The sequence below is a fragment of the Phaseolus vulgaris genome, chromosome 9, assembly GCF_000499845.2.
Source record: "Phaseolus vulgaris cultivar G19833 chromosome 9, P. vulgaris v2.0, whole genome shotgun sequence".
Taxonomy (NCBI): domain Eukaryota; kingdom Viridiplantae; phylum Streptophyta; class Magnoliopsida; order Fabales; family Fabaceae; genus Phaseolus; species Phaseolus vulgaris.
Window position 1 is genome coordinate 23,386,101 of NC_023751.2, and position 72,089 is coordinate 23,458,189.

The 72,089-nt window shown below is 30.1% G+C and overlaps 5 protein-coding genes across 5 annotated transcripts in view; 4 read left to right on the top strand and 1 right to left on the bottom strand.

Moving 5' to 3' along the window:
* LOC137820289 (patellin-3-like) overlaps positions 1-3,229 on the top strand; it is a 3,631-nt gene extending 402 nt beyond the window's left edge. The window contains exons 1-4 of the mRNA XM_068624274.1: positions 1-1,121; positions 1,564-1,688; positions 1,788-1,923; positions 2,626-3,229. The exon at positions 1-1,121 is cut by the window's left edge and continues 402 nt beyond it. Of these exons, the coding sequence (XP_068480375.1) occupies positions 1-1,121; positions 1,564-1,688; positions 1,788-1,923; positions 2,626-2,883 (1,640 nt within the window). The 3' untranslated portion in view covers positions 2,884-3,229. The remainder of the gene's footprint in view (positions 1,122-1,563; positions 1,689-1,787; positions 1,924-2,625) is intronic.
* A 16,747-nt stretch (positions 3,230-19,976) lies between these two features.
* On the top strand, positions 19,977-20,608 carry LOC137822576 (defensin-like protein 1). Its single transcript, XM_068627487.1, has 2 exons — positions 19,977-20,138; positions 20,254-20,608. The coding sequence occupies exons 1-2, from the start codon at positions 20,084-20,086 to the stop codon at positions 20,418-20,420; spliced, it is 222 nt and encodes a 73-aa protein (XP_068483588.1). The 5' UTR covers positions 19,977-20,083; the 3' UTR covers positions 20,421-20,608.
* A 14,269-nt stretch (positions 20,609-34,877) lies between these two features.
* On the top strand, positions 34,878-35,570 carry LOC137821187 (defensin Ec-AMP-D2-like). The gene is made up of 2 exons (XM_068625660.1): positions 34,878-35,035; positions 35,127-35,570. The coding sequence occupies exons 1-2, from the start codon at positions 34,981-34,983 to the stop codon at positions 35,291-35,293; spliced, it is 222 nt and encodes a 73-aa protein (XP_068481761.1). The 5' UTR covers positions 34,878-34,980; the 3' UTR covers positions 35,294-35,570.
* A 28,472-nt stretch (positions 35,571-64,042) lies between these two features.
* Positions 64,043-65,718, top strand: LOC137820661 (transcription repressor MYB6-like). The gene is made up of 3 exons (XM_068624845.1): positions 64,043-64,490; positions 64,615-64,744; positions 64,918-65,718. The coding sequence occupies exons 1-3, from the start codon at positions 64,358-64,360 to the stop codon at positions 65,609-65,611; spliced, it is 957 nt and encodes a 318-aa protein (XP_068480946.1). The 5' UTR covers positions 64,043-64,357; the 3' UTR covers positions 65,612-65,718.
* A 6,012-nt stretch (positions 65,719-71,730) lies between these two features.
* LOC137820660 (uncharacterized) overlaps positions 71,731-72,089 on the bottom strand; it is a 5,294-nt gene continuing 4,935 nt past the window's right edge. The window contains exon 3 of the mRNA XM_068624843.1: positions 71,731-72,089. This exon is cut by the window's right edge and continues 2,233 nt beyond it. The gene's annotated coding sequence lies outside the window, so the exon portion shown is untranslated.

Here is a 72,089-nt window from a genome sequence, read left to right on the forward strand (position 1 = left end):
AGGAAGTGGTGGTCGCTGACGTGGCGCCTCCCGAGCCATGGGACACCAGCGTTGTTGTTTCCGTTGAAGAAGAAGAAGAAGCAAAGGCATCATCTGAGAAGGAGAACATTCCAGAAACTGCGACGGAGGTTTCCAAAGATAACATTCCGGAATCAGGTTCTTTCAAGGAAGAGAGCACCATTGTCTCGGACCTACCAGAAACCGAGAAAAAGGCACTGCAAGAACTCAAACAGCTCATTCAGGAGGCACTGCATAAACACGAGTTTTCTGAGCCTCAGAATAACCACCCTCCCAAAGATGAAAAGCCCGAAGATGCCACCGACAACAAGGAAGAACAGAAGCCCGTGGAGGAAGAGAAAGAACATGCTGTTCATGCTGCTGCTGCTGCTGATGCTGCTGATGCTGCTGACGTAGCAGAAGCGACAGAAAAAGAAGCTGCGGAAGTGAAGGAAAGTGAAACTGAAACTAAGGTTGTTGAAGAGAAAGTGGCAGTTACCGATGCTGCTTGTGTTGAGGAGGATGGAGCGAAAACGGTGGAGGCTATCGAGGAGAGCGTTGTGGCTGTGTCTGTGTCTGAGGAGGAAGCGAAGGTGGAAGCTGATTCCGCTTCCCCCGAAGAGGTTTCGATTTGGGGAGTGCCGCTTCTTGCTGATGAAAGGAGCGATGTGATTCTGCTGAAGTTTCTGCGTGCGAGGGACTTCAAGGTGAAGGATGCGTTTGCGATGATAAAGGGGACGATTCGGTGGAGGAAGGAGTTCAAGATGGAGGAGTTGTTGGAGGAGGAGTTGGGGGATGATTTGGAGAAGGCGGTGTACATGCATGGGTTTGACAAGGAGGGTCACCCTGTGTGTTATAACATCTATGGGGAGTTTCAGAACAAGGAGTTGTACAAGAAGAGTTTCTCTGATGAGGAGAAGAGGCACAGGTTCCTCAGGTGGAGGATTCAGTTCCTGGAGAAGAGTATCAGGAAGCTTGATTTTGCCCCTGGTGGGATAAGCACCATTGTTCAAGTCAATGATCTCAAGAACTCTCCTGGACCTGCCAAGTGGGAGCTTAGACAGGCTACCAAACAGGCCCTGCAGTTGCTTCAGGATAACTATCCTGAGTTTGTAGCCAAACAGGTACTGCATGCATGCCCTCTTAAATTCGACCCATTGTTTGAATTTCAGTCACATTCTCTTTGCAATCTTCATAATGGCATTGCAGATAAATGTGGTGAGTGAGGTCTTGGCAAAAACACAAGGCCCATTTTTACAATTTTTCAAAGAACAAAACTTGTACTTTTGGTACACTTCTCTGACTAAATTATATTTTTAAATGGAATCTCTGATTACCCATTTCAAACTTCAATTCTGATTAGAAAATAAGGTGAAATTGTGACAAATGCTGCCAATGGAGCCATAGATATAGAGACAAAAACAGCCCTTTACATTGCATCTGAAATTGCATTTAAAACCTTGATTCATTCATACATTATTTGTTTCGCTTCAAATTTAACACTTATCTAGGGTGTTCAGTGTGTGTTATGTTTTCTTGATATTCTCCTTTGTTTTGTTGGTGCAGGTGTTTATCAATGTGCCATGGTGGTATTTGGCAGTGAACAGGATGATAAGCCCTTTTCTTACTCAGAGAACCAAAAGCAAGTTTGTCTTTGCCGGCCCTTCCAAATCAGCCGAGACTCTTTTGAGGTGAACACAAAATACACGATTTTTCTTGCTTCATGTCTTTTCAGTTTGGCTTGAGTTTTGTCCCAATTTGTAACATAATTTGTTATGTGGATATTTCAGATACATTGCTGCTGAGCAACTTCCGGTGAAGTATGGTGGACTAAGCAAAGATGGGGAGTTCGGAATTTCCGATGCTGTCACAGAAATTACAGTGAGGCCAGCAGCAAAACATACCGTGGAGTTTCCAGTTGCTGAGGTGGGTTAGGTCTTTCCTCTTTGTTTTTTTGTCGGAATTGATTGATCTCAACTGAGAGGGAATCCAATGAATGCAGCATTGGAATGCGGAATCTTACCTAGGATTCCTCAGTTCTCAAGATTTTAATATTATCCCTTTCGTTTGCCGCCTGTTTCATGCTACAGATTTAGGCAGATCCATTCCCCGATATCAGATGTCTCGGGCAATGCACCATAATTAGTAAATAAAGAATAATAAATAAACCTGGAAAGACCATACTCGAATTGGAAACATAAGTGTTCTTATTTTATTTCAGTTCTAAATATAGCTACGAGTCAAAATCCTTTTCCACTACTTAAGTTTTTGTTTTCTACCATCTAGGCTAGAAAACAGCAACTGAGATGCGTGTTAGCTAGGTTAGTAATATTTGTCAGCAACTACAAATTTAGCCCGTTAGAACTCGAAAAAGACATGTTGAATCTTTAGAGCATCAAACAATGATTTATTAAACTAAAAAAAGACATATCTGATGATTTGTACATTTAATTTATTTATGGAGTTGAGTTGAATGGTTAAACTCAACCTTATAATATTAAAATTCAGTTAGTTATAAGATCAAAGAATTAATCTAAGAATGAAAATCTTTTGTAGATGTAGTTCAAACGGTAGAAAATTGTTATTTGCTGAGCATTTGCCTAAGTAATGCATTGAAATTTTGTGCAGAACTCCCTACTGTCTTGGGAAATCAGAGTAATAGGGTGGGACGTAAGCTATGGTGCAGAGTTTGTGCCATGTTCAGAGGGAAGCTATACTGTGATCATCCAGAAGGCTATAAAGGTTGCTTCATCAGAAGAACCGGTGCTTTGCAACAATTATAAAATTGGTGAACCTGGGAAGGTGGTTCTCACCATTGACAACCAAAGCTCTAAGAAGAAGAAACTCTTGTACCGCTTGAAGGTGAAGCCCTCCTCTTCTGACTGAGAATCTCATAATTGTTATGTACATCCACAAGGGGGAAGGAGATGAGCAGCACCTACATTGATTGCTGGCAATTATGTTCTTGCATTCGCTTCTACCACCCAAGATGTTCAAATATGGACTTTGCTGCTGCTAGAAGAAGAGGAGAGTTTTAATGTTAATCGTGACCATGTGTTTCATTTATATATACTTTTTCTGTGTTTCGTTGATTATTTATTATTATTGTTGGAGGGAGCTTCTGATTTTTGAATTCTTATTGATATATGGAGGACATAACTGCTATATTTCTCTGTATAAATTTCATGTAAATTTTGGTGGGGCCTTTTAATCAATATTGTCTTTGTCTGTACCCAAGCTTTAAATTATGTTTTATCTGTCATGATCCGTGTGTTCTCAGCTCAGATAGAAAACATCATAAAACTATCTATCATGGGTCCGAAATTGTAGAGTATGTGGGTGCTATAGTTAGACTTTAAGATCAGCTTTGTTATTTGTCACGTTTTAAGCCTTAAATTTTGTTTTTTTTTTTAAATTTCAGATACTCAAATGTTACTTCTATGATCAATAGTAATGTGTCTTAGGCACTCACTGATTCCAGCAAACAAGCTATTCAAACCAATAAAATTGTGAAGTAGGATAACTTTTAAGATCAACAATATTTTTAACCTTTAAATCAATGAGGTATTAACTTTTAACTTTTTTCTTCAAAAGAAGTTCTTGATTAATATGATGAATCAGCAGTTAAAAGTAGTATTACAGGTTTAGGTGGATTATAATTGTGTATGAATACTGGTGTCAGATTATAGTTGTTTAGTTGAAGTGGGCACATTGTGGTCCTTGGTCACAGTTGTAACAGGGCTCTGAAATACTGATTTGAATGCAAAGTGTGTGGCATAGCAGAAATATGAAGACATTGGAGTTAGATAACACATTTTCAATGTCATAGTGACCACTTTTACTTTTTTTTCACCGAATTTCATCATAAAACCCACTCATTACTCCGTGCTATACATCTTTCTATCCCACCCTTTAAAGATGCTTTTCTTATGTACCTTTTTTCAGTCTTTCAATACATCAAGAACTGGACCAGGATCACCCTTCTATATACTCTTTTTTCTTCTATGTTTTCAAATTATATTTACATTTTTTTATATTATTACAATCACCTTCTTATGTAAATTAATATTATTACATTTTATCTATTTTTTTTATAACAGTTTGAAAATTATAGGTTCTACCAACCTGAGTAAACCTTAACAGAATATATTTATTGCAATTAAAAACTCGCGAGTATCAATAGATTTCCTTTACATATAATATTGTTTCAATGTATTAATATCAATTATAGTTTTCTGATGCCCAACTGTAATTTTTTTTTACAAAATTCAATGTTAAAATAAATATTTAATTAAAAAATAATTTAAATATAAAATAAACGTATGAAACATTATTAAAAAATGTACAAATATCATTAAAATAAAACATAAAATAATAATTTTATTATTCATAGATTTAATTATATTATAGTTTAAAAATATAACATATATATAAATATATTTTATATATAATAATCAATTTTAAAATTAATTACTTTAAATTAAAAAAATAGATAATAAATAATTTGAAAAAAAAAACATTGCAAAGTCGTGGGTAAAATAACAAAAATATCCTCTAAAATTAAAACTATCAAAATGGGTTACCTACATCCATCTATAACAAAAATCCTTCGATCACTTTATATATCTCTTTTAATTTATATATCTCTTTTAATTTGACCTTATCTCAAGTTGGTTAATGCTAATTTTTTTATTATCTTTTATCTTTGTCTTTCTGATACACAATCCTCAAAATTAAAAAAAAGGTTTAATTTACATTCTTTTAATTTGTTTTTCTTCACAAAACTTATTCGAAATTAATCGGAATATAGGTCAGTAAAAAACAAATCAAACCTTAAAATTAATAATCTTTCTTATTCCAAATTTTTCGCAACGTTAAAACTTATTAATGATTTTCAGTTGTTCAAAATATTTTTTTTAGAAAAGATAAAAAAATATTCGCAAACATGATAAACAATCATTACATACATTAATTTGATCAAATCTTTTTAAGAAAGATAAACTTTAGAGATATCCAATAATAACAAAGTGATTTTGCGATTTCAAATTTTAACTTTTTTAGTACAAAATATTTTTGATTAAACAAGTATATAATACATATGTATATTCAAAAAATTACGTTCATCTTTTTAATGTTCAATTTGTTCATCAGAGCGTCTAGCATGACCGTCAAACATAAACAATTTCTTAAATCGTCTATCATAAACAAAGATTGTAGACGTTCAAGAGATCTTTTACATATTGTTGTTGTATAAAACACTATTTTGATATTTCAATATTCAAGAAAAACATACAAATAATTTTTGTTATCAACAAAACATAAACATATGATATGAACTCAGAGACCGTCTAACATCTCATAAGACCGTTTAGCGTCTAGACATATTGTCTAGATCGCCGAGAGACTCAACAATCTTCCCTTTTTTATGATGACAAAAAAAACATTAATCATATGACAAAATATTTTTATCCATGAGTGAAGTATGCATCATGTGACCTAATTAGCTTTAATGATTGACTTAGGGTTTAATATGGGTTGTAATTAAGCCCAATTATACCCTAAGTAGGGTTTAGAAACATAACCCTAACCTTATTCTACTCAAGTTCAAAAGTACAAGTCAAAATTCTACTCTACTTTCAAGCAAGAAAATTAAATCCTACTCTATAAATTACACTAGGTTATGACAACTTCAAACATATATAAGAGAGTGTCTCTGCCATCCGTAACAAAGTTCCAATATTCTTGTATTCTTTTTGTCATAGTTCTAGAGTTGGTCCTGAGTTGAGACATCTGCCATCAGTGGAAGCATTTGAAGTATTGGCAGTGAATGAATGATTTTGCCCTGAATAATTCCAAGAAGCATGGAACGGGCGTTGGGAAGGTTTCTTATTGTTGAATTAATTCTCTTGTGCTTCAATGACTCTCCTTGCCTCCATTAAGTTTGTCTTGCCTTAGTATCATTTACATAAATCCTGCAACGATTTACAAGAGTAAGCAATAAGAAAATCTCTAAATAACCAACTACCTATTTAATATCAGGTATCAGTCCACTCTCGAACTTTGAACAACAAGAACACTTATCAAATCTCTCATGAAGGTAATCACAAAATTTTGACAACTCATCAAATTTTGTTGCATATTTTCCTACAAACATGGTTCCTTGATGAAAATTAAGGAACTCAACTTCCTTGCATATTCAAAGATCCTTTAGAAAATATTTTTCGAGATTTTTTTTATATAATTCCAAAGTATTTTGTCTCCTTTTAGCTTCCTATTGTTGTTTGGAAAATCTCCACTTATTTTCAGTTTCTTTGTCAAGCATAAAGGCATCAAATGTGACTATGTTTACATTGGCTTGTGTCATTATGATGAAAATTTTCTTGGTTTTTGCTATCCATGATTGAGCACTATCAAGGTTAAAACCTCCTTTAAATTTTTGTTGAATGTTCCTAGGCTTCCAATCCTTGATTTTCTATGGGTTCAAATTTTTTTATTCATATGTTTTAAAAAGATTTTTTATTCTTTCCAACATCCATGATGTTTGTTCCGTTATCCTTCTTTTTCTGAAAGAATGAACAATTACCTTAGTTCTTTTTTAATTTAAATTTTTAAGTTTTAATCATTGCTCAAAATTTCTCATAAAATAATTTATCAAAATTATTAATTGTGACTAAGTTGTGACTTATTTTTACTAGTATATTTATCTTACACTTCTCTTATTCAAGAGAAAATGTAAGAACAAACAACTTGTATTTCTATTACTCAATAGAAACTACACACAAGATGGAAAAGACCATACTCAAGGTCTTTATAGAACCATCTGCTAACGATTATATAAATAATTGTTATTTAGTTAGAAATTGGGACTATTTTCTTTTGTGCAATAAGATTTTTAAGAGAAAACATTAACCATAACATAACATCATATATATATATATATATATGTGAACATTTTACATCTTTACAATTATTCTTAGTATATTACAAAAGCATATAAGTTTTGTACAATAATAAGAGTTTTACATCATAATAAAGAGCTATCAAAATATATATATATATATATATATATTAACCAACAAAATATTTAATATCTCTTAAGAATATTAAAATTAAGTTTTCCATGAGTCAACTTTCTAGAGATCTCTCAAAAAATTTAAGATGACCATATTCTGCTTCTACTAGTATCATATGTACATATAAAAGAAAAACACGCAAAAAGTGATGTCTTTCTAAGCCTTAAATATCAATCTTAATAAAGTTAACATACAATACAAACAATGAGCCGATAAAAAAAAAATACAAACAATGAGGTCTAGGATTTGACCTACAAATATAAGACTCAATCTCACTTTATCAATTATATGAATCCATATTCCACTTTTGATGATCCACCAAAAGTTACTTTGACAATGACTGTCTACTTAAGAATTTTCTCATTAAAAATATTGTTAAAATCATAATTATTTTTCTTAAGAATATCGATCATTTATGAGTCCACAAAAGAGATATATACTCATCACCTAACCTTAGCAATATTGAGCAAGTATTAGATAATCCAAAGTTTGGTCTATTAGTATCATGGTCTAGAATATTATTCTAAACTATCCAAATATTCACCTACTTGATAAATATTTCCTTAAACCTACCACGGTCCATGCGTTTCATCTTACAGTATACCAAACTGTACTGAACACAAACATTCATATATTAGCATGATCTTAACTCGTTGCAATGAAACCTAAGACTCTTTCTCAATTGACATAATATTTAACATTTTCAAGGATTATATAATGTGATGACTATTAAGATACTTCATATTTGGTTAACCAATACTATATACACACCATTGAAATAGATAGAAAAACTATAAAAATAATAATAGAACATATAGATAACTTTTTTTTTCAAGTTCATTGAATAAAAAAATATTTTTTATTATTATTTTATATACATTTCTCCAAATGATAAAAGAATGATGTTTAAAATAATACAAAATAAAATAAGAATCAAAGTATGAAAAATTTAAATAAATAATTAGATATGGTCAATATATATATTACAGAAGAGTAAAATAAATATTAATAAAAAGACTAGTACGTAACTTAAAATAAATTAAATCACATAAATATAAATAAATAAAAGAAGTCAATGCGTTAAATTAAATAACATAAGTATAAATAAATAAAGAAAATTAAAGTATAGCCATAAATGAATTATATGACATAAATATAAATAAATAAAAAACACCAACACACATATAATTATTAAGCTAAAATTTCTAACTTGTGACTGAATGCATTAAATGTAATCATACCTCTTCTTATCTTCTTATCTTTACTCTTATTCTTTATTATATCTTACATTTAAGATATAAAAGGTTCCTTTAAATATTTTTATAATAACTACTATTTTTAAATAATTAATTAATATACTTTTAGAATAAATTGTTTTTAATTATATATTTTATATATATATATATATATTATTTCATTTAGTCATAGTGCTTCTTAAAATCTACTTTATTGATTTGTTTTTCAATGTTAAAACTTTAACTAGATATAATACAAAATATTTTATGAATTTAATTATAGAAATTAAACCATAAAATTTCTTAACTCTTATGACAAAATTCTTGAAGGAAGGGAAAATATTGACCAAAAGAATCACCACTATATCTTCATCCTCCATCTTCACGTCCATATTTCTTAGCTTTATCATAATTGCACTCATCTCATGAAGACATTCCTTCAATGATGAACCCTTCTTTCATATCAAGTTCAAACAATTATTTCTTGATAAACAACTTATTATAGATAAACTTTATCGTGAACAAACTTTTCTAGTTTTAACCATATCCCAACAACTACCTTACCTTACTGTTGGTTATTAATTCATATTTTATCAGTCTCTATCCTTGATGGAAAAAATTACAATCGGTGGTGTGTAAATGAGAGTTTTGTTTGATTATCATGAGTTATGGGATGTCGTTGAAAGTGGAGTGTCTGCATTAGCTGCTAATGCAACTGAGGCGCAACGTAGTAACGCATCGTGACCAGAAGAAGAAAGACAATAAGGCTTTGTATCTCATTCATCAAGGGATGAATGACGAGATGTTTGAGCAGATAGAAGGAGCAACAACTGCCAGTGAGGCTTGGACAATTTTGTCAACCAATTCTAAAGGTGATGATAAGATCAAGAGGGTGCGTCTTCAAACCCTAAGACGCCAATATGAGCGGTTGCAGATGGAAACCACAGAGACTATTGATGTCTATATAAATAAAGTTATTGCCTTGACAAATCAGATGAAGACCAATGGTGAAACACATTCGGAGCATACAAAGGTTGAAAAGATTTTGAGGTCTTTAACTCCCAGATTTGAACATGTTGTTGCCGCAATTGAAGAGGCCAATGACATTTCAAAAATGACAGTAAGGTTATTGTCTGGTTCTCTACGAGCGCATGAGCAGCGGATGAATGACAATAAGATTGAAAAACCAATTGAACAGGCTTTACAAGCACAAACCTCAATTGGTAGCTCTTATCATAAACATGGTAGCTATTTCAACAAAGGTCGTGGTGGCCAGAATCATGGAGGCCCTTGGCACGGGGAACGTGGTCGCGGAGGACGATGAGGCATTTATAATAAATCAAATGTTGAGTGTTATAATTGTCATAACATGGCCATTATGCAAATGAGTGCAGATCAAAAGGTGATAATCATGTTGCCAATTGTGCTCAAGAAGATAGTAATCACGTACAAGATGAAGAAGATCATACAGTACTAATGGCAGCCACATCAAAGGAAACCCCAAACAATCAGACTTGGTCAGAAGGAGTTGTTTGTAGATTTGGATGACTCATTTCGCACAAAAGTGAAATTCGGTGATGGCAGGTTCCTTCCGATGACTGGAAAATGGCGAATTCTTATCACATTGAAGAATGGTGATCACAGGTACATCTATGATGTTTTCTATGTACCTGATATGAAAAGTAATTTGTTGAGTATGGGACAACTAGCTGAGAAGGGTTATGAGGTGCACATAGTTGAAAATAAATTATCAATTTTTGATAAAAAAAGGTAATTTGATTCTTAAAACCTTTTTATCAAAAAACCGCATGTTTCCAGTAGATATTCAAATGGGTGATTTCAAGTGCTTGAATGCAATAGTGAATAATGAATCGTGGTTATGGCATTTACGCTTTGGGCACTTAAATTTGCAGAGTTTGGAAAATCTTTCCAAAAGAAATTTAGTGAATGGTTTACCCCATATTCATCACCCTGATCAATTGTGTGAGGCTTGCATTTTTGGAAAGAATCACAGGACACCATTTGTTAAGGAGCCTTGGCGTGCAAAATTTCCTTTGGAGCTTGTTCATACAGATGTTTGTGGCCCGATGAACATATCATCAGTCGGAGGTAATAAGTATTTTTTAACCTTTATTGATGATTTTTCAAGGAAAACCTGGATTTATGTATTGAAAAACAAGGATGAGGTATTTCACTGCTTTAAAATATTTAAAGCATTTGTTGAAAGAGAGAGTGGTAGACAAATTAAGATGGTGCGTAGTGATGGAGGAGGTGAGTACAAGTCTAATGAATTCAAGAGGCATTGTGAAGAACTTGGGTTGCAACATATCATAACTTGCCCTTACACACCTCAACACAATGGAGTTGCTGAGAGAAAGAATAGAACAATAATGGACATGGCGAGGAGCATGTTTAAAGCGAAAGGTATGTCAAATTATTTTTGGGCTGAGGCCGTAACATGTGCAGTATATTTGATAAACAGATCACCCACTCGGAGTGTTCCTAACACAACTCCGATTGAGGCATGGAGTGGATTCAAACCCAATGTGCAGCACTTGAAGGTATTTGGGTCAATTACTTATGCTCATGTTCCCAATGCAACAAGATCAAAGTTGGATGATAAGGCAGTGAAAACCATTTTCATTGGATATAAGCATGGGGGATACAAATTGTACAATCCAATGACAAAGAAGGTGATTATTAGTCGTGATGTTACATTTGCCGAAGATGAAGAATGGCAATGGAATGCAACAGCTGAAATGGATTCGAAAAAACGATATATTTACGTTTTGAACGATGATGTGGAAGATAGAGTCACTCTTGAAGCACCTGCAGTTCAACCTAAAGTTGTAGTTCAACCTGAAGTTGTAATTCAACCTGAAGTTGCAACTCCAATTGCAACTATGATGGAGCGACCAAGAAGGCAACAACGACAACCTGTACATCTTCAAGATTGTGAAGTAAATCTTGATGATGAAGTTGATGACAATGGAGATTTGGTTCACTTTGCTTTTCTTGCAGAATCAGAACCTGTGAGACTTGCTGATGCCATTCATCACCCCAAATGGCAAAAGGCTATGAATGAAGAATTGATGGCGATTGAGAAAAACAATATCATGACTCAAATTGGGAAGGTTGTTCCAAATCAAAATTAAGGGATGATGTTGGTTATTAATTCATATTTTATTATTATTAATTCATATTTTATTACCCTTAAACTATTTTACCGTTATATTGCATTAACGGTCAATTTACAGGCCTGTTAGTATTTCTAGTTTATAGCTTCCAGTAATTGTAATTATTATATAGATGATTGAGTGAATCAAAATGAATAAGATTAGTTTTGCAATTTTGTGCAATTACGTTCAATCAGTTGTTACAACCTTTTGTCTTCTCTTATTTCATTCAATTAGTTTCTACAACTACCTTACCTCACAAAGAACATCACATGAAGAGACAAGAGAATTAGCATGAGTCTTCTTATTATCAATTCTCATAATTAACTCCTCTAAGTCTACGATTATACTATATTATCAATGCATTAGAGATTGAAGTTTTCTTTTTTTCATGTAGATTTCTCAATCTTGATTGTATTTATCGTAAAAAAATTCTTTACGAAAAAGAAACAAACAAATGGGATTGATATTGGTCAAAAAAATCAATTCCCAAATAATGTGAAATAAATCAAAACTAAAACTTTGATACTAGTTTGTTGGTATCAGATCAAGAAGTTTACATACAAAAACATATAAAAACACTATATTATCTAATATTTGAAAAATAGAAACATCTAAGAAAAACTATATCACATGAGCTAACGAGAAAGAATTATCAATTAATCATTTCTTGATGAACATATACAAGATCAATATATAGTGATTTAAAAAAAGATTTAAATTTTTTTACAAATACGACACATTAAAATATGAAATAAGAGAAAACAAAAAACAAAATACAAATTCAATTTCTTAAACTCTCTTAACATTAGTAAGACTACTTATATGGATAACAATATAAGTAGCATTATTGAATAACATAATGTATTAACTAACTAATGAAATAATCATACATTGTGTATTAAACAGTTTATCAAAGAAGATGGAATAAAACGTTCTAACACATCTTCTTCCATCACCAAATACAAATCAATGTTAACAATATTTCCTATCAGGTTCTTTGTAGTCAAATATAAGATGACTGAAACAAAATTATTTTTGATGAGGAACCTTCAGACACACATCACGCCACAAAGTAACCTGTTATATGGGTATTTATTTGGTTTAATATAGTAATTGTCAATATAAAAACATGTAAACCTGATTTAAATTATTAAAAATTATCAACTTTTTATATCAACATTTTAAATTTTATAGTTTAAATAATTTTATGTTAAAATGATTTTAAAATAATTAATTATTATTATTCTTCTTAATTATATTTTACATAATTAGTAATACTCATTAATTGAAATTAAATTTTAATAATAATTAATTAAGAATGACAATGCAGGCTAGTTCATCCGCATAGGCACGTCCCGCATTTGGTCCGCAAAATGCGGATCGGGAATATGCTGGCTGATTTTACTAGCCCGTCTCGCTTGAGAATTAGCCCGCGGAGCAGCCTTCATATTTTTTTTTAAAATTAATAAAAAACAATTTTTTAAGTAGAAATTTCGAATAAATTTAATTCTTTTATTTATTTATTTAGATACATTAGGTAAATGGTTTTACATTATTATTCTCATTACAGATGTGTAATAAGATGAGTAAAAATTTCAGAATGTAAAATATGATATGAAGAAAATATGAGAATGCAAAAAAAAATTCTAAACTTTTAAGTTATGTGAGTAATACGGATCAATTCTCCCTACCTTACACTTAACCCGCTGAAACGAACTGCAAATTATTCACAACAAATCTAAGCGGACTAAGCGCTTGTTTGTTTCAGGGGGTGCACTGTTCCTGTAGACGAAAGTGAGGGTGCACCCCCTGTTTGGGTCCGCAAATGAAAATAGGTGAGAGGGCGCGGAAGGGTGGGAGAGGGAGCTGAATGCTTCTTCTCAAAGTTGCAAAAATATGAGGAGAAGAAAAGAGAAAGTCATACATAAATATATAAAATGACTTATATACCCTCGTTCTATTCACAATATTTACTATAAATTATTCACATTTCACATTTTTTAAACTATTATGCACATATAATAAAACATAAAAAAATATTAAATATATTTTATTCCAAATATATTTAAAATAATGATAATAAATATTAATTGTATTGGCCAGACATCGACATCAGACATCGGCACCTGTGAAGCAGGTCGACTCGGTGGACTGGACGCGATGGTGGGCCACGTAAGCAGAGCCCTAGAGGTCGTGAATGTTGAAGCTATACAAAGAAAGGCTTGATTGCGGGATAGTCCATGCACGTGGTGTGTATAGCACATTTGGGTCTAACACAAGTAAATACTCCCTAAAGGTGCCTAAGCCCACGAGCGCTAGGGTTTTCAGGGAAAGCTACATGCATGGCACGTGAAGAATTAGGAAACCTACAGAACAAATGGATCCTGCAGAGTTGGTACATGATTTGGTACCTTGGCGACCATACCATTAGGCTTTGTGCAGCTGTTGCGCTAAGACTGCGCAACAACGCAACAGGATGTCCTCCTAGTAACCCTAATTTCACTAGAGGAGATGTTCTAATGGGATAGGGGAGTTGACCTAAAAACAGCCTATAAAGGGAAGTTGAGATCCCTGGTAAAGGTACGTCGTTTCTAAGACTGAAACTATTTTACTTACTCATTGTTTCTTAGCTCAGTATTGACTTGATCGTCGGAGTGCAATCAACAAGTAAAGTCCCCTCTACCTTAGCAGAGCCGCTCTCCAACACCCAGGTGTGAGCACAGAAACCGCCAGAAATTGAAGGAGTCACCGCCTGCCTTTGAAGTCAACGACGGTTAGGTCAACCGACGAGAACATTAATTAAAATCATTTAATTTTATTCTAAATAAACTATAAATATCTAAGAAATATTTAATATATTGATAATAAAAAATATTAAATATATTTTTAATAAATTAAAAATACCTATATACCTAAAAATATATTTATATATTTATAATAATAAAAATTATTATATTTAAATTATATATTATAATAATTTAAATTTTGATTTATTAATGAGAATACAAAATTTATTTAAATATTTAAATTCTAAAAATATAAATAATGAAATTAAATTCATATTTAATTAACTAAAATGTACTCTAAATTAATTAATTTTTTATTTTTTATATATAAAGATAATTTTATAATCTTATAATTTATATCATTAAAAATAATTTAAAATACTATTACAATCATCACATCATTCACGTATTTTAATAAACTTTTCTCATACATTCACTCTAACATATCTTAATCTAAACATACTCAACTTTCTTTACACTTTTTTCTTAAATTCTCACACTCCCACTCTTTCACACCCTCAATTTTTCACTCTCCATACCAAATCAAACATAAAAGATTAAAATAGACAAACGACAACTTTTTTTGTCACCTAGCCGCGAATCATAACCATTCCTTTTTATTACAAACATTTTCTAATGATTATAAACTTTTACATCTTTTAAAATTGAATTAAATATATCTTTTATTAATCAAATTTATCACATTTTTTTAAAATTTATATTTAACTTATACTTTAAAAAGCATTTCCATTTATCTAATATAATTTTTTATAATGGTTAACTCTTTCATCCATAAATTTATTAACAATAAATTCTCAATTAATTATTTAATTTTATATAATAGTTTATATAATTTTTAACGGTTTATATAATTTTTCAAATAACTTTTTCAAAAACTTTAATTTAAAAAAATCAGAAATTTTAGGAGTCGATTTTGAATGTTTTATTAATGTGAAGAGTGAAAGGGTTACTAGAAAAACAAAGTTGTAAGTTAATCCATGTGTTTTTAAGGATCATGATTCATCCATATTTTTTTTACACTCACCTAATAATTATATAAAATGAATATTTAATTAAAAATAATTGTAAAGTAGATATTTTTAAAACAATAATGAATCCTACTCTGCCATTCAGATAATAGAGCAGTTGTAGCCTCAGAACTACTGCACTAGCTTTCACGCTTGTCGAGAAATTGATCTCTGCCAATAATATTTTGCTTTTATGAACCCAAACAAAACCTGCTCAGCCAAAAGACACTTATTCATACATCATTTTCATTTGCATGATTATAATTATTTTATTTTCTGAAAAATAATGTGTTTAATTACATTTTGGTTTAAAGTTAAATAAATATTTTATGATTTTCAACAAAAAATTATGCATTCTAATGATTAAGAAAGAAAGATTTGTTATTTTTAGGGTAAAAATACTTTTCATTTTTAACTTTAATTCTACTTTAATTCAAACATGCATTAAGTTTTTGAATAGAAGAATGAATGTATAAAAATTTGAAAAAATAAATATACGAGGATGTGAGAGTAAAATGCAAAAAAAAATATGTTTGACCGAGTAAAAATTATTGAAGTTTGTGAATTGTGGATTATGAGAAAATTTTGAATTATTTTTAAAAATATAAAATGTAAAATTAAAATTTATTATTATTTTTAAAAATATTTAAATAATAAAATATGAAATATTTTGGTATGATTCGAGTCAATTAAAATTTTATAAATTATTTCCGATACTTTAAGTAACGTGGCTTTCTAATGTTCTTTGTGTATGAGAGAGTTTCCAAAATAGTTATCATGCTCATCCTTCCCTTGAAGTGCACCCCTTGTTTCCTGGTGAGAATGTGGGACAAGGGACTTGGTAATGGAGGGATGGGAGAAAATTAATTCTTGTCACCTTTGTAAAGATTTATGAAGAAATAAATAAATAAAAAGTCACGTGGACACTGTTACATTACATTTATCATTCAGTTACTTAGTAAAAAAATAATTAGTTTATTTTTTTATTTTTAAAAGATAACTAAATTTCAAAAATAAAGTGTAAATATTTTATTATTATGTTTTATTTACATATTTGATTAATAATATACTAATTATATTAAAAAATAAAAATATTAAATATATTATGATAAAATAAAAATATATTTATAATAGAATAAAAAAACAATTATATGATAAACTTCAAACATTTTCTAAAATTTCCAATATTAAAATTTAATGTTTTACACCTAATCAATTATGTAATATGTTATTAATGGACCATGATTATGTAATATTTTATAAATGAATCATAATAGATTATTTAATATGTTATAAATAAACCATAATCGATTATCCACCATTTTGAAAGTATATTTGATTATGTAATATATTATAAATGAGCCATAATCGATTATTGAGTGATTTTGAAGACATAATTGATTATTCACTGATTTTGAAGACATAATTGTTCTTGTTGAAGACATAATTGTTCTTGTAGTATGTTATAAATGATACTTATTGAATATCTCATATATAAGTTGCATGTTGTTGGATTTGTGTTTTTATTTTTCTTATGAAAAACTTTTTTTTTCCAGTAATATGTGTAAATATTGAATTTATTACTATTATAAAATTTATTATACAATTAATAATATTATGTATATTCAATAAAAAATTATTTTCTAATTATATTTTATAAAATTGTAATTATTTAAACTATTTATTTCTATCTAGTAATTTTAATTTTTTTTTATATATATTGATAATTTTCTATCTAATTTTTTTTACAATTATGAATATCAAAATATTATTTTTAATGCAAATGATTTTTTTTTTATTTTCTAACTAATATACGTAATTTGTATTTTTTTTAAAAGTCACTTCATAGTTTCAAAAATAATGTTTTAATTACAAACTATTAAAATGCAAAAATAAATAAATATTTTTTTAATTTATTTTAAATATAACGGTAAATTTGTATACACTTAGATAATATTATTTTTTGATAAATTTTCATGTTTTGAAAATATTAAGTAACTCATATTTTTTTAAATAATTATTTAATGATATCCAAAATAATTTACAAAGTATTAATTGACTGGAATTTATGCAAAAAAAAATATCTTCTATTTTATTATTCAAATATTATAAAGATAAAAATAATTTTGTAAACTTAAATTTTACACTATTAAAAATAATTTAAAATATTTTTATAACGATCACATTACTTACAAATTCTAATAAATTAATTTTTTCTGATACATCCACAAGATACATAATTAAAAAAGAATAACTTTTTTTTTATATTTTCTTATAAGATCCTCACATATTTCCTAACTAATCATACTTATACTTCTCAATTCAAATAGAGTGGTAGGCTTCGTTTGTATCCAATAGGAGAAAAACAAAGAAAGATGAGAATAAAAGGAAAGTTGGAAAAACAGAAAAAAAAAATGAAATGAAATTACAAAAAACAATGCTTTTTATTTTTTCAAATTTTCTTTGATGATTTGAAGAGATTTGGATAGAAAGTGGAGTCTTTTTTCAAATTAATTATATATAAATTGATTATATATAAAAATTATGTTTTAATATAAATATAAGTATAATGTTTAATATATATTTTTATATTATAATAAAATGAATAATTAAAAAACTAAATAAAAATAATAATTTAAAATTTAATTATTAATATGTATTTTTATTATTATTTATTAATTTTTAATTTAAAATATATTTTAATTTTAATTTTTAAACTTTTTATATTAAATTATTTATATTTATTTAAAATTTATTATATTTATTAAATCACCTACAAACTTTGGCACAATCATCACGTCACATGATTCACAAATTTTAATAAAAAAAATTTATAAATATATTTTTATATACTTCAATCCAAATAACTTTAGTTTTCTTTCTAATCTCTCTAAATCCATTACCTCAAATTTCTTCCGTATCCAAAGACACCCTCACTAAAGATACTTATGCATTGTTTAGATCCGTTGATCGACTTTTAGAGTGGACGTGCGAGCGGGTGACTCGAAACGTTTGGATCAACTGATGTGAAGGTGAGTGTGCAGACGGATGAGGGAGTGGGTCCTTTTTTTCTTTCTTCCCTCATATGCGAGGATTAGCATAGATGAGAGGGTGCATACATGTATACCCATTCAAAGTTACTATAATACCCTTATTTCTTCAGGTGTGTGTGCATGTGGAAGGTTCTTAGATTTGTTGAAGGTTATGAGGTTGAGAAAGAGGAAGAAGAAAACATAGGAAAAGAACTGCAAGTGAGTGAAATAAATATCACTGAAGGGAGAATCGATTTTCAAAGCTGTTATAAGAAAGGGAAAATCAATTCTCATAGTTGTTATAAGGAAGGGAGAATTGATTCTCAGATTTGTTATAAGGAATAGATAATCGATTCTCATAGGTGTTAAAAGGAAGGAAGAATCGATTTTTGTGTGGGTAATGGTTGATTTGCAAAATCGATTCTCATGTAAGTTATTGTGAAGGCAGAATCGATTCTCCAATTGTGGTGGAATCAATTTTCATGCACTCTATGTAGAAGCTTAATTAATAATAATAATAATAATAATTTTAATTATTATTATTATTAATCTTATTATATATACACAATATATTCATTATATTATATTATATAATAAAAATAAAATAATTTTAAAAAATATCAAAAGAATATAAATAAAATTATTAAACATTACATAATAATAAAATAAAATTATAATAAAAAATGTATACAATAATTATTATTATTTTCATGAATTATTATAAAATTATTACTATTATTTAAATTTAATGCAAAATTATTTTATATTTTATTTTTAAAAATTATGAATATTTCAATAATTTATTTCTATGTAACAATTTTCAATTTTTACATATATTCATTATTTTCCATCTAAAAATTATTACAATTATGAATATTATCATTTTATTTTTTAATTGAATAGGAAATCTTAAAAAAATACCTCATATTTTATTATTTAAATATTTTAAAACACAAGGATAAATTTGTAAATTCATATTTTACACATTTAAAAAAAATATATAATTCTTTTCCGGCCATCACATCACTCACAAATTTCAATAAACCATTATCAGAAATTCACTCTAACATTGCTCAATCCAAACATCCTCTCAAATCTTCACACATCCACTCTCTCAAATTGTGACAAATCCTCCCAATCTAAACACAACTTAATGTTGTTTTATTATGTAAGTTTTCAAAATAAAAGTCTAATAGTTAGTACTTTTTCTTACAGAAACTACTAAAGGCGCTCGAGATATATTTTGATAATTAGACTTTTTTTCTTTTTTTTATACCACCATATTATAATCTTTAATATTATTATTTTAATTATAAATTTATCCTTTATTATATATATTTATATTTAAATTAATCACATTAAAAATTTATCAGAATATCATTTGGTTTGTTTTTGTCTTTTTTTCTCCCTGAGTTGCAGGTCACGTGAAAGTGTACATCGCGAATCCCCCACCTCAGTAAATAGCCATTACTACATAGATAAAAGGACAAAAGAAGCTCTCAGTTTTCAGAAAATTGCATGCTCTCTGAATTTTTCACGTGATCATGCCTTTTATCTTTGCAAATCTCAAACCTTGCTCCATCCAATGTTGTGGTCTTAATCTTTCCACGCCATTATCTTACACGTCATGCACGCGCTCTTCCCACCATCTCCCTCACCCTCACTTCACTATATAACCACACTTGCTCAACCCAGTAATGTTATTAATGTTATTGCCCCAGAGAGAGAGTAGGTTAACTTGGTGAACATAGAGATGAGGAAATCATGTGCCTTTTTCTTCTTGCTCCTCGTTCTGCTCTTTGCTTCCCGTAAGATTATTTTCCTTTTCTATTTTTTATTGTTACATAATGTCGTTTGTTTAATAAGGTTCTACGTGTGATGTGTGTTTGATGAATATATTGTGTGTTTTGTTTGTGGCGGCAGAGGTGGTGGTGCAGACGGAGGCAAGAGTGTGCGAGTCACAGAGCCACGGGTTCAAGGGTGCATGTACTGGAGACCATAACTGTGCTCTGGTATGCAGGAACGAAGGTTTCTCCGGCGGCAACTGCAGAGGCTTCCGCCGCCGATGCTTCTGCACCAAGATTTGCTGAACATATCAAACATTAGTGTGTGCGTCTCACTACCCAATAAATCACATGCATGTACTCTTTCGTATTATCCATTTCGAAATGGGATATAGCTACCACAACCTATTTCTCCTCTTCTACTTAAACACCTTTTGCTCATGTGTTTCTTCAGTCTTTTATATTTATAAATAATAACCAATGTTTCTTAGTTACCTCCTTGTTACATCTCTTCTGTCACAATTTTTTATCAGCAATAATGAGAAATAAATACTAAACACTTCTGAGTTAATCAACTTTACCAAAAACAGTAAAAAAAAAAGTTCTAACTAAATTACTGTAAAACTAACAAAAAATCTCTAAAACAAGAAATCCCAAAATCATAAACTGGGCAAGTTAGAACCAAATTTAAATCGAGACAAATCATAGATTCAAGATATGAATGAATAAGAAAAACAAACCGAAGAAATGAAATAAGAATGAAAATTAAAAAATCAACCGATTCAACTAACCAAGCGAAACATCAACAAAAATACAGATGAAAAGAATTTTCCTTTTTTTCCCACAAGCTCCAGATATTTTCAACCACAATCCCATGTCTGATCTGTGCCATGATTGTACAAGTTTCTGTATTCTCTGTTCTTCCTTCCATTATCTGTCATTTATTGTTTTTTTATGAAAAGAAATTGTTAAAGGTAAGGGTGTTCTATCCACATAGAACCTATGACAACTCAGTTAATAATTTTGACCAATATTATAAGCTATGATATTCAAACGCTGGAATGAGCTGAAAGACTTTGGTGTGGTGTGTTTCTTATTAGAATGTTTTTGGAAATCAGTTTAGATCAGAATGTTAACACGTTCTTGAAATTCCTTTTGTGCATCAAAATTCGAAATATCTTGTTGAAGGTGATCTAAACTTTTTCTAGATACACTTAGTTTACGGTGCTTTGTTTTTTATTTTAATACAGTACCAGAAAAAGACTAATGAGAACCTGGAACTCGCATTATCTCCATATATACTACTCAAAAAGTCAGAACAATTTCCTGTAAAATGATATATTTCCTAAGAATAATGGTGGTGGATGGATATCTTCCTACTATCTGAAAATTTTATTAATTTTTAAGTTACTTTTTTTTTTCTCTCAGCAAGTATTGGGCGGGACCATTGAAGAGGTAGTGGTGGGTGTCATTGAATCATAACCAAGAAGGAAAAAGAAAGAGATGATGAGAAGAGAAAGAAGGATAAAAGGGTTTAATAACATTAGTTAAATTTCTCAATTAAATTTATTAATCTGCCATTTTTTTAATTATAATTGTCAACGATAATATTATTATCCACAACTTCAATTCAAATAAAGAAGAAATTAAGGTTGTCAATTCGATTGGTTGATAAGATTTTTTTTTAAAACGAATAATAATTAATATTTTTCAAAACAAAAATACACAATTAAAAAATTATTTTATAAATAATATTAAAATTTAATTTAATTTAATTTAAAAATATATATATAAAGTTAAAGAATTAAAATAAATTTTAAATAAATTAGATTAAAATTAATTTGTGTGATAAATTAAAAATATTAATTATTTTCTATATATTGTTAAAGTTAAAAAAAATGCACTTATAATAAAGTGGAATATGATTTATATATAAACTTTTAGATTATATAATATATGAAAGTATAAATTATATAATATGTAAAAAATAATAATATACATAAATTTATGTTAAAATAAGTGTATTAAAAGATAAATTAAACTATTGAATATAAGTTATTAAAAGAATATGATATTAAAATATTTGATGAGAACAATATTAAAAAGGATGATTTTATTGTCTAAATGAACAATTTCCTTCGTTGTGATCTTCATTGCGACAATAAGAACATTTTTTTGGTTGGTTCTGAATTGGTTAATTCATTTCATTATGCAAACGAGTTCTCCTGAGTTTTTACGTTGCATGTGGGGGCTATGTATGAAATCTGGCCCGATATAAGTATACTAATAATTCTCGTTTTGAACGAAATGGAATTCAATTTGATATGTCTTTCTAATCGTGTGGAGCCTATAAATTAGATCAATGAATGTCGTCATTTGTAAATGAAAAAAGGAACAAACGTCAATAACGCAATGACAAAGAAGTCGAAGAGTTTGGAAGTGGCCACAATCACACCACCAATCATTTAATCTAATTGTATATGACTGAGGTCGTCGACCATGTTGAGGGGTGGTTAATTCTTGGACATCAAATTCATAATTTTCTGCATTAAACCTTTCCACAAAACACATAACTGAATCTTGTTGATTTTTTAAAGTAAGGTTGTGATATCTTCTGGATAATAATGACATGCGCGTAACATGATGTCTATTTTAAAGGCTTGTTGAACAAACCATGTTTTTTTTTCGAAAGTCGCCTTAACCAAAACAGAAATCGATAAGGAACGAGCTCCCTTAAGCATGGAGTTAATGCACTCTACTAGATTTGTGGTCATATGACCATACCTCTTTCCCCCCATCGTATGCTTTAGTCCATTTCGCTAACAATGTGTGATCCATCCAAGAAACTGCTTGTTTGAACTCAGATCACATAACTGATAGCTTTGCCTGTACAATGGGTTGTTTCATCTCATAAGTTGTCATAAAAAATTAAATGAAATTAGTTAAATGGTAAAAAAATCGTAATTATCTATGAGGGAAGGTAAGGAATGTTATTACCTATGTTAATCAACTGTCATTTGAGCTCGACATTTTTTAATTTTTTGCTGAAATTCTATGCTATGGCGTATGCAGTACACAGAAACAAGGTTGTCTCCTTCCCATCCAACTTCTTCAATTGTAATGCTGAAATTATATTGGTTCCTCTATCAATAATCATGCAGAAATTTGGTTCAAGTGTCACATATTGTCACAATAATTGGAAGAACAAAATCAAAGTCTCCCGAGTCTCGCCTTCAACAATCTCAAATGCTGAAATTATATTGGTTCCTCTATCAATAATCATGCAGAAATTTGGTTCAAGTGTCACATATTGTCACAATAATTGGAAGAACAAAATCAAAGTCTCCCGAGTCTCGCCTTCAACAATCTCAAATGCCAATAGAAATATGTTCGGATTCCCATCTTGAGCGATTGTGGTAAACAATATTGTATGGTATCTTCTGGTTAGACATATCCCATCAACTTGTACAATGGTCTTGCAACAATTGAAATCGTCGATACAAGGCTTGAAAGACCATTGTCAACTTCTATTTAAATTGGTGTGAGTGGGTGGAGGTTGTAGCATAATGTTTCACAATCCCTATTTAATAAACTTTTACTCCCCTCATATTTAACCACGCTTAACTTCATGTTTTTTTAGCTTTGCCATTTTTTTAATTGCTTAGATGTGTCAATTTACAAGTAATTTCTATCTTTACATATTAGTATAATTTTATATTATATTATATATGAATATTCTTTCAAAATGTTATGAATATTTTTCTATTATAACTTTTAGTCTTATGAATATCCTATCATCATATTATATATGAATATTTGTATATTATATTACTACATAACAATATTTTTTGGACAATATTTTTACATTACATTATATATAAATAGTTTTCTATTTTTCTATTACTTATGAATATTTTATATTATATTATATATGAATAATTTTTTAAGATATTATAAATATTTTTCTATTATATTTTTTTTTAATCTTATAAATATTTTACTATGAATATTTTTATATTATATTACTACATATTAATATTTTTTGGGACAATATTTTTACGTTACATTATATATAAATAATTTTATATTTTTCTATTACTTATGAATATTCTATATTATATTATACTTATGAATATTTTATATCATATTATATATGAATTTTTTTTTAAGATGTTATAAATATTTTTCAATTATATATGCAAAAGGAACTGCTATTGAAACCCCATTCCCGTGTAGTACTTCGGATTGCATTGTCTTTCATGAATATCGTAGGAATAGCTCCATCATGCTTAGAATAGTCATCTTATCAACGGTTCAAAAAATAAATGGAATATTGTAAATGCACTGTTCTCCACCATCCTCTTCTTAGACCTTTCCCAGTATTCAAATTTTACAGAATGTGGTTATGAGTTTTTGAAATTTTTGTTATTTGTTGTAGTGTGTGTGATATTATAATTCTATATTAAAGGAATGCTGGTCAATGATAATTTGTTGAAAAATTTGTTCTACTTGTTGAGTTGATGGATAAAGGAGGGAAAATAACTTGTCACTGATTATATCCAAAGAAATTCAACTCTACTTGCTCAAGAAAATTTGGTTCTTTAAGTGAAAAGGAAAATTTCAGCAAGGCAGTTTCTTCTTCCACCTCTACATTTTTCTTCCTGCACCCCATAATGTTATGAAAAGACAATTTTATCCCTAATATTTTCTAAAAATCTCAAAATGCACATAACACTCATATTATACTCTTTCTTCTTCCTTTGCACACAAACAAAGTCAATTGTCTCTGAACGAGAATGCTGCTCCATCTCTTAGCATATTAAGGCGTTTCTATTAGTGATGGTTGGCGGTGTCACTACAACTTGGTAGTGGTTCGATGGTAAGCACTACTTGGTGCTTCTCTGTTTGTAAAAGAAGGTAAGTAATTTTTTTTGTTTGTTTTTAGATCTATAGTTCCATTTTTGGTGGATTTTCGTTTCTGAAGTTCATATGTTATAGTTCCAAATAGTACAGTCCGCTAAGTTTATGGAACAGGAAATTCGCACTTTGTTTTTAGCATTCTGGAACACTGAATCTGCATAAAATCCAGTTTGGGAAATTCGCAAATCTTCTGGATTGGAGGATCCGTAATTGTCTTTCGGATTTCTGAATCCGTAATATTTTTGGATTCATCAATCCATAACAAAAATTAGACTTTCGGATTCAACAATTCAAAAATCAACAATTTCTTAAAAAATTTGTCTCTAGAACATCTCCTCATCCAAAAAACAAAATTATTTACTTTTGGACTGATCCCGATTTCCAATAACAACAATTACTCCATAACCACCCATGCTCTTAAAAAAAAGCTTAATTCTTACCTATAGAAGTCAAACAACACTTCAACAACGTAATCCCCTCTTCTACTTTGCTTTGCACACCTAAAATGACTTTTCACCAATACTTCAGAGAAGAAGAACAATCTTAAACTAACTCCACCATCCTTTTTCAAATAAAAGATGAAGGTTAGTTTTAGAGTTTTCAAAATTATTGGGGTGCAAGAAGAAGCTGCCTTTCAGCAAATGTGCCACATTATTTTTTTTTTCTATTTTACTATTTTTATTTAGTCCAGTACTTTAGACTTAATTTTTCTCCATGTTCTTGACACTAATTATTTTTTGGTACTCCTATTTTATATCCTTTTTAAATTGATATTTCTTTTTCTTTTTTCTTGACATTTCTACTTATAGGTGAATTCCTACATGCCATCGACATTGGTTCCTCTACTGTCAAGACCTGAGTACATTTGAATGCTTCATTGATCGAGAGAAATATATTTACTAATTTTATTAAATATTTTTAACCTAATAAATTAACTTATTACTTTAAAATTTGTAGGTTAGGAGTTTGTCAACTACGAGCAGTTGACTTTTATTAGACAACTTATTTGGACTTAACAGAAAGTTAAGAGATAATGGAGCTAGAGGAATAAGGGATTCTATTTTTAAAATAATATATATCATTTTAAAAATTAAAAATAGCATTATTTTATTAAAAAATATATATGCTATATTTAGACAATAAATATTGCTTTTATGGTCAGGTAATAGTTAATAAAATATTAAATGGAAAATAAGATTTCTGAAAGAAGAAATTAAAAAGCATTTCTTTATAATTAAAAAATATTTATCATTAAAAGTTATTCAAAATGTCTTTTCATTTTAATCTAATTTTTATAAAGAAACATAGAAAACTTTTAAGAATGATATATGTTTTTTTTAAAATGATTCTTTTTTTTTAAAAAAAAATGTTACTATAAAGGAACCTATAATAATTACATCATATTTTTAGTTTATCAAGAAAAGGAAAGAAAAAAAACTATCCATATGTCATGTGAAGTCATTTTAATATAAAGGAATACATAGTTGTGGAGTGAAAAATATTTGTCAAATAAAAAATGGAAATAAATTATGCATCCCACTTTTGCAGTCTTTAACATATTACAATTTTCTTCAATTTATCACGCATGATGTAAGAAACTTCTTATTTTAAATTAAACTAGTTTTTATAAATTTTGTATTTGAGGAGTGCAATTTTTGGAATAAATAATAAATTATATTCCGCTCTTATTTAATTTTCTTAAGAATAATATATTTAATTTCAACAAATTTTATCTTTAAAAAGATACCCATTTCATATTAAAAATATTTATTCTCACCTACCAGTTAAACATGTCTAGGAAGCGTATACATCAAATATGCTATCTTCTATAAAATTCTTTTATTCTTATGTTACTTTTCTATGAACTTTAAATTATTTTCTGTATCAAAATCATGTAACAAATTAACCTCTTTGTATGAACTAGCTAAGTAGTTTCTTTAAGCTTATTTTTAAAGAAAAATATTACTAGAAAGCATGTCTAAAAAACTAGAATGATTTTGTAATCAATGACATGTTTCTTACTTATTTAATGGTTCTAATTCACATCAAGGGAATAATTTTTCATTTTGTGTTTATGTGTTTCCATTCACAATTATAAAATGTGATAACTTGTTTTTTTAATTCTTATTATAAAAAAATTGTGAAGGAGATAGTGATTATGTATTTCCATTCAAAGACATAAAATGATATCTTGTTTTTTTTAAAATCTTATTATAAAAAAATTGTGAAGGAGATAGTGAAAATAAAGAATATTCATCTTCATTTCATTTCCTTTACTAAGATTCAAAGCAAGAAGTTATTATATTTTTAATGATAAAATAAGATCTACTGGATACAATTCTGAATTGTTATTTTTTTTTAAACTGTGAGCATATAGATCACCAGGAAGATCAAATATTTTAATCTTATTAATATTAATTATCTGACCAAGTTATATCCTTATGCTAAAGTTTTGTAAATACAATTTTGAACATCAACATCTCAAAATAACAATGATGTAGTTATGTGCCTATTATTACGTTTGTTATTATCTTAATTACATAATAATAGCTTTTTAAAATTATAATATCTTATTTTCTTAATAATTATATTTAAACATAGAATAAAAAATTATTAATATTAATAAATATATTATATTTTTTAAATTAAATTTATTTTATTCTCACAATAAATTTGTTGTAAATTGAAAAAATATTTAGAAACAAATTATAATTTTTTTACTCCAAATAATGTGTCTTCAAAACTTTTAAATGAATAAAATTAATTTAAACTAATTTCATTGTAAGAATGTAGTTCAGAATAAAATTGTCTTATTGTATATAATTGTATGGTATATTAGTTATTAAAATTTGCTCTTATGACAAAGTGTGAATGTTCATGAAAATTGTAGTTATATAATACACTTTTATGTTGTTGAGAGGGGTACACTGAAGCATCTTTAAAAGGTGTGACTGAATTTGTGTCTTTAGCTTTTCAAAAAACGGAAAAAATTAGATGTCTACATGCAAAAATCTTAACTTCGATTATGAAGACGTTAAAGTTTATCTCTAAAGAGATTTATGCTTTCTTATTAGAATTGGATGTCAATAAGGCTCTGTTTGTTTTAAGGATGTGAGTGAATATCTATTGTTTGGATTAAGGGATGTGCAGGGAAGGGAGAGACTGGATATCCATGAATAATGATTTTTCTCATCCTTCTCATATGCTAAGATTTGAGGAGAAAGCCACCTAAGATGGTGATGTTTTCCCTTTTTGGCCTTTTTTTTGTCATTAATGTAATAATATATATATATAATAATAATAATACCTTTTATTTTTATTATTTTTCCATCATAATTATCATATTATAATATTTCATACTTTATTATATATATATATATATATATTTTCTTCTTCTTTATAAATAAATTTGTTGTACAATTCACTCTATATATAATATTTTTTATTATAAAATGTCCTCTAAAATATCTACATGGTTATGTATCTACATACAATCAAAATCAAAATCAATGAATATAAAAAACTTTCAAAATGTATAAATAAATATAACAATAAATTTGTATATGCTTAGATAATATTATTTTTATGATTTTTTTCATGTTTTGATAATATTAAATAACTCGTATTTTTTTAAAAATAATTATTTAATAGTATCGAAATAAATTATTCAATTGTACAGAAAATAATTTATAAATACAAGGGTAAATTTGTAAACTTATATTTTACATTTTTAAAAAAAAATTAAAAAAACCTCACAACAATTACACCACTCACAAACTCCCATAAACTTTCCTCACACATTCATTCTAACATACCCCAATCCAAACAACCTCATTTTCTTCACACTTTCTTCTCACATCCTCACACATCCACTCCTTCAATCCACTCCCTCAAATCCTCACACATCCACTCCCCAATCCAAACATCCAACTTTGTGTGATGTGTATAATACTTATCTAATTTTATCTATCCACTCACATGAGGATCATAATTAAGACTTTGACTGCATGATTCATGGAGCAATTGTTGTAGAGTGTTTAGTTAATTAGGATCAACAAAATGAAGAGTTTCCAAATACTGAAGCACAAAAATTTTATGATTTATTACATGTTTCACAAAAATCATTGTGGTCAACCTACCTTCTACCTATTACCTGTTACATGCTACGTCCTACCTGCTACTTGCTACATGCTACCTGCTACTTGTTACCTACTACATGTTACCTACTACTTGTTACATGGTTCCTGCTACCTTCTATTTGTTACCTAGTACTTGCTACTTGCTACCTGGTAGCTCCTACATGTTACCTGTTACTTGGTACCTAGTAATTGTTACCTGGTACATGTTACCCTCTACCTTTTACCTGATACTTCCCTCTTTCTCCTACCTACTACTTGCTACTTCCCTGTTACCTGATATCTGTTATTTGTTACTTGCTACTTGTTACCTGCTACCTACCTACTATCAGTTACCTTTTACCTACCTCCTACCTATTACCTGCTACCTATTATATGTTACGTGTTACCTACTACCTACCACCTGTTATTTGCTACCAACTACCTCTTACATGCTACCTGCTACCTTCTACCTATTACCTGTTACCTACTACCTACCACCTGTTATTTGCTACCAACTACCTCTTACATGCTACCTGCTACCATCTACCTATTACCTGTTACATGCTACATGTTACCTGTTACATACTACCTACTACATTCTACTTGCTATTTGTTACTTGTTACCTGCTATACGTTACCTACTATTTGTTACCTACCTGTTATCTACTACCTATTAACTGTTATATGTTACCTGTTACATGTTAGTTGCTACATGTTATCTAGTACCTGCTACCTTCTACATATTACTTGTTACCTACTACTTGTTACCTGTTACCTGCTACTTGTTATCTGTTACCTGTTACATGTTACCTGCTATCAATTACCTACTACCTTCTATTTGTTACCTCCTACCTACTACTTGTAATTTTCTACCTAATACATGCGACCTATTACTTCCTACCGGATATCTATTACCTTTTACTTGCTACTTGCTACCTTTTACCTGCTACCTCCCTCTTACTCCTACCTACTACCGGCTAGCTCCATGTTAAATGTTACCTATTACCTATTACTTGTTACCTACCTGCAACAGTTTACTTGTTACCTATTATTTACTTGTTACCTGTTACATGTTACCTGTCACCTTTTACCTGCTACCAACTACTTGTTACCTGTTCCTACTACCTCCTACCTGCTACCTGTTACATGCCACATGTTACCTGCTACCTACTATCTGTTATTTGTTATCTGCTACCTGTTACATGTTATCTGCTACCTGTTACATGTTACCTGCTACTTTTTACCTGCTACTTGTTACCTACTTGTGACCTGCTACCTATTATTTGCTACTTGCTGCCTGCTACCTGTTACTTATTACCTGTCACATATTACCTATTACATGTTACCTGTTACCTGTTATCTGCTACCTGTTACTTGTTATCTGCTACCTGTTATTAGTTACATGTTATCCGTTACCTGCAACCTGTTACATGTTACATGTTACCTATTACTTGTCACCTGCTATCTGCTACCTTCTACCTGTTATCTGGTACTTCCCTCTTACTCCTATGTGCTACGTGTTATCTGCTCGTACTACATTCTACTTGCTATTTGTTACCTGTTACCTGCTACATGTTACTTACTACTTGTTACTTATCTGTTGCCTACTACCTGTTATCTACTACCTATTACCTGTTATGTGTTACCTGTTAAATGTTAGTTGTTACATGTTATCTAGTACCTGTTACCTTCTACCTATTACTTGCTATTTGCTACATGTTATTTGTTACCTGCTACCTGCTACTTGTTACCTATATGTGACCTGCTACCTATTACTTGTTACTTGCTACTTGCTACCTGCTACCTGTTACTTATTACCTATCACATATTACCTATTACATGTTACCTGTTATCTGCTACCTATTACATGCTACTTGTTATCTGCTACCTATTATTAGTTACCTGCAACCTGTTACATGTTACCTGCAACTTGTTACATGTTACTTGCTACCTGTTACCTGCTACCTTCTACCTGTTATCTGTTACTTCCCTCTTACTCCTACGTGCTACGTGTTATCTACTCATACTACATTCTACTTACTATTTGTTACCTGCTATATGTTACTTACTACTTGTTACCTATTTGTTGCCTGCTACTTACTACCTATTACCTGTTATATGTTACATGTTAAATGTTAGTTGATACATGTTATCTAGTACCTGTTACATGTTACCTTCTACCTACTACTTGTTGCCTATTATTTACCTACTACCTATTACCTGTTAGTTGTTACCTGTTACATGTTACCTGCCACCTGTTACCTGCTACCAACTACATGTTACCTGTTACCTGCTACATGTTACCTGCTACCTGTTCCTACTACCTGTTAACTCCTGTTACATGTCACCTGCTACCTGCTATCTGTTATTTGTTACCTGCTACATGTTACCTGCTACTTGTTACTTACATGTGACCTGTTACCTATTACTTGCTACCTGCTACCTGTTACTTGTTACCTGTTACATATTACCTATTTCATGTTACATGTTACCTGCCTGTTATCTACTACCTGTTACCTGCTACTTGTTATCTGCTACCTGTTATCAGTTACCTGTTACCTGTTACTTGTTACTTGTTACCTGTTACCTGTTACTTGCAACCTGATACATGTTACATGTTACCTACTACCTGTTACTTGTTATCTGCTACATTCTACCTGTAATCTATTACTTCCCTCTTACTCTTACGTGCTACGTGTTATCTGCTACCTCCCTATTACACACTATTTGCTACATGTTGCTACGTGCTACCTGTCATCTGTTACTTGCTATCTTCTATTTGTTATTTCCTACCTGTGATCTGCTACCTGTTACATGTTATTCTGTTACCTGCCTATTACCTGTGTTACCTACTCCCTCTTACCTGTAACATGTTACATGTTATCAATTATTTGTTACCTGTTATCTGTTATTTGCTACATGTTACCTGCTACCTTCTATCTGTTATGTGTTACCTATTATCTACTACCTGTCTATTACCTATTATCTGTCTATTACCTGCTACTTGCAACTTGCTACATGTTACTTATTAGTTGTTATCTACTACTTATTACTTTGGGGGTAGTCCAACCCTTTTACAAAGCAAAAGAGACTATACCTCAAAGAAACCTCGACTGCCTACCCTGTAATAACTAGCTAAAATACAACTTAAAATTCAAAGACCAACTCTGCCACCCTATCAGCAACTATTAATTGAGTACATACATACTGGGGGTGCTAAGCACCAATCACAGAACTCCCCTCAGTTTCTAATTCATAACACTTTCACAAAATTCGATAAGATTTGATAATTTTTTATATTTAATAATGTATTTTGTCTTTCTTAAATACATAAATTATTTAAGTTTCACTATTCATCAAATATAATAGTTAGATCTAAATTATTTTTATAATAAAATTTAAATATAATATTATCTAGATATTATTTTTTACTATTTTTCAATTAAAATAGCAATTATTTATCTACATTTTAAAAGTACGTATATTTAATAAAATATTTTAATAATTAATATATTAGTATAATTAAAATTTGAATTTCAACTAAAAATCATAATATTATAATAAATTATATATATATATATATATATTATTACGTATATGTCACGAGTATAAAAATGAAGAAAACAAACGTAATAGGACAAGACCATATTTCATTGATAAATTTTTCATTTCGATGATATTCCACTCATAGGTTTTTCATTTCTTTCAAGGTGAAGGTGAGCCCTATCCATTCGTCTAACATACATTTTGAATTAACACTATGTCATTTCACATAAATCTCCATTTTATATTCTAATATGCCACCACACTTTTTTATATTGTGTCCAAAAAACTTTGACCTAAATTATATCCTTTTCCACTAATCATACGTTAACACGTTAATAAAATATTACTTTACAGTAATTGATCTTCATTGACAAAAAGATGTTTTAGTTAATTAACAATGTTTTGAAAGACCATTGGCATATACTGTTTATTGGATTTGTGAAACTCATGTAGTTGAAATATTATTTTATTTTTACTTATTTTATATTTAGTTATTTAACTAAATTTATTCTGTACATTATATCTTTAAATTGTTTAAGTACTTATATGTTTTATCGAGATATTACATTTATTAAGCTAATATTATTTTTCAAATTAGTTACTTTTTTATTTTATTAAATAGTTCTAATAAATAAAAAAGTGAAAACCACTTAATATATTTTAATTAGGTTTCAATTTTGAATATGCGAGAATATTATATATAATTGATATAACATTTACTATATCATAAAAACATCATGTTATAAGAAGTCTTGAACACTCTCAAACAAATTAGACATCATTTACAGCATAAACAAATTAGTATTCTATAGTTATTTTTATCTAACATAAACTCAGCCACTTTGAAATTTTAATGGCAACCACCTAAAATATATTTTTTAGTTCCTAAAATTAATAAGTTTTGATTTCGGTTTTTATAAAAAAAATTATATGTATAAAAATTTAAACGATTCATTTTAGATTTTATAGAGGTTTAGTTTTAGTTCTTATAATTTTTTACTGCTCTAAAATATCATATCACTATTTTTAGTTATTAATATTCATTTAAGATATACAAGAACATTTATTTTTTTAATTTTTAATTTTTTAAAGTGTGACATGCTAACATTATATTATAACACTAGTATGAAGATGGTCATTTAACTTTTAATTCTACACATAAATAATAAATTAATGTTATATAATATTAATAATTAAATGTATTAATTTTTATATTAAAATAACTACAAAATAAAAAAATAAAAAAAAATTAATGTTCACTCATTTATAAGGACTAAAATCAATTACTTAGGAAAATAAACCAAATTCTGCTTTATTCAGAACTACCTAACATCAATTTAAAATATTTATTTTTTTATATCATTAAAATTAATTATTAAATAAAAAATCATTTTAAAAACAAAAATAATTAATATTAAATTAATTAAATTAGATATTATTTTATATAAAAATAGTAGTAACTAAAGTAATTTCTATTATTAATAAATTATTGATTTTAGAATTTAAATAGTGAATAATTAAATTATTAATACTTAATTAAATATCAATTTATTAATAAATAGAAACTACTTTAAATATTAATAATTTTTTTTTCTATAAAATAATATATAATTTAATCAATTTAATAATTAAATATTTTTTTTATCTAAAATTAGTTTTTTCTTTAGTCTTGATTTCTATATTCACTATATTGAGAATTTTAATTTTCAATTATATATATTTCATTTCATCTTGTTAAACTTACACATAACCACACTTTTGACAGAAATTAGAAGCTCAGAATTCTGATCTTCATCACCGTCCCATGTCCTCTTTCCAGCTTTACAATTCTTGTGTTCTGAATTGTTTTTGTCCAGAATCAACACTCTGTATAGCCTTTTCGATGTATTACATCTCCTTCACCCACCACTTTCTGCTACACCTGGACACTCATGTCGGTCGCTCCTTTCACGTGAACAGATTCCTTAACCAACATTTCACTCCTCGGACACAACATAGTACGCAAATATAATACTTATTTCACCTTTTTCTAAAGCAAAACCCTACTTTAAACGACTAAAATATATTTTGTAGATAATAATATAATAACCAATATCCCTAACGCGTGATCAAACTATCGTGTAGCTTATTACCAGTGTTACCAAACTTAGATTTACGTCTAGTTTTACAAATTTCTGCTATGCTACTTAACGTTTGTTACTTTCTCAACTAGCTATAAATAGATATCAGTAACACCCTTTTGATCCTATATTGATCTAGGTGAGGCTGGTACGTACCTAGCAATGGACAAGGCACGATTTGGGTTTTTCTTCATGTTGCTCATTCTCCTTGCTTCTCGTAAGCCTCTATGCATGCAATTATATGCCATTTAATAGGAATATACAGTAACTATACGTCATTATAACTCTCTTTGTTTGTGATAATGCAGAGATGATGGTTCAAACGGAAGGAAGACACTGTGAGTCAAAGAGCCATCGATTTAAGGGGATGTGCCTCAGCGACCGAAACTGTGCTTCAGTTTGCCATCTTGAAGGCTTCACTGGTGGCAACTGTCGTGGATTTCGTAGACGCTGTTTCTGCACCAGGCACTGTTAGTTGCTCCATGCAATTTCATCTCCCGTTGCTCTTGCATTCACAAATAATGACTACCCCTTAACCAGCTGTGTTTGGTTGGTTTAATGTGTTTTGCGTTGGTTTGTCACTTCATCATGCAGTTTTCTAGCGTTGTATGTTTCGCTTCGTGCCACCGAAAGAAGTGAAACTAAGTTTTTTCTTCATTTCTTTCTTGCAATATTGTTGCTGCTTCTAGGGCTACAAAGACCTTCTTTTACGACAAATTTCACATAATCTAGTGACTCTATTTTGTGGAATATTTATTATGCTGCCAAAATTTCACTTATTAATTACTAAAATGAATAAAATTACAATTTTAATATATATGAATTCAAATCGTATCATGGTAATATAATTTTAATGATTTTAACTTAAGTGGTTACACCTGCTATTGAGATGTGACATGTTAAAATATTAGTAAATGAAAATGATTGTGTAATTTTGAAAGGTGTAAATGGGCCTGGTGGTCTCCAATGTTGTGAAGCCCAAGTTGAAGTTTGTTGGATTTTTCATTTGAGGCCCTAAGTAACTAATGCCTAGATGGAAAGCTGATAGAGCATTACTCAGCACTTGATGAAGTTGACCACAAAAGCAGAAGCCATAGCAGATAAGAGAAGTGGAAATTTTGGTTTGAAATGTAATTAAAAAAGCAGAACCCAACTTTGTTAGGTACGTAACATAAATGATGGGCAGCAAAAGTTTTAGTTAGTCTTCTTTGTCCTCATCTTAATTCTCAATAGTCAATAGTGTCTTGCTTGCCGTTAAGGGTTTGAACTTTGACTCTGGAGCCATCTATGTAGTGATAGACTACTTGTTTATCATGTTCCCAAAAACATTAAGTAGGTTGGCCAGACCTAGATGAGATGAGACAAAAATCATTGTATGTGACATGTCTAGATCCTAAACTCAAAATACACACTCATCGTTATCTAAGGTGTTGAATATGAACTGTTTTATTTATTTTTGTTAAATGGTATTGGTTGACAGAAACCTAATGACACAGCAGAGTGCATGACACCATGCATGTTAAGGAAGATGTTTAATATTGAGGACTGAGATGGAATCGGATTCTGCATATCTGGTTAAAAAGATTCAACAGAGATATAGAGCAATATAAAAGCATGAGCAGTTGAAGGCTGAAATGAACTATGAGATGGATTGCCCTTTTAATGATTTTAGAATTATGGAATATATGCGGAAGAAGATGGCGTTGAATAATTGGAAATTACATTGGTCCTTCACTTTTTGGGGTGTTCATAATCTAATCTTCATAAAGTGGGGCCAGAGTGGAAGATCTCACACACAGTGGCAGTGGTGACAGTCAAAATAGTGGAAGATAAGAATAAGAGGAATTTGTTGATAATTAAAAAGAAAGAAAAGAGTTGAAAAGGAAGATGAGTGTGAGGAAGAAAGAAATGAATGGGGCAGTGGATGATGAGGTGGGAGAAGCATGTGGGGAAGGAAGTGGGTGACCAACCTTGGAGATTCTTCCCCTTAATTTAAAGGGTAATTTTGTTGAAGTGGTTCTAGAAGCAACAAAAAACTAGGGTAGGAAGGTGAGGCTTACCAACCATGTCCATAAAAAAATAAAAAAATTGACATGGCCGGCTCAGAATGGCATAACTGTGTTGGATGGGAAAGGAGGTTGGTTGAAGTTTGAAAATGACAAATAAAACCCATCATTACCAATAATATTATAAGTAGATCAAATTCACCACACCATGTAATATCATCTTCCATTCTTCTTTTCACGGGACTTTAATCCACACACCATCCTACTAAGCAATGGGACCACTCAAAGGGAAATCATTTTTTTTTATTTCTTATAATAATACATCGGAATCAGCTAACATACTAATCGAAATCTCCTATTAATAACAAAGGAATTATCTAAATATTCATTCATTATTCTTCATAATGCCACAAATGTTAGCCATTATAAAAGTCCATGTTAAATAGGGTAAAAGTGAGGACATATTATATGTAGCCAAAACCTAATACATATTAAATAAAAATTAATTTAAAATAAAATAAAATTAATTGTTATATTGAATAAATTAGATATTATTTTAGAGACTAAAAAAATTATTGATATCTAAAATGGTTTTTAACAGTTAATTATTTTTTTGTTTGTAAAGATAGTTTATATTTAATAATTTTCTTAGTTATATTTTGGCATGAAAAAATATTTTAAAATATTTTGAACTTGCATCTCAACTCAAGGTGAATTTTTTAAAGTAAAAGATTGGGGATGAGAAGCTAGTGTAGACAGATATATTATAACACTACAAGAAAATCATTTAATAGCAACTAGTTTTTTGTTCCTTGTTGTAACCTCTAACACATCTCACATGTGTATAATAAGATGTCAATGTTCTTGAAAAATACAGTCACTACAAGAAAATGTCATTTTAGTTGCGATATATTTGCGTTGACAATCGTAGACATCATTTGCGTCGGCCAAACTCATGAAAGATCGACGCAAAGAAGATGTTGCGTGGACTCTCCGACGCATGCGGGACACGAAAAAAGATAATGAAAATTATAATAATATTACGTCGAGTAGAACGACGCATACTTTGGGTCGTGCATCAGTCATGCCGACCCTAATGGTCAAACAAATATATATTTAATTGATGTGTCGGCTTTATTTACTATTTATTTTTATTTTTTTTAAAGATTTATTTATTTTGAATTTATTTAAATTAATATTTTAGTAAAAAATTTAGTTTTGAATAATTTATAGTATGTATCTTTTTATTATATATAGAGAGAGATATTTATTGAATTTTTAATATTGTAATAAATATTTTAATTTTGAATAATTTATTTTGAAATAATATTTAAATTTTGATACAATTAAATTTATTTATTTTATTATAATTAAATTTATTTATTTTATTAAGTGTTCAATATTAAAGTTATTTAAATAAATTATCATAAAAAATTTAGACAGAATTGAAAAATGTAGAAAAATAATAATTGAGTAAATAAAGAAATACATATTTAAATTTTTAAATTTCATATAAAATATAAATTATACATAAATTTAGGATATAAATTTGACATAAAGTAATTAATGTAAAATTTAATGGATGTATGTAAAAATAAAAATAAAACAATTATTGTCACAATATGTGAAAGTAAACTTAAGAAAAGAAAAAAGTGAGGATAAAACCATTGATTGGTAACTTAAATAAATTTTAATCTCATAATATCTCTGTAATGAATAAAGGAAAAATTTGTTTTAAACTAGACATTCCCTTTGATGTCCATTGTAACTTAAAAGAGGTTACTTTTGAGAAATTATTTTGTTCTCGGGGTATATAGTAAGTATTCTGTCAAATATGAGTTGAGTCTACTCCTTGTGAGTGGTCATCAATTTATAAATCTTTATGGGCTTGGATTTTCGATGCTGACTTTTCCAAGTTTTTAATGTGACATATCATAGTATTATGTCATACAATCGTAATATAATGTATGTATAATTAGAGTATTTGGTAATATAATCAGAGTATTTAGATAATATAATCAGGGATAATGTATAATTAAATCAATGCATTAATGGAGTTAGGATATTATGTATAATGATCATAGATAATATATGATAAAATCAATATAATTAAAGAAATTGAGATATTGTGTCCTAAATTAAATTACGTGAAACCATATCAATTGTGCATTAATAAGATTGATTCCCATAATATATTTGTTCAAATTAACGTTGATATCTGATGATTATGAGAGGTTCATTAATAATATTCTCATAAACCTTGGTTAATTTTACTTAGTCATGGGCCACCTTGATCATTATATGGAAGATTCATCAGCTTTTGGATTATAAATTCATAACCCTAGTCCATTTTCATTTTGGGTACTAATTTTTTTTATTTATTATTTTTTTTCTGATAAAATACTAATTTTTTTTATTGCAGATAGTATGGTAAGAGTTGAACTGAAAAATAGATTGTAAAGGCTAAAAAGGATTAAAGTAGATGCTACCACACATACAATTATACTTACTTCAATGAAATTATTTGATAGGAAAGGAAACATTTTCTTCAATATCGCACCTAAGAGTTAGTTTTTGGTTTCTTTGAAATATTAATAAATTGATTATTTTTTTATAATAGTAGATGAAAACATCATTGAGGATAAATGGTTTTTCAAACTAAAGTTTAATTGAATTATTTATTTATTTTTGTTGTATAAATTAAATTAATCTTTCTATGTATAAATTAAATTATTTTTTTGTTGTATAAATTAATTATTTTTTTAAGTTTTATTTAAGTTTATTAAATAATTAAAATATTACAAAAATGGTGAAGTAAATATCTATTAAATTTAGTGATTTATGTATTTTAGAAAGAATTTACAAAAATATAAATTTATATGTAACATTTGTTAATTATATCTTGAGTTAAATTATTTTTTTTTATATACATAAGGTTTTGCGTTGGCTAGTCGATGCAAAATCTGCTTCCACCTATGTGTCGGATGTGACCAACACATACATTGTGCTATATAAAGAGCTCGTTTCGCTGCATGCCCTCACTTTCCCTCTTTCCCCAAATTGAGAAACCTATTTTTTTTACTTTCTTCGCATTTTGCCGACCCCCCTTTGCAGTGTCCACTCTTCGCATTTTGTTGCCCCCGCCTTGTAGTGCCTCTGTCTCACCGTCACTACTCTGGCATTGTTCACCGTGGTGTGTTCTTTCTTCTTTGGTTGTCTTCTCTTCTCTTCTCTTATTTTATTCTTCATTTTGTTCTTCTTCTCCATTTCAGCTTTCACTACGTTGCGATCCTCACTGCCTCCGTTGTCGCCTTCCAATGCTCTCTGCTACCCATTCCCTCCAAGGTGCCTTCACCGTCGTTGTTCCACCACGTCCAATTTTATTTTATGGTTTATTTTAATTTCTACATTACAATTTTATTTTAACTTTAAGTTTTATTTTATGTATTAATATTCACTTTGAATGATTGGATGACTAAAATTATCTAAATGACTTTGGAAGATTTGTTATTATGAATTGTGAATTTGATTGGGGATATGTTATTCTGATTGTTACACGTAAAAATGGCTAGAAGAAAAAATATAATGTTTTTTATGCGTCCAGCCAAACCCACTTAAAGATTTTTTTTTTCGCTTCCATTTATGCGTCGGCCAAGCCCACGTAAGATTTTTTTTTCTTTTTTTTTAAGTTTTGTGTCGGTTTGGTCCATGCATAGGCCAACAATATTACATTGCTTTTATGTCGGAGTGGCCGACGAAATTCGTGTCCATTTTTTGTCAGCTTGGCCCATGCAAAATGTGTTGCTCATGCTGGCCGACGAAAAAATCATTTTGCTTCCATGACTTTTTTGTCTGATGTTTGGCTGACACAAATCTAACATTTATTCGTCGGTTTTGATTATTTTCCGTTCGTTTTTGGTCTACGAAATGTAGTGTTTCATGGAATTTCTAATGGGTTTGCACCTATGGCTATAGTAATCTCTAATAATACAGTTATAGGATCATCACTAGATACAAATTGCTTCTTTCTTTGAGGACTCTGTTATCAACGATGTTGTTGCAAGATAAATAATGACTTCATTAATTTACAATATGCATACATAAATAAATAAAAATTAATAATATAGATAAGTTCATACCAGAAGGTTTGACATGAGTCCATTTTTTGTCAGCTTGGCCCATGCAAAATGTGTTGCTCATGCTGGCCGACGAAAAAATCATTTTGCTTCCATGACTTTTTTGTCTGATGCTTGGCTGACACAAATCTAACATTTATTCGTCGGTTTTGATTATTTTCCGTTCGTTTTTGGTCTACGAAATGTAGTGTTTCATGGAATTTCTAATGGGTTTGCACCTATGGCTATAGTAATCTCTAATAATACAGTTATAGGATCATCACTAGATACAAATTGCTTCTTTCTTTGAGGACTCTGTTATCAACGATGTTGTTGCAAGATAAATAATGACTTCATTAATTTACAATATGCATACATAAATAAATAAAAAATTAATAATATAGATAAGTTCATACCAGAAGGTTTGACATGAGTCCATTTTTTGTCAGCTTGGCCCATGCAAAATGTGTTGCTCATGCTGGCCGACGAAAAAATCATTTTGCTTCCATGACTTTTTTGTCTGATGCTTGGCTGACACAAATCTAACATTTATTCGTCGGTTTTGATTATTTTCCGTTCGTTTTTGGTCTACGAAATGTAGTGTTTCATGGAATTTCTAATGGGTTTGCACCTATGGCTATAGTAATCTCTAATAATACAGTTATAGGATCATCACTAGATACAAATTGCTTCTTTCTTTGAGGACTCTGTTATCAACGATGTTGTTGCAAGATAAATAATGACTTCATTAATTTACAATATGCATACATAAATAAATAAAAAATTAATAATATAGATAAGTTCATACCAGAAGGTTTGACATGAGTCCATTTTTTGTCAGCTTGGCCCATGCAAAATGTGTTGCTCATGCTGGCCGACGAAAAAATCATTTTGCTTCCATGACTTTTTTGTCTGATGCTTGGCTGACACAAATCTAACATTTATTCGTCGGTTTTGATTATTTTCCGTTCGTTTTTGGTCTACGAAATGTAGTGTTTCATGGAATTTCTAATGGGTTTGCACCTATGGCTATAGTAATCTCTAATAATACAGTTATAGGATCATCACTAGATACAAATTGCTTCTTTCTTTGAGGACTCTGTTATCAACGGTGTTGTTGCAAGATAAATAATGACTTCATTAATTTACAATATGCATACATAAATAAATAAAAAATTAATAATATAGATAAGTTCATACCAGAAGGTTTGACATGAGTCCATTTTTTGTCAGCTTGGCCCATGCAAAATGTGTTGCTCATGCTGGCCGACGAAAAAATCATTTTGCTTCCATGACTTTTTTGTCTGATGCTTGGCTGACACAAATCTAACATTTATTCGTCGGTTTTGATTATTTTCCGTTCGTTTTTGGTCTACGAAATGTAGTGTTTCATGGAATTTCTAATGGGTTTGCACCTATGGCTATAGTAATCTCTAATAATACAGTTATAGGATCATCACTAGATACAAATTGCTTCTTTCTTTGAGGACTCTGTTATCAACGGTGTTGTTGCAAGATAAATAATGACTTCATTAATTTACAATATGCATACATAAATAAATAAAAAATTAATAATATAGATAAGTTCATACCAGAAGGTTTGACATGAGTCCATTTTTTGTCAGCTTGGCCCATGCAAAATGTGTTGCTCATGCTGGCCGACGAAAAAATCATTTTGCTTCCATGACTTTTTTGTCTGATGCTTGGCTGACACAAATCTAACATTTATTCGTCGGTTTTGATTATTTTCCGTTCGTTTTTGGTCTACGAAATGTAGTGTTTCATGGAATTTCTAATGGGTTTGCACCTATGGCTATAGTAATCTCTAATAATACAGTTATAGGATCATCACTAGATACAAATTGCTTCTTTCTTTGAGGACTCTGTTATCAACGGTGTTGTTGCAAGATAAATAATGACTTCATTAATTTACAATATGCATACATAAATAAATAAAAAATTAATAATATAGATAAGTTCATACCAGAAGGTTTGACATGAGTCCATTTTTTGTCAGCTTGGCCCATGCAAAATGTGTTGCTCATGCTGGCCGACGAAAAAATCATTTTGCTTCCATGACTTTTTTGTCTGATGCTTGGCTGACACAAATCTAACATTTATTCGTCGGTTTTGATTATTTTCCGTTCGTTTTTGGTCTACGAAATGTAGTGTTTCATGGAATTTCTAATGGGTTTGCACCTATGGCTATAGTAATCTCTAATAATACAGTTATAGGATCATCACTAGATACAAATTGCTTCTTTCTTTGAGGACTCTGTTATCAACGGTGTTGTTGCAAGATAAATAATGACTTCATTAATTTACAATATGCATACATAAATAAATAAAAAATTAATAATATAGATAAGTTCATACCAGAAGGTTTGACATGAGTCCATTTTTTGTCAGCTTGGCCCATGCAAAATGTGTTGCTCATGCTGGCCGACGAAAAAATCATTTTGCTTCCATGACTTTTTTGTCTGATGCTTGGCTGACACAAATCTAACATTTATTCGTCGGTTTTGATTATTTTCCGTTCGTTTTTGGTCTACGAAATGTAGTGTTTCATGGAATTTCTAATGGGTTTGCACCTATGGCTATAGTAATCTCTAATAATACAGTTATAGGATCATCACTAGATACAAATTGCTTCTTTCTTTGAGGACTCTGTTATCAACGGTGTTGTTGCAAGATAAATAATGACTTCATTAATTTACAATATGCATACATAAATAAATAAAAAATTAATAATATAGATAAGTTCATACCAGAAGGTTTGACATGAGTCCATTTTTTGTCAGCTTGGCCCATGCAAAATGTGTTGCTCATGCTGGCCGACGAAAAAATCATTTTGCTTCCATGACTTTTTTGTCTGATGCTTGGCTGACACAAATCTAACATTTATTCGTCGGTTTTGATTATTTTCCGTTCGTTTTTGGTCTACGAAATGTAGTGTTTCATGGAATTTCTAATGGGTTTGCACCTATGGCTATAGTAATCTCTAATAATACAGTTATAGGATCATCACTAGATACAAATTGCTTCTTTCTTTGAGGACTCTGTTATCAACGGTGTTGTTGCAAGATAAATAATGACTTCATTAATTTACAATATGCATACATAAATAAATAAAAAATTAATAATATAGATAAGTTCATACCAGAAGGTTTGACATGAGTCCATTTTTTGTCAGCTTGGCCCATGCAAAATGTGTTGCTCATGCTGGCCGACGAAAAAATCATTTTGCTTCCATGACTTTTTTGTCTGATGCTTGGCTGACACAAATCTAACATTTATTCGTCGGTTTTGATTATTTTCCGTTCGTTTTTGGTCTACGAAATGTAGTGTTTCATGGAATTTCTAATGGGTTTGCACCTATGGCTATAGTAATCTCTAATAATACAGTTATAGGATCATCACTAGATACAAATTGCTTCTTTCTTTGAGGACTCTGTTATCAACGGTGTTGTTGCAAGATAAATAATGACTTCATTAATTTACAATATGCATACATAAATAAATAAAAAATTAATAATATAGATAAGTTCATACCAGAAGGTTTGACATGAGTCCATTTTTTGTCAGCTTGGCCCATGCAAAATGTGTTGCTCATGCTGGCCGACGAAAAAATCATTTTGCTTCCATGACTTTTTTGTCTGATGCTTGGCTGACACAAATCTAACATTTATTCGTCGGTTTTGATTATTTTCCGTTCGTTTTTGGTCTACGAAATGTAGTGTTTCATGGAATTTCTAATGGGTTTGCACCTATGGCTATAGTAATCTCTAATAATACAGTTATAGGATCATCACTAGATACAAATTGCTTCTTTCTTTGAGGACTCTGTTATCAACGGTGTTGTTGCAAGATAAATAATGACTTCATTAATTTACAATATGCATACATAAATAAATAAAAAATTAATAATATAGATAAGTTCATACCAGAAGGTTTGACATGAGTCCATTTTTTGTCAGCTTGGCCCATGCAAAATGTGTTGCTCATGCTGGCCGACGAAAAAATCATTTTGCTTCCATGACTTTTTTGTCTGATGCTTGGCTGACACAAATCTAACATTTATTCGTCGGTTTTGATTATTTTCCGTTCGTTTTTGGTCTACGAAATGTAGTGTTTCATGGAATTTCTAATGGGTTTGCACCTATGGCTATAGTAATCTCTAATAATACAGTTATAGGATCATCACTAGATACAAATTGCTTCTTTCTTTGAGGACTCTGTTATCAACGGTGTTGTTGCAAGATAAATAATGACTTCATTAATTTACAATATGCATACATAAATAAATAAAAAATTAATAATATAGATAAGTTCATACCAGAAGGTTTGACATGAGTCCATTTTTTGTCAGCTTGGCCCATGCAAAATGTGTTGCTCATGCTGGCCGACGAAAAAATCATTTTGCTTCCATGACTTTTTTGTCTGATGCTTGGCTGACACAAATCTAACATTTATTCGTCGGTTTTGATTATTTTCCGTTCGTTTTTGGTCTACGAAATGTAGTGTTTCATGGAATTTCTAATGGGTTTGCACCTATGGCTATAGTAATCTCTAATAATACAGTTATAGGATCATCACTAGATACAAATTGCTTCTTTCTTTGAGGACTCTGTTATCAACGGTGTTGTTGCAAGATAAATAATGACTTCATTAATTTACAATATGCATACATAAATAAATAAAAATTAATAATATAGATAAGTTCATACCAGAAGGTTTGACATGAGTCCATTTTTTGTCAGCTTGGCCCATGCAAAATGTGTTGCTCATGCTGGCCGACGAAAAAATCATTTTGCTTCCATGACTTTTTTGTCTGATGCTTGGCTGACACAAATCTAACATTTATTCGTCGGTTTTGATTATTTTCCGTTCGTTTTTGGTCTACGAAATGTAGTGTTTCATGGAATTTCTAATGGGTTTGCACCTATGGCTATAGTAATCTCTAATAATACAGTTATAGGATCATCACTAGATACAAATTGCTTCTTTCTTTGAGGACTCTGTTATCAACGGTGTTGTTGCAAGATAAATAATGACTTCATTAATTTACAATATGCATACATAAATAAATAAAAAATTAATAATATAGATAAGTTCATACCAGAAGGTTTGACATGAGTCCATTTTTTGTCAGCTTGGCCCATGCAAAATGTGTTGCTCATGCTGGCCGACGAAAAAATCATTTTGCTTCCATGACTTTTTTGTCTGATGCTTGGCTGACACAAATCTAACATTTATTCGTCGGTTTTGATTATTTTCCGTTCGTTTTTGGTCTACGAAATGTAGTGTTTCATGGAATTTCTAATGGGTTTGCACCTATGGCTATAGTAATCTCTAATAATACAGTTATAGGATCATCACTAGATACAAATTGCTTCTTTCTTTGAGGACTCTGTTATCAACGGTGTTGTTGCAAGATAAATAATGACTTCATTAATTTACAATATGCATACATAAATAAATAAAAAATTAATAATATAGATAAGTTCATACCAGAAGGTTTGACATGAGTCCATTTTTTGTCAGCTTGGCCCATGCAAAATGTGTTGCTCATGCTGGCCGACGAAAAAATCATTTTGCTTCCATGACTTTTTTGTCTGATGCTTGGCTGACACAAATCTAACATTTATTCGTCGGTTTTGATTATTTTCCGTTCGTTTTTGGTCTACGAAATGTAGTGTTTCATGGAATTTCTAATGGGTTTGCACCTATGGCTATAGTAATCTCTAATAATACAGTTATAGGATCATCACTAGATACAAATTGCTTCTTTCTTTGAGGACTCTGTTATCAACGGTGTTGTTGCAAGATAAATAATGACTTCATTAATTTACAATATGCATACATAAATAAATAAAAAATTAATAATATAGATAAGTTCATACCAGAAGGTTTGACATGAGTCCATTTTTTGTCAGCTTGGCCCATGCAAAATGTGTTGCTCATGCTGGCCGACGAAAAAATCATTTTGCTTCCATGACTTTTTTGTCTGATGCTTGGCTGACACAAATCTAACATTTATTCGTCGGTTTTGATTATTTTCCGTTCGTTTTTGGTCTACGAAATGTAGTGTTTCATGGAATTTCTAATGGGTTTGCACCTATGGCTATAGTAATCTCTAATAATACAGTTATAGGATCATCACTAGATACAAATTGCTTCTTTCTTTGAGGACTCTGTTATCAACGGTGTTGTTGCAAGATAAATAATGACTTCATTAATTTACAATATGCATACATAAATAAATAAAAAATTAATAATATAGATAAGTTCATACCAGAAGGTTTGACATGAGTCCATTTTTTGTCAGCTTGGCCCATGCAAAATGTGTTGCTCATGCTGGCCGACGAAAAAATCATTTTGCTTCCATGACTTTTTTGTCTGATGCTTGGCTGACACAAATCTAACATTTATTCGTCGGTTTTGATTATTTTCCGTTCGTTTTTGGTCTACGAAATGTAGTGTTTCATGGAATTTCTAATGGGTTTGCACCTATGGCTATAGTAATCTCTAATAATACAGTTATAGGATCATCACTAGATACAAATTGCTTCTTTCTTTGAGGACTCTGTTATCAACGGTGTTGTTGCAAGATAAATAATGACTTCATTAATTTACAATATGCATACATAAATAAATAAAAAATTAATAATATAGATAAGTTCATACCAGAAGGTTTGACATGAGTCCATTTTTTGTCAGCTTGGCCCATGCAAAATGTGTTGCTCATGCTGGCCGACGAAAAAATCATTTTGCTTCCATGACTTTTTTGTCTGATGCTTGGCTGACACAAATCTAACATTTATTCGTCGGTTTTGATTATTTTCCGTTCGTTTTTGGTCTACGAAATGTAGTGTTTCATGGAATTTCTAATGGGTTTGCACCTATGGCTATAGTAATCTCTAATAATACAGTTATAGGATCATCACTAGATACAAATTGCTTCTTTCTTTGAGGACTCTGTTATCAACGGTGTTGTTGCAAGATAAATAATGACTTCATTAATTTACAATATGCATACATAAATAAATAAAAAATTAATAATATAGATAAGTTCATACCAGAAGGTTTGACATGAGTCCATTTTTTGTCAGCTTGGCCCATGCAAAATGTGTTGCTCATGCTGGCCGACGAAAAAATCATTTTGCTTCCATGACTTTTTTGTCTGATGCTTGGCTGACACAAATCTAACATTTATTCGTCGGTTTTGATTATTTTCCGTTCGTTTTTGGTCTACGAAATGTAGTGTTTCATGGAATTTCTAATGGGTTTGCACCTATGGCTATAGTAATCTCTAATAATACAGTTATAGGATCATCACTAGATACAAATTGCTTCTTTCTTTGAGGACTCTGTTATCAACGGTGTTGTTGCAAGATAAATAATGACTTCATTAATTTACAATATGCATACATAAATAAATAAAAAATTAATAATATAGATAAGTTCATACCAGAAGGTTTGACATGAGTCCATTTTTTGTCAGCTTGGCCCATGCAAAATGTGTTGCTCATGCTGGCCGACGAAAAAATCATTTTGCTTCCATGACTTTTTTGTCTGATGCTTGGCTGACACAAATCTAACATTTATTCGTCGGTTTTGATTATTTTCCGTTCGTTTTTGGTCTACGAAATGTAGTGTTTCATGGAATTTCTAATGGGTTTGCACCTATGGCTATAGTAATCTCTAATAATACAGTTATAGGATCATCACTAGATACAAATTGCTTCTTTCTTTGAGGACTCTGTTATCAACGGTGTTGTTGCAAGATAAATAATGACTTCATTAATTTACAATATGCATACATAAATAAATAAAAAATTAATAATATAGATAAGTTCATACCAGAAGGTTTGACATGAGTCCATTTTTTGTCAGCTTGGCCCATGCAAAATGTGTTGCTCATGCTGGCCGACGAAAAAATCATTTTGCTTCCATGACTTTTTTGTCTGATGCTTGGCTGACACAAATCTAACATTTATTCGTCGGTTTTGATTATTTTCCGTTCGTTTTTGGTCTACGAAATGTAGTGTTTCATGGAATTTCTAATGGGTTTGCACCTATGGCTATAGTAATCTCTAATAATACAGTTATAGGATCATCACTAGATACAAATTGCTTCTTTCTTTGAGGACTCTGTTATCAACGGTGTTGTTGCAAGATAAATAATGACTTCATTAATTTACAATATGCATACATAAATAAATAAAAAATTAATAATATAGATAAGTTCATACCAGAAGGTTTGACATGAGTCCATTTTTTGTCAGCTTGGCCCATGCAAAATGTGTTGCTCATGCTGGCCGACGAAAAAATCATTTTGCTTCCATGACTTTTTTGTCTGATGCTTGGCTGACACAAATCTAACATTTATTCGTCGGTTTTGATTATTTTCCGTTCGTTTTTGGTCTACGAAATGTAGTGTTTCATGGAATTTCTAATGGGTTTGCACCTATGGCTATAGTAATCTCTAATAATACAGTTATAGGATCATCACTAGATACAAATTGCTTCTTTCTTTGAGGACTCTGTTATCAACGGTGTTGTTGCAAGATAAATAATGACTTCATTAATTTACAATATGCATACATAAATAAATAAAAAATTAATAATATAGATAAGTTCATACCAGAAGGTTTGACATGAGTCCATTTTTTGTCAGCTTGGCCCATGCAAAATGTGTTGCTCATGCTGGCCGACGAAAAAATCATTTTGCTTCCATGACTTTTTTGTCTGATGCTTGGCTGACACAAATCTAACATTTATTCGTCGGTTTTGATTATTTTCCGTTCGTTTTTGGTCTACGAAATGTAGTGTTTCATGGAATTTCTAATGGGTTTGCACCTATGGCTATAGTAATCTCTAATAATACAGTTATAGGATCATCACTAGATACAAATTGCTTCTTTCTTTGAGGACTCTGTTATCAACGGTGTTGTTGCAAGATAAATAATGACTTCATTAATTTACAATATGCATACATAAATAAATAAAAAATTAATAATATAGATAAGTTCATACCAGAAGGTTTGACATGAGTCCATTTTTTGTCAGCTTGGCCCATGCAAAATGTGTTGCTCATGCTGGCCGACGAAAAAATCATTTTGCTTCCATGACTTTTTTGTCTGATGCTTGGCTGACACAAATCTAACATTTATTCGTCGGTTTTGATTATTTTCCGTTCGTTTTTGGTCTACGAAATGTAGTGTTTCATGGAATTTCTAATGGGTTTGCACCTATGGCTATAGTAATCTCTAATAATACAGTTATAGGATCATCACTAGATACAAATTGCTTCTTTCTTTGAGGACTCTGTTATCAACGGTGTTGTTGCAAGATAAATAATGACTTCATTAATTTACAATATGCATACATAAATAAATAAAAAATTAATAATATAGATAAGTTCATACCAGAAGGTTTGACATGAGTCCATTTTTTGTCAGCTTGGCCCATGCAAAATGTGTTGCTCATGCTGGCCGACGAAAAAATCATTTTGCTTCCATGACTTTTTTGTCTGATGCTTGGCTGACACAAATCTAACATTTATTCGTCGGTTTTGATTATTTTCCGTTCGTTTTTGGTCTACGAAATGTAGTGTTTCATGGAATTTCTAATGGGTTTGCACCTATGGCTATAGTAATCTCTAATAATACAGTTATAGGATCATCACTAGATACAAATTGCTTCTTTCTTTGAGGACTCTGTTATCAACGGTGTTGTTGCAAGATAAATAATGACTTCATTAATTTACAATATGCATACATAAATAAATAAAAAATTAATAATATAGATAAGTTCATACCAGAAGGTTTGACATGAGTCCATTTTTTGTCAGCTTGGCCCATGCAAAATGTGTTGCTCATGCTGGCCGACGAAAAAATCATTTTGCTTCCATGACTTTTTTGTCTGATGCTTGGCTGACACAAATCTAACATTTATTCGTCGGTTTTGATTATTTTCCGTTCGTTTTTGGTCTACGAAATGTAGTGTTTCATGGAATTTCTAATGGGTTTGCACCTATGGCTATAGTAATCTCTAATAATACAGTTATAGGATCATCACTAGATACAAATTGCTTCTTTCTTTGAGGACTCTGTTATCAACGGTGTTGTTGCAAGATAAATAATGACTTCATTAATTTACAATATGCATACATAAATAAATAAAAAATTAATAATATAGATAAGTTCATACCAGAAGGTTTGACATGAGTCCATTTTTTGTCAGCTTGGCCCATGCAAAATGTGTTGCTCATGCTGGCCGACGAAAAAATCATTTTGCTTCCATGACTTTTTTGTCTGATGCTTGGCTGACACAAATCTAACATTTATTCGTCGGTTTTGATTATTTTCCGTTCGTTTTTGGTCTACGAAATGTAGTGTTTCATGGAATTTCTAATGGGTTTGCACCTATGGCTATAGTAATCTCTAATAATACAGTTATAGGATCATCACTAGATACAAATTGCTTCTTTCTTTGAGGACTCTGTTATCAACGGTGTTGTTGCAAGATAAATAATGACTTCATTAATTTACAATATGCATACATAAATAAATAAAAAATTAATAATATAGATAAGTTCATACCAGAAGGTTTGACATGAGTCCATTTTTTGTCAGCTTGGCCCATGCAAAATGTGTTGCTCATGCTGGCCGACGAAAAAATCATTTTGCTTCCATGACTTTTTTGTCTGATGCTTGGCTGACACAAATCTAACATTTATTCGTCGGTTTTGATTATTTTCCGTTCGTTTTTGGTCTACGAAATGTAGTGTTTCATGGAATTTCTAATGGGTTTGCACCTATGGCTATAGTAATCTCTAATAATACAGTTATAGGATCATCACTAGATACAAATTGCTTCTTTCTTTGAGGACTCTGTTATCAACGGTGTTGTTGCAAGATAAATAATGACTTCATTAATTTACAATATGCATACATAAATAAATAAAAAATTAATAATATAGATAAGTTCATACCAGAAGGTTTGACATGAGTCCATTTTTTGTCAGCTTGGCCCATGCAAAATGTGTTGCTCATGCTGGCCGACGAAAAAATCATTTTGCTTCCATGACTTTTTTGTCTGATGCTTGGCTGACACAAATCTAACATTTATTCGTCGGTTTTGATTATTTTCCGTTCGTTTTTGGTCTACGAAATGTAGTGTTTCATGGAATTTCTAATGGGTTTGCACCTATGGCTATAGTAATCTCTAATAATACAGTTATAGGATCATCACTAGATACAAATTGCTTCTTTCTTTGAGGACTCTGTTATCAACGGTGTTGTTGCAAGATAAATAATGACTTCATTAATTTACAATATGCATACATAAATAAATAAAAAATTAATAATATAGATAAGTTCATACCAGAAGGTTTGACATGAGTCCATTTTTTGTCAGCTTGGCCCATGCAAAATGTGTTGCTCATGCTGGCCGACGAAAAAATCATTTTGCTTCCATGACTTTTTTGTCTGATGCTTGGCTGACACAAATCTAACATTTATTCGTCGGTTTTGATTATTTTCCGTTCGTTTTTGGTCTACGAAATGTAGTGTTTCATGGAATTTCTAATGGGTTTGCACCTATGGCTATAGTAATCTCTAATAATACAGTTATAGGATCATCACTAGATACAAATTGCTTCTTTCTTTGAGGACTCTGTTATCAACGGTGTTGTTGCAAGATAAATAATGACTTCATTAATTTACAATATGCATACATAAATAAATAAAAAATTAATAATATAGATAAGTTCATACCAGAAGGTTTGACATGAGTCCATTTTTTGTCAGCTTGGCCCATGCAAAATGTGTTGCTCATGCTGGCCGACGAAAAAATCATTTTGCTTCCATGACTTTTTTGTCTGATGCTTGGCTGACACAAATCTAACATTTATTCGTCGGTTTTGATTATTTTCCGTTCGTTTTTGGTCTACGAAATGTAGTGTTTCATGGAATTTCTAATGGGTTTGCACCTATGGCTATAGTAATCTCTAATAATACAGTTATAGGATCATCACTAGATACAAATTGCTTCTTTCTTTGAGGACTCTGTTATCAACGGTGTTGTTGCAAGATAAATAATGACTTCATTAATTTACAATATGCATACATAAATAAATAAAAAATTAATAATATAGATAAGTTCATACCAGAAGGTTTGACATGAGTCCATTTTTTGTCAGCTTGGCCCATGCAAAATGTGTTGCTCATGCTGGCCGACGAAAAAATCATTTTGCTTCCATGACTTTTTTGTCTGATGCTTGGCTGACACAAATCTAACATTTATTCGTCGGTTTTGATTATTTTCCGTTCGTTTTTGGTCTACGAAATGTAGTGTTTCATGGAATTTCTAATGGGTTTGCACCTATGGCTATAGTAATCTCTAATAATACAGTTATAGGATCATCACTAGATACAAATTGCTTCTTTCTTTGAGGACTCTGTTATCAACGGTGTTGTTGCAAGATAAATAATGACTTCATTAATTTACAATATGCATACATAAATAAATAAAAATTAATAATATAGATAAGTTCATACCAGAAGGTTTGACATGAGTCCATTTTTTGTCAGCTTGGCCCATGCAAAATGTGTTGCTCATGCTGGCCGACGAAAAAATCATTTTGCTTCCATGACTTTTTTGTCTGATGCTTGGCTGACACAAATCTAACATTTATTCGTCGGTTTTGATTATTTTCCGTTCGTTTTTGGTCTACGAAATGTAGTGTTTCATGGAATTTCTAATGGGTTTGCACCTATGGCTATAGTAATCTCTAATAATACAGTTATAGGATCATCACTAGATACAAATTGCTTCTTTCTTTGAGGACTCTGTTATCAACGGTGTTGTTGCAAGATAAATAATGACTTCATTAATTTACAATATGCATACATAAATAAATAAAAAATTAATAATATAGATAAGTTCATACCAGAAGGTTTGACATGAGTCCATTTTTTGTCAGCTTGGCCCATGCAAAATGTGTTGCTCATGCTGGCCGACGAAAAAATCATTTTGCTTCCATGACTTTTTTGTCTGATGCTTGGCTGACACAAATCTAACATTTATTCGTCGGTTTTGATTATTTTCCGTTCGTTTTTGGTCTACGAAATGTAGTGTTTCATGGAATTTCTAATGGGTTTGCACCTATGGCTATAGTAATCTCTAATAATACAGTTATAGGATCATCACTAGATACAAATTGCTTCTTTCTTTGAGGACTCTGTTATCAACGGTGTTGTTGCAAGATAAATAATGACTTCATTAATTTACAATATGCATACATAAATAAATAAAAAATTAATAATATAGATAAGTTCATACCAGAAGGTTTGACATGAGTCCATTTTTTGTCAGCTTGGCCCATGCAAAATGTGTTGCTCATGCTGGCCGACGAAAAAATCATTTTGCTTCCATGACTTTTTTGTCTGATGCTTGGCTGACACAAATCTAACATTTATTCGTCGGTTTTGATTATTTTCCGTTCGTTTTTGGTCTACGAAATGTAGTGTTTCATGGAATTTCTAATGGGTTTGCACCTATGGCTATAGTAATCTCTAATAATACAGTTATAGGATCATCACTAGATACAAATTGCTTCTTTCTTTGAGGACTCTGTTATCAACGGTGTTGTTGCAAGATAAATAATGACTTCATTAATTTACAATATGCATACATAAATAAATAAAAAATTAATAATATAGATAAGTTCATACCAGAAGGTTTGACATGAGTCCATTTTTTGTCAGCTTGGCCCATGCAAAATGTGTTGCTCATGCTGGCCGACGAAAAAATCATTTTGCTTCCATGACTTTTTTGTCTGATGCTTGGCTGACACAAATCTAACATTTATTCGTCGGTTTTGATTATTTTCCGTTCGTTTTTGGTCTACGAAATGTAGTGTTTCATGGAATTTCTAATGGGTTTGCACCTATGGCTATAGTAATCTCTAATAATACAGTTATAGGATCATCACTAGATACAAATTGCTTCTTTCTTTGAGGACTCTGTTATCAACGGTGTTGTTGCAAGATAAATAATGACTTCATTAATTTACAATATGCATACATAAATAAATAAAAAATTAATAATATAGATAAGTTCATACCAGAAGGTTTGACATGAGTCCATTTTTTGTCAGCTTGGCCCATGCAAAATGTGTTGCTCATGCTGGCCGACGAAAAAATCATTTTGCTTCCATGACTTTTTTGTCTGATGCTTGGCTGACACAAATCTAACATTTATTCGTCGGTTTTGATTATTTTCCGTTCGTTTTTGGTCTACGAAATGTAGTGTTTCATGGAATTTCTAATGGGTTTGCACCTATGGCTATAGTAATCTCTAATAATACAGTTATAGGATCATCACTAGATACAAATTGCTTCTTTCTTTGAGGACTCTGTTATCAACGGTGTTGTTGCAAGATAAATAATGACTTCATTAATTTACAATATGCATACATAAATAAATAAAAAATTAATAATATAGATAAGTTCATACCAGAAGGTTTGACATGAGTCCATTTTTTGTCAGCTTGGCCCATGCAAAATGTGTTGCTCATGCTGGCCGACGAAAAAATCATTTTGCTTCCATGACTTTTTTGTCTGATGCTTGGCTGACACAAATCTAACATTTATTCGTCGGTTTTGATTATTTTCCGTTCGTTTTTGGTCTACGAAATGTAGTGTTTCATGGAATTTCTAATGGGTTTGCACCTATGGCTATAGTAATCTCTAATAATACAGTTATAGGATCATCACTAGATACAAATTGCTTCTTTCTTTGAGGACTCTGTTATCAACGGTGTTGTTGCAAGATAAATAATGACTTCATTAATTTACAATATGCATACATAAATAAATAAAAAATTAATAATATAGATAAGTTCATACCAGAAGGTTTGACATGAGTCCATTTTTTGTCAGCTTGGCCCATGCAAAATGTGTTGCTCATGCTGGCCGACGAAAAAATCATTTTGCTTCCATGACTTTTTTGTCTGATGCTTGGCTGACACAAATCTAACATTTATTCGTCGGTTTTGATTATTTTCCGTTCGTTTTTGGTCTACGAAATGTAGTGTTTCATGGAATTTCTAATGGGTTTGCACCTATGGCTATAGTAATCTCTAATAATACAGTTATAGGATCATCACTAGATACAAATTGCTTCTTTCTTTGAGGACTCTGTTATCAACGGTGTTGTTGCAAGATAAATAATGACTTCATTAATTTACAATATGCATACATAAATAAATAAAAAATTAATAATATAGATAAGTTCATACCAGAAGGTTTGACATGAGTCCATTTTTTGTCAGCTTGGCCCATGCAAAATGTGTTGCTCATGCTGGCCGACGAAAAAATCATTTTGCTTCCATGACTTTTTTGTCTGATGCTTGGCTGACACAAATCTAACATTTATTCGTCGGTTTTGATTATTTTCCGTTCGTTTTTGGTCTACGAAATGTAGTGTTTCATGGAATTTCTAATGGGTTTGCACCTATGGCTATAGTAATCTCTAATAATACAGTTATAGGATCATCACTAGATACAAATTGCTTCTTTCTTTGAGGACTCTGTTATCAACGGTGTTGTTGCAAGATAAATAATGACTTCATTAATTTACAATATGCATACATAAATAAATAAAAAATTAATAATATAGATAAGTTCATACCAGAAGGTTTGACATGAGTCCATTTTTTGTCAGCTTGGCCCATGCAAAATGTGTTGCTCATGCTGGCCGACGAAAAAATCATTTTGCTTCCATGACTTTTTTGTCTGATGCTTGGCTGACACAAATCTAACATTTATTCGTCGGTTTTGATTATTTTCCGTTCGTTTTTGGTCTACGAAATGTAGTGTTTCATGGAATTTCTAATGGGTTTGCACCTATGGCTATAGTAATCTCTAATAATACAGTTATAGGATCATCACTAGATACAAATTGCTTCTTTCTTTGAGGACTCTGTTATCAACGGTGTTGTTGCAAGATAAATAATGACTTCATTAATTTACAATATGCATACATAAATAAATAAAAAATTAATAATATAGATAAGTTCATACCAGAAGGTCATGATAAATGTCTCGTTTCAATAACTTATCCATAAATGAACTAATGTCATTCTTGGTTCATCTATTCTGACACTGATTTTATTACCAACCCACTTATACTTGAAAACTTGAATAGAAAACTTAGTATAACCAATCATAATGGCTTTGTGGATAGATAAGTAACGTATAACCTCATATGTATTGTTTACTATATGCAAAAGTGCTTGCAATACTTCTTTACGATGCATTTACTTATAGAACGCCTATTTGCCATGATTTAGGTGGAAGTCTCATAGGATTTTCTTTCACCATATACTCCAAACTAAACTCAATACTTCTTCGGTAATATACCTTTTAATAATTGAAGCTTTTGGATTAGATAGTTCTTGACATATCCTTTAAATTTTTTCATATAATGTTCAACAAGATACATCTACCTTAATTATACTGGTCCATAAATTTATTTTCTTTTACCAGTTGAACAAGTATTTCAACCAGAATTTTAACAACATACTAAACTCATGAACTATTCCAAAACTAAAACAATTTACTTTGTTGGGGTCAGACATTCTCAAACCTAGTATCAATGTGTTCAAATAATTCAGCACTACAACAATTCAATTTAAAATCAATTCGCCCATTAATATATTTAAAAAACAAAAAAAAATTGTAGGAAGAAGAAAATGAACCAGAGAGTGATGAGCAGTGACAGTGATTAAGAAATGGTTAGTAGTAGTGTATGAGGACTGGTGACCAATGCCAACAAGAAGTGAGAACCGGTGACCAACAGAGACAGCAGGATCCATGTGACAGTTTAGCGAAATAAAAAATCTTCATGAAGTTCCAAGATAACTCACAAATGACAAATGTCAACAGGAGGGAAACAAAGAGAGAACGATCTAAACTCTAAACCCTAAATCTTAAACCCTAAATCCTAAACTCTAAACAAAACTAAAATATAAGCAAAATAACATTAAAAATGAAGAATTTTTTTTTTTTTTGTTTTTAACACGCAGAGAAGAAAAAAAATATTTAAAATAATTTATGCAATGACATTTTTAATACTAACTATCGTTCTGCTCCACAACAACGATTTCCATATAATCATAGTCATATATATAATTATATCACTAAAAAAACACAAACTAAATATAAGTGAATAACACAATTTACACAAATAAAAATATTTAAATATATTTTTTTTAATAGTCTGTACTTGATTTGACATTTAGACTTTGGAATTCACGTTTTAAATAAGTTGAGTTTTGATTAAAGATAGATTGATATCTGCCAAACCAAACATGGCCTAAATGTTTTATGTTGATTTGATGATTTTAATAATGTGGGTAGTGGGTGAAGGAAAGGGATACTATTGATGAGCACTAGGTAGCAATCTGAACCATGGATGGTTGGGGACGTTAGTAACTGGTATCTAACATGAATTGACAAGAGTGAGTGGAGTGAGTTGAGAGTTGAGACATGCTTCTAGAATCCCTTATTAAGAGAAATAATAATAACAAAAACAAGTAGTTAGAAAATAGTGGAAAGGTGGAAGGACAGTGACTATAAAAACTTGGCCCAAACAAATAAGGGAAGATAAGAGTGGGTTTCGGTTTTGTACTCAACAAAAAGTTTGGTGTGCATTGCCCCATTTTAAACTTCTCCATTGCTCACTCACTCATCTCACCTTTTTTTTTCTTGTTAGGTATATGCTTTTAATATTTTCTTCTTTTTTACCTTTATTACCACTTCCTCCTTCTACTCTCCATATATTTTTCATCCCCCACATCATCATCATTAACACACTAATTCACTCTACTTTTATCTTTTAATCTTATCTTCTTTTTATTTTTTATAGATTTTTGTATAATTTAAAAAATATATTTAATTATGTTATTTTTATTTTAATTATAGATACTTTAAGGTATTATACAATTTATTAGTTCAATATAACAATTAAAACTAAATAATAGAATTAAAATAATTTATTTATCAATAACAACTGCAAGGGTTTAAAAGAATTAAAAAGTTAATACCCTAAAAGAAGCTGGTTTACGAACTTTCAGCTGCCAGAAGATTATAAATATGAGAATTTTTTAAATAATAAGTTTACTGTCTTATTTTTCTTATACATGCATTATTTCGGTTGGTACATAAAATGCATTTAATTAAAGAACATGTCAGGAAAAACAAATTAACATGTCATTTGAATGCGGATCTATTTAAAATTTAAATTACTATCACTATTATCATAATTGTATGACGGATAGATGTATTAAGTTTTTCGCTAATTTTACCATACATGTTCGAAATTTAAAATATGTAAGAAAACCTACAGTTTTGTATATTCTATACTGATTTAAGTTTTATGTTGCGTTTAAAGGAAGGATAGTAGAGATTACTTTATTTTTCTTAAAAAGAGTTTGAAATTTTATGAAAAAAATATATTTTATGAGTAAAGAGTTTGATAAAATTTTATGATTTGATTAGTTAAAATTTAAAAAAAAATATGAATTTGAATTGATTTACATTCCAACCTATATAAGAGTGGGTTAGTTTAGATTGTGTTGACTATGATTCAATCATAAATGAAACTCAACCCAATCTAATTAGGTTGATTGGATCGAGTTGGGTCATCGAGTAACCTAACTCACTGAACACCCAATAACTCAAGTGACACTTGAAAGAGAGACGGTTAAGAATACAAGTATGAGTTTAAAGTCTTGTATTGAGTAAAAATAAAATAAAAATAGTGACGTAACAAAATAAATAAATAAAAGTATGAACACACAACCTTAAGGTTTTAGGTTGAAGGTGATGTCATTTTTTTTATGTGGGCAACTCATACTTCATTGGTAGTAAATCTCCTCAATCTATCCTCCTAGAAACACTTGAGGGGGAGACTATTAGAAATACAAGTATGTGTTGGAAGTTTCACATTAAGCAAAAATGAGAAAGTTCGGTGATATGTAAGAAAAAAAGATTCACAAACAGGAAGTTTTAAGGTTTTAGGTTAGAAATGGTGTCATAATTCTTATATGAAAAACTCATATCTCATTGATGATATATCTCCCTAGTTAATATCCATAGAAAAATCCCAACATTTGTTTATTGATGTTGTAAATATGAGTTTTTTTAATTGATGATGTATTTTCTAGTTGAGATTATTTAGCCATCCATGTAGGTCAAAGTTATTTCTTCGTTGATGTTTGTAAAATATATTATAGATAAATTTTCAATGGATAAAAGAATGAAAAATCTATGAACAGGTTATAAAGGCTCATTCTTTATTTGATTAGGAATTTTATCTCTCTAAAACTAAATTCTCTCTAAATTATTTTTAGAATTCTAATTTAAAGTTATCTATTTTATAAGCAAATTATATCACCGAGGAGATAACATCTCGTGGATCAAGAAAGTCGATCAAATTCTTGATCACGTAAATGTTTCTATCCCTAGTATGGATTTAGTTCTTTGAGTTTCTAACAAATGGATGATATTGTAAATTTTAAGTTTGGGAAGCACAATGTGATTTTAAAGGTATACAAAGGAAGGAAGAGTAGACATGCTACCTCCAAGTAAGAAGTTAATTATAGGATCTAATTCAATTTAAATATTCAAATAGGAATGTGAAAATATGTTTCATGAATTTGCATGTGGAAGTATCACTATACCAATATATGTACAATTGTTGAAAGTTCAAAATATGATTTTGATGTATATGTATTAAAACTGGTGTATTTTTTATTGATATTGTTGAAATCGTGGACTACCATTCAAACTATGCCTAAGTGATGAGTGTTATATTCAAATGCTAATATAAATGTTTAAGTGATAGAGCATATTGCATAAGTTATGGCTTGAGAATTGAGCAAAAGAGAGATCAAGACTATCTCTCTCTATGCTCAAGTAATGAGTCACCCGGATGTTGTGTTGTGGAGGTGGTGTGGGGTTCTAGAATTTGTGATCTAGTTAATGCAACTAAATGTCAATATGGTAGTTTATGCATTGATGAGGTGGTGTGTTTGATGTTCTCCAACTTGTTGGATTATACAATAAGTAAAATCTCCAAAATATTAAGATGACATTCAAGCCATTAGTGAATGTTTGAAGGAGAATGGTGAACCAACTTTATCTAGAACTGATATCACTTAAGTAATGTGATATACTTGAAGAACAAGTTTTCCTCGGTATAAGGAAGTAATGTCGTCCAAGTAATATGTTACTGATGATGACATGCATGTGTGAAGAAAAATATATATTTATATCATTGATATTTGTAGTTTTTGGATATAATTTTTGTGTTTAACATTTTATATTTATTAAGAAAGATTATATTTAAATAAAAAATAATAAAATTTAATAGTTTTAAATGATCTTATTTCCAAACAACATATTTTAAACAAAAGAATAATTTTAAATGAAAACAATTAAAATGGATTTAAATTTTCTAGAAGTTATAAAATTTCATATTAAAAACAAGGTTAAGAAATTGAGGTTTAATTTTCCCTGAATTTTTAGGTTTAGGGTCTATTTAAGTTTAAAAAGTAATTTTGATTATAAAGAAACCAATTAAGCATTGCATGCCAAAAAATAAGTCTTAGATTTTGTCTCATCCTTGATTCCTTACTAAAGATAAATAACTTGTTTGTTCTTCTTGGTACTCCTATAGTTGGGAAATTTGGTGATTTTTGTCTCTTCCTTTTAGTAATTATAGAATGGGAAATGTGGTATTTAATTAATGTTACAGTATCTCATCGTGAATACTTTTAGTAAGCGAATATTGTCACAATGTCTAGATTAGTTTAAAGAAAATGTTTATAGATAATAATTAATTTGAACTTCTAAATTATATTAAACTTTTAAAAAAAAATTAAATATATTATGCTCGAATTAATTAAACGTGTGAATAAAACTTGTTACCATACAAATGACTTTCTACTATATAAAATTAAACAATAAAACGATGTCATCATTTTCTAAAAAGCACACACATTAATTAACTTTATCACCACCACCTCTTCTTTGTGTAAATAATGACTGTAATAGAGTTAGAAATTAAAAAATAATAATATTGGTTGCACCAAACTTTACCTAAGTCAAAAACCAAAAACTTTTCCGTTGACCTTACACCGAACAACTTGATAAACATTTAATGTTTCTCTGGGTGTTCCTTATGTCAAAACCTCAAATTAGGGTTCTGTTGTGACGGCTGATTAAGATGGTTGTATCTTTGAGACATTTTTCCATAAATCATGCTAATTGTTGTAACTTGCAAGAAACTTATTTACGAAATATTGGAATAAGAAAGCTTCGAATTTCTATGTGCACAGCTTGTGATAATATATTATTATTTTGACTTAGAACAGATGATGAAAACCTAGAATTATATGACTACATTCATAAGTATTTGTAGTTTTAACCTTCAAATTGTTTTGTTTTTTCTTACTTAATGAATATACAATTTCATGCACAAAATTTCTTTAATTACAAACTACTAATGATGTAGCAGTCTTATCTTTAATGCTTAAGTGAAAGTGCATGATTATTAGCCTTTACCAGATAATTACATTAATAAACTTTTATCTCAGAAATAATTTGTAATGATTTGTGACGAAAGGAAAAATTAAATAAATAAATAACACAAACAATATCTAGGTTATATTTTAAAAACTTAGTGTTAAAGTATTTACTCGGATTAGTATCATCACTATTTTCCATCATTACTGCTTCTGACTTTCTACACAAAATTAATTTAATTAACTATATTTGAATGATTAAGGAAATTGTTTAATTTTTTATTATATTAATTATAAGTGTAAAATATTTATTACTTTTGAGAAAGACGGTATTAAAGTGAAGAATTTGACTTTAATTTTTAATAAAATTTCTCTTCCTAATTGTACTTTTTTATTCATGAAAATTAAATTGAAGACTTTACTTTAACGATTTTAGTCAAACTCCATTTTGTTCAATGATATATTGTGGTCAAAATGGTTAAACTTAGTTAATGGCATTAACATTAGAAATTTATATATTTTATATTTAAACATATTTTTAGTTTTTATAAAATAATAAATAATCATTGTTTATTAAATAGATTATTCTTCTTTTTTCTAAAATTTAAAATCGCTATTTTTCTTGTGTTTACAAAGAAAGTTAATCTTACAGTTTTATAAAATACTTTCTTTGACTTTTATCCCAAAATGCAAAATCATACATTTTTTTTCATTGACATTCACTTTAACTGGACAACAAACATTCATTTCACAAATTTAAATAAAGTTTTTAAAGTGTGCCATGTTAATACGGTAGATACTATAATAAGTATAACGTTCTATGCACTTTTTTAATTTTTTTATTAGATACATAAACAATTAAAGAGTAATATATAACAATAGAGAACAAAATTAATAATTTCATGTTTTTAAGAATGTGAAGAAAGAACTATTAATTTACAGTGGTTAAAAGTATATCTAGACTTATTTTGTACTTCTCCGAAACTGTAGCTAATATTAATGGGATAATTTTTTTAATATTTTTCCTTGAATAAATTCAATATTTTTTATCAATAATATATTTTTATTTATTTTTATTGAATCTGTTAGTGCATCCTAATCTATTGAAAAACAAAGATGAATGTGCAAGACAAAATTTGAATGCAATTTTGTTTTATTAAATGGATTGTTTTTGCAATATGCAAGTGTGACGTGTTTAATCATTGTGTAAGCTATCAAATTATTGTTTTATGCATGGGAATGCGAGGAAGGGAGGTATAATTTCTGAAATATATTGTATGAGTAATAATAAATAAAATAAAATAAAGGGTTTTGCATGAGGATAATATTTTCCCTAAGAAATTAGTTAGTTAGAATTGGTTAAGTGGTAGGGGCGAAAGGGTGAATAGAAGAAAGAAGAGGGGGGGAAAGGAAATAAGAAGAAAGAGAGGGAGGGGGGAAAGAGAAAAAGAAGAAGTTGAGGAACATGAAAAGCAGAGCTACCTACCAAATCCAGCACTAACTTAATTGTAACCACTCGTCTTTCTCACCAACTCGGTCAAATACTCTCTCTTTCTCTTTCTCTTTCTCTTTCTCTTTCTCTTTCTCTTGCATTACATTACTTCTCAGAAAAAGAAGGTCCCCGAGTCAATTGCACCTCCTCTTGTTCTCCACCACCTCCCATTTATATTCCTTCCACCCCCTTTTCTCACCAATTACTTTCCAGCTTCCATTCCCCACACACCACAACACATCACAACACACATCTTATTCTCTCTCTCTCTTTCTTCTCTCTCTCTTTCTCTCTCTCTCTCTCTCATCACCAACCAACCACAACCATGGGTAGATCTCCTTGTTGTGAGAAGGAACACACAAACAAAGGAGCTTGGACCAAAGAGGAAGACGAACGCCTCATCAACTACATCAAACTCCATGGTGAAGGCTGTTGGAGATCCCTCCCCAAAGCTGCTGGTAAACTATATATATTCATCATCATTCTTCAATATTAATTATTCTTCTACCTACACCAAATCAAATCAAAACAAAAAATGTACCTTCTTTCCTTCTTTTACACTAACCCCATTTCTCATAACAGGCTTGCTCAGATGTGGCAAGAGTTGCAGACTCAGATGGATAAATTACCTCAGACCTGATCTCAAGAGAGGCAACTTCACTGAAGATGAAGACGAACTCATCATTAACCTCCACAGCTTACTAGGAAACAAGTATGAACACAACCCAAAAACCCCATTTTTATTCTTTCCAATCTCCCACTGTCACATCATTCACCCAAAAAAAAAAATCAATTTTTATTTATTCTTTCTTTCCAAAACCATCATTTCAATTTCCCCAATCAAAATTTCTCATTTTTATTTTCTTTTCCTTTTCTTTCTCTCAGATGGTCTTTGATTGCCGCAAGGTTGCCCGGAAGAACCGATAACGAAATCAAAAACTATTGGAACACTCACATCAAGCGGAAACTCTACAGCCGCGGAATCGACCCGCAAACCCATCGACCACTCAACGCCGCCTCCGCCACTCCGGCAACCGCCGCGGTCCCGCCTCCCTCCCCCGCCGCTGTCCCTGTGGCAACGTCGTCATCCAACAAAAAAATAAACAGCGACACCGTTAGCAGCTCCAACACGCTCGCCCATGATGTTGTTATTACCAACAACAGTAACAACAGCAACGGTTTTCAGTTGGTGAGCAATAGTGCTTATGCCAACACCGCAACGAAGGTTGGAACCGATGAAGATTCTAACAGCAGCAGCGGCGTTACCGTGGAAGAATCCTTCCCTCACCATCAACTCAACTTGGACCTTTCCATTGGCCTTCCCTCTTCTCACCAAGTTTCTTCTTCGGTGAACCCGGAAAAGTTGAAAGCGCAAGAGCATGATCAAAAACCGCATGTGTTGTACAAGTGGTATGGGAACATTACTGGCCAAGCTGTTTGTCTTTGTTACAGTCTAGGGCTTCAAAGCGGCCAAGCTTGTTATTGCAAAGGCGTGGGTGCTACTGCTACTACTACCATGGTTACTACAACTGCCACAGATAGTAATCTATATAGATTTTACAGACCCATGAATATTTAGACCGTGAATGTCATGTTATTTCTTGTGACTTCTCTTTAACAACATGGAAATAGTAGTTGTAGAATCCCAAATTTTGAGAAAAATCCTAGATAAATTTTTGCCTCTAACTTTTCATTTTAGTTTTCATCTTTTAAACGGATGACATGAATTCTTTGCTTAACTTTCCTGCTTGATCGAGTTGGTTGAATGTCAAGTTAAAGCCTCAAGAAAACTGGGTTTTGTGCTTTACTTTGCACACACTCTAATAAATGTTTACTGGGGCTAAGAGATCAAACTTACACACTGTTCCAACACTTCACCAATGGCATAAGAGTGGTTCCATTATTTTGAACATAAGCTCTTTAATTTTAATTAAGAAGTAGTATTCAATATAATACAGATAAAAATAATTATATATGCAGGATGCTTATACTGATTTTACTGTTGATTCGAATAACGAAAATACCATTTTTCCTTCTTTCTTAACATACTCAAAAAAATCTACCATCATTTGCTATGGGGAATTGGTGGATTTGGGTTAAGTAATTTTGATATGAAAGAGGCATTTAAGAGAGAGATAAGTAGATATTGTTGGGTAAAATTTGAATATTCTTGGCGTACCAGTGGTGGGTCAGTAATGAGTTGTTAGACATTAACTATGTTTGGTAAGTTACAGTAAGTTTGATACATATGATCTAAAAGTGAGCAGTGGCAGCAGGGACAGTGGTGAAGTTAGCTAGGTGAGGCTAGGAGAGAACGAAGCTAAACAAACCAAATTCAATTCATTGATCTTGCTAATATCTTATAGCTAGTGTTTAGGTAGGAGACAGCTTTTGAATGCATACCTACCATTTACTGTCACCGGAACAAGACAATTATGAGAAAACTGGACTATACTTGACAAACTTTCTTTCACATTCATTCATATATGCTACAATTCAATTCATTCCTCTATCCTCTTTCTTGGTCTACGCAATTTATTTTTTGTATTTACGTACTGTAAGGTAATACCACACACTCATAGACTTAACTTTTTGAAATACAAGAATGTTTTTGTTTTTGTTCCAGATATTCTTCTTAAAAATTCGAAGAATGTTGATGGAAATGCAACAATAGATGTGAACTAAGATGGATCCAGACATTACAAATTATATCAGATGAATTAGGTTCTTAAACCAAGCTTAAAAGTAAAAGTTACAGCAGCATGAATAACTACTTTTGAAAAGGGTTTGGTTAGAACGTGGCTTTTTAAAAATAGAAAATAATTACATAGGTATTGTCATTATCTCCATTTTGGGAAAAACAAAACATCTGTGTCATCGTATTTCATGTAGGAAAAGCCTGAGTGGGTAAAAACACATGCATGTGTACACATTTATACAGGGAATGAATATAAGATTAGTAAATTTTAATCATTAATATTTGGTCTTTGTTCCCAATATTACTCATTTTGGAAGCGTATGTTACAATTCCCTGCGTTGATGATCACTTGGACATTGTTGACAAATAATAAAAAAATTGTTTGAGAGTCGGAAAAAGAAAATGACAAGTGTGATGTTGCAATTTTGTTGGAAAGAAAGAACTTGAAGTGGAACGATGCTGGAAACATAACTATGGTCAACGTTTGAACTGTGAAGGGAAACGAAAGTTGAAGTCGTACTTAGCAAATTGAATAAGAAGAATTAAGAAAATTAGGTTTTGTTTGAAGCTTTCCCGTCTTCTAGAAACGAAATTATTAATCCGAATTTGAATTTTGTAGAACTAATTCTTGGAAGATAATTTTGTTATTTAGAAGGGAATTAGTGAATATTTAGTTTAAATAAAATAATTATAAAAACAGGTGTAGAAATAGATAGGTGGGAAAAGGTGTTTGGTGGGGAGTGGGACCCACAGCACAAAGACAGGAACAGAAGAGGAACCGAACATCGAGCGGTTTGGGTAGGTAGATGTTGGTGACGTCAGCTGCGACACCCACCCTTTTGTCTTTCTCATAAATTCTTCAATTTCGAATTCTCTTCTGTGTTTTTTTTTCGTATAACAGTGTTTTGAAAATATAATAATAATTTTGATATATTAAAAAGAATGATTTATTTTTGAAGGTAAATTTGGTGAGAGAATATTAGTGTTAAATTAAAAAAAAATAGTTTAGTTAGTGGAAGGTTTGGGTAAAGAAAGAAAAGTGCGACGTTAGCAGCACCTAATTCTTTCGTTTTCGTCTCCACGTGACTCTCCAACACTTCCACGCTACCAATCTCTCTCTACGATTATTGCTTCACCTATTTTCTATTATTTTTATTATATGCTTTCTCACGTTTTCTTTTAACACTCCTTATATATATTTATATATAACTAACCTTTTTATTCATTTATATACAACCAACTCATTTTTTTATTTATTCAACATTCTATATTACTCATTTAGACGCAACACATTAATTACAAACTCTATATTCAACTCTCTACCCATCATTCCAGCTATCTGTATTGTATATGATATATAAGAGAGAGAATGAATCGACTTAATTTTAGAATAAATATTACTTTTCCTCTACATTTTGGTGACCTAAAAATTTTACATGTTTTATGTTAAAAAAAAATTATACCAAATTGAAATAAAAATATCTCAATTTTTCTTCCTTAAATTTTGTATTATCAATAAAGTGTTGATGTGAGTATTGAATTAGACAAGTTATTTTAGAATTAAATTTATTTTTTTACTTCTATTTTGATGTAAAATTAATTTTTTTTTAATTTAAAGATTAGACATTTTATATAGTGATAAGAAAACTATTAAAATAAATTTTTGTTAATTTTTTTTTTACGTAAGGAGATTTTCAGTATGAATTAAATTATTAAGATATTCTATGTTGACTTCTAATTAACATAAATGTGTTATAATATTATAATATAATTTACACTAAAAATTCGTTTGTGATGTTTAAAAATACTGATAAAAATTAATTTCAATAATTCCCTAACTATAAAAATAATCAGAAAGTTTAAAATTTTCACTATAAATAAAAATTAATTTCATATTATAATATAACGACAAATATATATTTAACATTTACAAAATAAGCATGGAAAATATACAAGCATACAAATTTACTATTTATAGAATGATATTCCTGATCCTAAAGTATTTGTTTCCTTGGTGTAACATGATCATAAGATTTAAAATAAAATAAAAATTTATTAAAAATTATAACAAGATTGTCTTATACTTTTTTTTACCTTCTAATCCTTGCGCTCTTATTGAAGAAAGATGATATAAACGGGTTCATGATATAAAGAAAAAGCATAAGTTTTATATCATAGCAAATTAAATGTTTTAAATAAATGGAGAATATTTTATATATATATATATATATATATATATATATATATATATAAACTATACCTTTTAAATAATAAAATATTTATTTTTCATTTAACTTAAATGTCTTTCTTTAAATTTACAAAGTATATCCTTATCTTTGCCCATCAAAAAACAAAACATATTCCTATCATTTGAGTATTGTGTAATTGAAAGGAAGAACCACTAAATTTAGTCCACCAAGGTTCTTTTAATATCTCAGGTGGAACATGTTTATTTTAATTTAATTAAGTATCTCAAATTTAAATTTTGAATACGTAGTAAAGCTAAATATTTAGAAAAACGAATTTTTTTCAATCTAAATAAATAGTTAGATTTTTTGTGATAAAAAAAACTGCATTTGAACTATCTGTATAAAATTTATTTGAACCTAAACAATTTATAGCATATTAGTTGTAGTTGTTGGAGAGAACGTAAATATTCTCTAACATATTCCACATTCGAAGCAATGGTTCAGAAAAGTGGATTTTCTTTGGTTGCAGATACACACACAACACAACCCTAATTCTATTATTTTTGAGTAAATGAACACACTATAATATAAGTCATTGACCCATGAATTTCCTTCAACATGTGTTGTGACACTTGGCTTAGTGAGAATTTGTAAATGTTTTTTAAATAAACACAGTGAATATAATATGTGTTACACACGATAATAAGCTTTTGAAAGGAACAAGAGAATCAGATACTTGCAAGTTGTGAAAAAATGAATTGAAGACCAACCCTTTTCAATTTTTTATTGCTAAATTGTGTCTTATTTTATTCGGAAGGAATATGCAACTTTGTTATGTAGCTCATAATTTATATGTTTCTCATAAAGGACATTAAAACTACACTGCTCACCACCAATAATAGAAATTATGCCCAAACCATCAAGACTAAAAGATATGAAAAAAACGTAGGAATAAAGTAACGCATGAATTCCATATCTCAAATCATGAAAATAAATGTTAACTTCAAAGTCAAGTAAAATGAGTTTATATCGTATTCCTCTAACCAAAAATTACATCCATGAATAAAACTAAGATCCACAATTTTATTTCATCTAAAGTTATGTTAAAAATTTCACACAATGTGAATAGTCACATAAAAAAACAAATTGAATAAGTTAACTTAAACTTAATCATACATATACAAGTATGTTTTATTATATTTAAAATGGTTTCATTACATATTTCTTCCCAAACCAATTATACTTCATTTCTTCAATACATGGGTTATTAAGAAAGTATATTATTAGGATTTCAAGTATAAGTTTATTCTATATTGGGTAGGAATGAGTCTCAAGATGAATATATAAAAAAGAATACTTAATTATTTATTATTTTAAGATTTTAGTTGGAAGTAGGATTTTGACTTTCTTATATAAGAAAAACCCAATAAACTATATGGTAAGCTTGAATTAAGATTCCTTGTATCGAAAATATTTCTAACAATATATTTGAAATGTTTGTTGTTTCATGATACCTATTCTAGTCATTATAGTATAATACTTTTCTACAAAACTTTGTATATCATTTTTTTTTTGTATATTTATCTATCTATCACATTAATAATCTTACCTAAAAAAATTTATCTTTTCTTTAAGTTAAATTAAAACAAAGTAGCTAAAAGCATGCGCAGACAATTTTATTTTAAGAATTTGAAAATTATAAATCTTGGTCATACAACTATATAAATGCTAAAAAATAAAAGTTAAAAATTGTGTACTTACCTTTTATTTTGATTTTTACATACAATTTAATTATTTTTATTTTTCATAATAAACACAAATCCTTACTTAGTTATACTTCTTCTATTTTATTATTTAACAATACATAATACTAGAATTACTATGCTAAACCTACAAATTTGATGATATCGTCTTGTCTCCTGCAATGTTTAATCAAATTGAATCAAAAAAATTGAGGGAAAGAATAAAATAAAATTGATGTTGAACCTCTATTAATATCCCTTATTGAATTTCTGTTTTCCGATTTTTTTTCTCCAGAAGGAATAGAGGCTTTATGAGAAGTCGTTGTCCAAAAAGGCCCAAACCTCTGTGAAGAAGAAGAGGCCCATGGTAACTTTCTGGCCCAACACTATACAACATCGTCAATTTCTCTTTCTTTGACATGCTTCTAATTTAATGTTTAACTGTACTAGAATTTCACAACTCTTTTAAACGTTTAAATGGTTTTTCTATTTATCTTTAGATACGTATTTATGGGAAACTATTAAAAAATATCGATGTAAACTGCATTATTTGTGTTTAACGTGCAAAAACTCTCAGAACACCCCACCCAAGTCAACTGCAAGAAAACGTCTTGTGGTAAAAAAGCTACTAAATCAAAGCTTGTGGGCCATGAATGTTGACACCAGTGTTCAAGTAAACCCCACAAAATGCTTCATCACATCAAGGTAACGAGTAATGACAGCATTTGGTGGAAACATTATGATTTCATTTCAAGAGCCATTCTTCCCATTATAACCAAAATTCAGTTCATTCAATCTTGTTTTTCACCGCAAGTTATGTAGCTAGATCAAAACAATCAAGTTCACTGAAAAGTCCTTTGCTTGTTCAATGTCTGTTCATTAAAAATGTGTATGCTTGGCAAAGACATGCTCATAATTACAAGTTAAGGCCTAGTTTTTATAGAGAAAAGAGATCATCTAAGAGAAATGGTATATTGCCATATACAATTTTGTTTTCCTTGGTCATGATCCCCTATCAGTTGTCATGTTAGGAAAAAAAAAGATATGAACAATACGAGAATGCTGCATATTCTACATTTAAGTGCAAATTCCTTTGTAATTCTGAATGTACCAAAATAGTACATCATAAGTGTCCTTACACGATGCTGTGTGGAATATAATGAACTTTAAAGAAGAAACCTGAGCATTTGATCACAACATCGACCGAAAGGAAAAAGCTAAAAGCTTTAAGTGTACACGTGCACTAGCTTTAACCTCTTAGTTTGTCAAATCCAATGGATGCTTCCAGGTTCCAAAGCAATATTCTTGTATCAGGCATGAATTTTGTTATGGGATTTCAATCATACAAAAAACCAGTAAACACTCCAGAATATACGTTGCCGAAGAAGATGCCAACCCACCAAAATAATAGCACTAAGAACCTAAAGT

Bases quoted from the DNA above. Each gene is read 5' to 3' on its own strand.
- LOC137822576 (XM_068627487.1), top strand. From the start codon at position 20,084: ATGAGGAAATCATGTGCCTTTTTCTTCTTGCTCCTCGTTCTGCTCTTT. The intron at 20,139-20,253 runs GTAAGATTATTT...TTGTGGCGGCAG, and splicing joins CGTTCTGCTCTTTGCTTCCC to AGGTGGTGGTGCAGACGGAG.
- LOC137821187 (XM_068625660.1), top strand. From the start codon at position 34,981: ATGGACAAGGCACGATTTGGGTTTTTCTTCATGTTGCTCATTCTCCTT. The intron at 35,036-35,126 runs GTAAGCCTCTAT...GTGATAATGCAG, and splicing joins GCTCATTCTCCTTGCTTCTC to AGATGATGGTTCAAACGGAA.
- LOC137820661 (XM_068624845.1), top strand. From the start codon at position 64,358: ATGGGTAGATCTCCTTGTTGTGAGAAGGAACACACAAACAAAGGAGCT. The intron at 64,491-64,614 runs GTAAACTATATA...TTCTCATAACAG, and splicing joins ATCCCTCCCCAAAGCTGCTG to GCTTGCTCAGATGTGGCAAG. The intron at 64,745-64,917 runs GTATGAACACAA...TCTTTCTCTCAG, and splicing joins CACAGCTTACTAGGAAACAA to ATGGTCTTTGATTGCCGCAA.